The sequence below is a fragment of the Microtus oregoni genome, unplaced genomic scaffold (assembly GCF_018167655.1).
Source record: "Microtus oregoni isolate MIOR12 unplaced genomic scaffold, Mior012 000003F_ref0000135, whole genome shotgun sequence".
NCBI classification, from domain to species: domain Eukaryota; kingdom Metazoa; phylum Chordata; class Mammalia; order Rodentia; family Cricetidae; genus Microtus; species Microtus oregoni.
The window spans coordinates 51,433,204-51,505,292 of record NW_024543062.1 but is presented as its reverse complement, the minus strand read 5'-3'; the positions used below and the strand labels follow the sequence as shown (position 1 = coordinate 51,505,292).

General features: G+C 42.4%; 1 protein-coding gene across 3 annotated transcripts; it reads left to right on the top strand.

The window, feature by feature from the left end:
* The first annotated feature begins 25,609 nt into the window (after nucleotides 1-25,609).
* On the top strand, nucleotides 25,610-52,167 carry Insig2 (insulin induced gene 2). 3 transcript variants are annotated; one of them, XM_041648873.1, is made up of 6 exons: nucleotides 25,610-25,710; nucleotides 36,720-37,100; nucleotides 44,716-44,840; nucleotides 48,898-49,064; nucleotides 49,236-49,335; nucleotides 50,557-52,167. In XM_041648873.1, exons 2-6 carry the CDS (start codon nucleotides 36,857-36,859, stop codon nucleotides 50,596-50,598), a joined length of 678 nt encoding a protein of 225 aa, XP_041504807.1. In that variant the 5' UTR covers nucleotides 25,610-25,710; nucleotides 36,720-36,856; the 3' UTR covers nucleotides 50,599-52,167. The 3 variants fall into 3 exon arrangements, with proteins under 3 accessions (XP_041504807.1, XP_041504806.1, XP_041504808.1); XM_041648872.1 differs by lacking the exon at nucleotides 25,610-25,710 and adding an exon at nucleotides 28,696-28,816; XM_041648874.1 differs by lacking the exon at nucleotides 25,610-25,710 and having other exon boundaries at nucleotides 36,896-37,068.
* The last annotated feature ends 19,922 nt before the right edge of the window (nucleotides 52,168-72,089 follow it).

Sequence of the window (72,089 nt, the reverse complement as noted above, 5' to 3'; positions counted from 1 at the left end):
CTCTGTGTGTATCTGCCTCTCTCTGTGTGTTCGTCTCTTTGTGTGTGTGTCTGTGCCTCTGTGTGTGTGCACGTGTCCCACCTCCCATGTGTGTGTGTGTGTGTATGCCTCTCTCTGTGTGTGTATCTGCCTTTCTCTCTCTGTGTTTGTCTCTGTATGTATGTGTGCCTCCCTCTTTGTGTGTGTGTACACCTCTATTTGTGTGTGTGTGTGTGTGTGTGTGTGTGTGCATGTTGGCGCAAATCTGAGTTCAGAAGGCACCAGTTGATGTTTCCAGGTTCTGTGTTCCAACACTGTTCCAGGGGCATGTGGTAATATAACAGAAACAGCGACAGTCTCTGAGAAAGAAAAAGAGACTCCGAGAAAGAGAGTGAACCAGTGAGATGGGGAAAAGCTTGTGTTCAGAGACACTGGGCCACAGCATCAGCACCATTTCTAGACCAATAGCGCTCTCCTCTTGCTTTTGCCTATCTCCTACTTTTCTCAAACGCGCTGTTTGTTTTCTTTAACTAAGATAGGAAAAGGCTTCCCGCCTTTCTTTGTCAGCTGGCTTCCTGCATATGTTAATCTTGACGCTGCAAACTCCAGTCCCTACTCTCCTGCAGTGCCAATCTGTTTGTGAGTCTACTCAGTACTTTTCTGCAATAGAACGCCTGACAAAAATCAGTTTTGGGGAGAAAGGGTTTACTTTGGCTTATGCTTCCATAGGTCCAACATTGTGGGGAAGGCATAGCAGAAAGAGTGTGAGGCTAGCCTGACAGTTAGAAATCAGAGCAAGAACAGAAAGTGGGGCCAAGCTTTATAGCCTCAACGTGCAAGCCATGTGGTGATGTGATGTGCTTCCTTAGCAAGGCTCCACTTCTTGAGGTTCCATAATCTTCTCAAACAAGACAATAGTTAGAAATCGTTCAAGGTGTGTGTGTGTGTGTGTGTGTGTGTGTGTGTGTGTGAAACAGGTGATGTAGACAGAAGAAAAGTGTTGATAGTCTTACATTTACAAGGATTCTAAGAAAAAGGAATAAAATCCTTTCGACATTTAATTTTTGGCACCAGATAATTTGAAATGGCTTCAGAATGTGTTCTTGGATGAGTTCAAATAGAAAATAGACAAGCAATCACATTTCAAGACAGGGCAGCAGTGTAAGCCTGTTAGAATTTTTGATGCTAGTGTCCAGAATGAAGTAAGCTGTAGGAAAAGTGCTGATTTAGGCAGAGGAAGAGGGGCCTAGTACCAAACTCCTGTATTTCGTGGTGCTTCTGTGCAGAGCTGTGCTCTGCTCAACTCTCACGTGATGGTTTTCAAACGCATCTGCCAATGTTCTGAAATGTCTCTTGTTGAAGGGTGAACTCTCATGACACTTTAAGTCTAGGCCCAGCTCAAGATTTTGAGGTGGAAAAATGGGACAGGGAAGAAGAGATGCCAGAGGCATGAAGATTGAAATATGAGAATAACCAAAGATACTAGAAACCCCTCTAACAGTGTTCTGTGTATAACAAAACAGCATAATCAGAAAAATAAAATGCAAAACCAAACAATAACAAAAATGTTACCTCTACATGCCAGAAGATCACATTCAATGACTTGTAAAGGATCAAGACTCTGATGACACTTAGTGACTCAGGCCGGTCCCACTTCCATCCTCAGCAACATCCTTTTCTTTCTTAATACACTGTTTATAGTTCTACTGCTCTCTGTGTGTCCTGGTCCGGTTCTGTGCTCCAGGATGTTGATCTTGGTAGTCTCAGAAAGTACCCTCTGGACTCTGATCCACTCCTATAATACATCCATTGACCAACAGGGTTGATGTGTGACCTGAGGTCACCCGAATGCTACTGGGTTAGTTAGGTACACAGCAAAATTGGATCCAGAAAGAACTTCAGAGCCCAGAGTATGCACCTGAATGTAAGAGCTCATTTGTTGAGGTGTGGTGTTCACTTTTTGGAACCAAAGGATCTGGTCAAAGCACGGAAAGTTGTCTTATCTATGGTTTCTATTGCTGTGAAGAGACATTATGACCATGGCAACTCTTATAAAGGAAAGCATTTAACTGGTGGCTTACAATTTCAGAGGTTTAATCTATTATCCTCATGGAGGGAAGCAAGGCAGCATGCAGGCAGATATGGTGCCAGAGAAAAAAGCTGAGAGTTTTTACACCTTGACTCACAGGCAACCGGAAGTGTACAGTCTCACAGGGTGTAGTTTGAGCATATATGAGTCCTCAAAGCTCAGCTCCACAGTGACACACTTCCTCCCACGAGACCACACCTACTTGAACAAGGCCACGCCTGCTAATAGTGCCACTCCCTTTGGGGGACATTTTCTTTCAAACCATCACAGGAATATAAAGCAAGAAGGAGGGAAGAATAAAGGAAGCCATGAAGTCAGACTAGGAACTGTCTCGAGAGCACGAACATTCAGAAGCACACATATGAACATGAGTAACTAGTTTAGGAATGTGATGACTGATCTTCTCAACTTGATGGGAGCAAAGCAATAGTGCAGCCCTTTCTGGGATAACCTGAAGGACATCAGTGAAGGGAAATTTTCACAGTGGACCAATCTTTGGACAGTGCACACATGCACACATTTTGCCTGGAAGGAGAAATGACCAGATGTACAACTATATGCTGTGGCCAATGGATTGGCTGGACGGCCAGGGACTTGGAAAGAACAAGATTGGGAAAGTGATGAGAAAGACATTTTAGAGAAGAAGTATGCAGATAGATCTCTCCAAATGGGTGAAGGATGTGATGATACTTGTGCCCCGTGTAAATGCTCATCAGAAGTGACTTCAGCAGAGGAGTTCAGCAATCAAGAAGTGGAGATGACCCCTTCTGTGGACCATCAGCCTCTTTCTCTAGTCATCCTGATAGAATGGGGAATGACATTATGAAGACACAATCACAACCCTCGTTAGGAGACGATACCTGAAGGGCCGAGGTGGGGTTCTCCAGAAGGTGGTATATGTTTTGAATATGCATCCTTTTTATGGTATTACTTCTTCTACAGCTACTATTCACAGGTCCAGTAATAACGGGGTAAAATGGAAATGGTTCCACTCCCTATCACCCCTAGCGATCCACTAGGAAAACTTTGCTTTCTGCTCCTACAACCGTCTGCTCTGCTGGCCTAGAGGTCTTGGTTAAGGATAGGAGCGCCCCTCAGAGAAGACAAAACAAGTGTTCTACTGACCTTAATGTAGTAGGAGCAGCGGCTTGCATTCCGCCACCCAGCTCCCGTCACTGGCTAGCTTTACCCGAAATAACAACACACAAACTGTATTCTTTTAAACATTGCTTAGCCCATTATATCTAGCCTCTTCTCGGCTAACTCTCGCACCTGGACTAGCCCATTTCTAATAATGTATGTAGCACCCCAAGGTGTGCTTACTGGGAAGATTCTTGCCTACGTCCATCCTGGGTCAGAGCTTCATCGTGTCTGGCTCTGAAAGGAGCTGCATGATTTCTAAGCTCACTTCCTCTTCCTCCCAGCTTTCTGTTCTGTTTACTCCACCTATCTAAATTCTGCCCTATGAGGCCAAGCAGTTTCTTTATTACTTAACCAATGAAATCAACAGATTGATATATGACACTTCCACATCACCTTAATGCTCAGACTTCCTTCTGGCCTCTGAAGCCCTGAAGTCAACAGGCTATGGAAGGAATCGCAGTTCTAGGAAGGGCGAAGGCTGCAATGGTGGTGAAGAGTGCAGGAGATCTTTTAGGGTGGCTCTTGGTATCACTATGTTCTGTGATTAAAATCGATGGGAAACTGTAACAATCCCAATCCTGATGTTTGAGGAATGAAGGGATGGGTCTCTTCTCCAGGATATGAGCCAAGACTTGCTAAGGTGCTTTCAGAGGATGGAAGAAATAGAGGATGGGTAGCATATATACCCACACAGAAAAAGGTAGCTATAAATAGAAGCTAAAGTCATATAACCAGTTGTAGAAATGAGGATTATAAATGAAATGAGGATTTCTGTCTTATTTTTTGAAAACATGTTGAGTATGATATTTTTATTTTCTTTCCTCTATTTCTTTATTTTTTAATGTACCATCAACTGACATAACAGCAATGATTAAGTGCTGTTAACTTATATTATCATACTTAAAAGATGAACTTTGCCACTTCTTCTAAAATACGCCATGGACTCACAGTTTCATGTATGATAGTTATATCACATTAATTGTGACCTGGTTATTGTTTTCATCTGAAAATTAAGCATGATGTAAGGAGGTATGATTGTGTGTCAAGTTGACGATGGTTGGACTTGTGACAGCTAATCTTGGTTGCCAACCTGAGTGTATCTGGAATCAACTAAAGCACAAGATACTCAACACTTCTGTAAGGATTTTCTTGGTATGACAGTTGGAAATTCTTAAAGGGAGGAATTAGTTAAAAGAGTAAGTATTTCCCACATTAAAAAAATGGGAAAACAGTATAATGGAGGGACTTGGATCCCTGTATGATCATATGCTAGGCAGTGTGAAAATGGGATGATCAAATGAGAGAATATCTAATTTAGATGAACTTATGTGTCAACTGTAAACATTATCAGCTGTATAGCATTTTTGTCTAATTACTAAAAATGTTGGTTAATCTGAATGCTAAGATACAGGCCTTAGAAAAGCCTAATAAAACAGATATCAGAGATATTCAAACCTAGACGGAGGAATTTAATGGAGAGCCAATTTCAGCATTGCATGATAAGAATAGAGAGAAACAGCCTAAAGTTTTCAGACAACCAACCTTAATATATCCAGCAACCTTACAGGAATTTCCAAGTGGCATAAGCTCTGTCACAGGTAATTGGACTTCTGTGCCAATGTTAGATTTAAGGAGATTCAAGGGAGCAATAGTGTCATGTACAATCACCTTTTGTGAAGCAAATGTTAAACCTGTGGTCAATTTGTAATAGAATTATCCCTTACAACTAGATACATTTGGTTAAAGATACATTTTAGCGCCTGGTCCACAATTACAATGGAGCACCTGATTCAGAGAAGAGCTAAGATTATTGAACAGTAGAGTAAAACTAGAGGTTGGGAAATCTCCTTCTTGGAGAAGGAGACTATGCTACTATAGAAAGACAAGCTGTGTATGATGACCACACCCTGGGTTTATGTCATGCAGCAGCTTTGAAGGCTTGGGACAGAATTAGAGAAATAGGAAAGAAAATCGAGCCATTTATTAAAGTTATGTAGGGCCCAAAGGAAGCCTTTACAGATTTCTTACAAACAATCACTTTAGTAGTAAATAGAATGATACCAAATTCAGAAGCTAGACAAATAATAATTGAAACTTTGGCTTTTCAGTTTAAGGATTGGAATACTATTTCAGGTAAAGCAGAGCATGAGATGGGTTGAATGTATAGGGCCTGAAGCACAGAGAGAAAATGACAACCATATGTAGCTAACATAGCAATATTTGTGGGGATGTGATTTGTTACAACAATGGAATACTCCCCCAACCTTAGAAATGAACCATAAATTAATGTATGTTTCTGGGAAAATCATTAGAAGGTTTTATAAAGAACAGTCATGAAATATTCAGGATGTACAAGAACAGTATACAACACCTGCTAATATTTCAAAGGCACCAATAGCCCCACCTTTAAAATGCTTCTCAGACAAACCTGTATGGGTTAAACAAAGGCCTTTAACAATAGAGGAACTGCAGGGTTTAGAACAGCTTGTACAGGAGCAACTAGATACTCAGCATATTGAAGAATTAACTAGCTCTTGGAATTTTCCTGTATTTGTTGTTAAAAAGAATATGAAAAAGGGAGAATTATAACAAATCTAAGAGCTGTAAGTAAGATAATTCAGCCAATGGGCATTCTACAGCCTGGCATTTCTTTGCCTTACAATTGCCTAAATGATGGGCTCTTACAGTTATTAATTTAAAAGATTGTTTCTTCACTACACCTTTATAAGAAAAAGAAATTTTTTTTCCTTCGCAATCCATACTTATAATTCTCAGCCTGCTAAAAGATATCAATGGAAGGTTCTCTCACAGGGAATGTTAAATAGTTCTACTCTATGCCAATATTTTGTAAGTCAGTCATTGGAAATAAGACGAAAGCAATTTCCTGAATCTATAGTTTATCATTACATGGACAAAATTTGCTATCTTATTTAAATGTAGATACTTTAGAAAAAAAATGTTTGAAGAAGAAAATTATGCCTTGTTAGGGATTACAAATTGCTCCTGAAAAAAAATACAAAGAGGAGATTCTATTAATTATTTAGGCTATAAAATTAGATCTCAAAAGGTACAAATTAGGAGAGATCGATTACCGACTCTTAATGACTTCCAAAGATTGTTAGGAGACATTTCCCACCTATGATCCCCTATTGGAATAGGTCCTGATGACTTGATTAATTTAAACAAAACCTAAGATGGTGACAAAGACCTAAATAGTCCCAGGGAATTCTCAACTGAAACTGAGAGTGCATTGACTTTGATTGAAGAGAAATTACAGAAGACACATGTGGATCACATGCATCTGAATCTGACCTGCATTCTGCTCATATTATCCTCCAAATATTTCCCTACAAGAGTTTTTTTTCACATTTGAAACATATGCATGGCAAGAGTTTTATTTTTTATTTTATTTTTTTAAATTTATTTGTTTATTAAAGATTTCTGTCTCTTCCCCGCCACCGCCTCCCATTTCCCTCCCCCTCCCCAATTAAGTCTCCCCCCCAGCCCGCAAAAGCAATCAGGGTTCCCTGTCCTGTGGGAAGTCCAAGGAACCCCCACCTCCATCCAGGTCTAGTAACTTGAGCATCCAAACTGCCTAGGCTTCCACAAAGCCAGTGCATGCAGTAGGATCAGAAACCCATTGCCATTGTTCTTGAGTTCTCGGTAGTCCTCATTGTCCGCTATGTTCAGAGAGTCCGGTTTTATCCCAGGCTTTTCCAGACCCAGGCCAGCTGGCCTTGGTGAGTTCCCAGTAGAACATCCCCATTGTCTCAGTGTGTGGGTGCACCCCTTGCAGTCCTGAGTTCCTTGCTCGTGCTCTCTCTCCTTCTGCTCCTGATTTGGACCTTGAGGTTTATGTCCGGTGCTCCAATGTGGGTCTCTGTCTCTGTCTCCTTTCATCGCCTGATGAAGGTTAATATTCAGGAGGATGCCTATATGTTTTTCTTTGGGTTCTCCTTATTTAGCTTCTCTAGGATCCCTAATTATAGGCTCAATGTCCTTTGTTTATGGCTAGAAACCAAATATGAGGGAATACATCCCATGCTCCTCTTTTTGGGTCTGGCTTACCTCACTCAGGATAGTGTTTTCTATTTCCATCCATTTGCATGCAAAATTCAAGAAGCCCTTGTTTTTTACTTCTGAGTAGTACTCTAATATGTATATATTCCATACTTTCTTCATCCATTTTTCTATTGAAGGGCATCTAGGTTGTTTCCAGGTTCTGACTGTCACAAACAATGCTGCTATGAACATTGTAGAGCATATACTTTTGTTGTATGATAAGGCCTCTCTTGGGTATATTCCCAAGAGTGGTATTGCTGGGTCCAGGGGTAAGTTGATCCCGAATTTCCTGAGAAACCACCACACTGCTTTCCAAAGTGGTTGCACAAGTTTGCATTCCCACCAGCAATGGATGAGTGTAACCCTTTCTCCACAACCTCTCCAAGAAAGGCTATCATTGTTGTTTTTTATTTTAGCCATTCTGACAGGTGTAAGATGGTATCTTAAAGTTGTCTTGATTTGCATTTCCCTGATCGCTAAGGAGGTTGAGCATGACCTTAAGTGTCTTTTGCCATTTGAACTTCTTCTGTTGAGAATTCTCTGTTCAGCTCAGTGCCCCATTTTATAATTGGGTTGATTTAGCCTTTTACGGTCTAGTTTCTTGAGATCTTTATATATTTTGGAGATCAGACCTATGTCAGTTGCGGGGTTGGTGAAGATCTTCTCCCAGTCAGTGGGTTGCCTTTGTGTCTTAGCGACAGTGTCCTTTGCTTTACAGAAGCTTCTCAGTCTCAGGAAGTCCCATTTATTCAATGATGCCCTTAGTGTCTGTGCTGCTGGGGTTATACGTAGGAAGTGGTCTCCTGTGCCCATGTGTTGTAGAGTACTTCCCACTTTCTCTTCTATCAGGTTCAGTGTGTTCGGACTGATATTGAGGTCTTTAATCCATTTGGACTTGAATTTTGTGCATGGTGATAGATATGGGTCTATTTTCATTCTTCTACAGGTTGACATCCAGTTTTGCCAGCACAATTTGTTGAAGATGCTCTCTTTTTTTCCATTGTATACTTTTAGCTCCTTTATCGAAAACCAGGTGTTCAAGGTTTGTGAGTTAATGTCAGGGTCTTCTATTCCATTTCATTGGTCGACTTCTCTGTTTTTATGCCAATTCCAAGCTGTTTTCAATACTGTAGCTCTGTAGTAGAGTTTGAAGTCAGGGATAGTAATGCCTCCAGATGATCCTTTGTTGTTTAAGATTCTTTTGGCTATCCTGGGTTTTTTGTTTTTCCATATAAAGTTGATTATTGTCTTCTCCAGATCTGTGAAGAATTTTGATGGGATTTTGATGGGGATTGCATTGAATCTATAGATTGCTTTTGGTAGAATTGCCATTTTTACAATGTTAATCCTCCCAATCCAGGAGCAAGGGAGATCCTTCCATTTTCTGGTGTCCTCTTCAATTTCTTTCTTCAAAGACTTAAAGTTCTTGTCATATAGATCTTTCACTTCCTTGGTCAGAGTTACCCCAAGATATTTTATGCTATTTGTGACTATTGTGAAAGGTGATGCTTCTCTGATTTCCCTCTCTGTTTCCTTATCCTTAGTGTATAGGAAGGCCGCTGATTTTTTGGAGTTGATCTTGTATCCTGCCATATTTCTAAAGGTGTTTATCAGCTGTAGGAGTTCTTTGGTAAAGTTTTTGGGGTCGCTTATGTATACTATCATATCATCTGCAAAAAACCAGAGGTTAACTTCTTCTTTTCTGATACGAATCCCCTTGATCCCCTTATGTTGTCTTATTGCTATTGCTAGAACTTCAAGCACTATATTGAAGAGGTATGGAGAGAGTGGACAGCCTTGTCGTGTTCCTGATTTTAGTGGGATGGCTTTGAGTTTTTCTCCATTTAATTTAATGTTAGCTGTTGGCTTGCTGTAAATAGCTTTTATTATATTTAGGTATGATCCTTGTATCCCTAATCTCTCCAATACTTTTATCATAAAGGGGTGTTGAATTTTGTCAAATGGTTTTTCAGCATCTAAAGAAATGATCATATGGTTCTTTTCTTTCAGTTTATTTATATGCTGGATTACATTGATAGATTTTCGTATGTTGAACCAGCCCTGCATCTATGGGATGAAGCCTTTTTGATCATGATGGATAATTTTTCTAATGTGTTCTTGGATTCCTTTTGCCAATATTTTATTGAGAATTTTTGCGTCGATATGAGTGAGATAGGCCTGTAATTCTCTTTCTTGGTTGGGTCTTTGTGTGGTTTTGGTATCAGGGTAACTGTAGCTTCATAAAAGGAATTTGGCAATGACTCTTCTGTTTCTATATTGTGAAATACATTAAGGAGTATAGATATTATCTCTTCTTGGAAGTTCTGGTAGAATTCTGCATTGAAACCATCTGGTCCTGGGCTTTTTTCGGAAGGGAGATTTTTGATCACGGTTTCTAGTTCTTCGTGACTAACAGGTCTATTTAGATCATTCACCTGGTTTTGGTTTAGCTTTGGTATATGGTACTTATCTAAAAAAATGTCCATTTCTTTTGCATTTTCTAGTTTTGTGGCATACAGGCTTTTGTAGTAAGATTTAATGTGTCTCTGAATTTCCTCTGTGTCTGTGGTTATGTCCCCCTTTTCATTTCTGATCTTATTTATTTGCGTGTTCTCTCTCTGTCGTTTAATTAGTTTGGATAGGGGTTTGTCGATCTTGTTGATTTTCTCCAGGAACCAGCTTTTTGTTTCATTGATTCTTTGGACTGTTTTCTGCGTTTCTATTTTGTTGATTTCCGCCCTCAGTTTGATTATTTCCAGTCTTCTACTCCTCCTGGGCACATCTGCTTCTTTTTTTTCTAAAGCTTTCAGGTGTGCTGTTAAGTCTCCGATGTATGCTTTCTCTGTTTTCTTTAAGTGGGCACTTAGTGCTACGAACTTTCCTCTTAGCACTGCTTTCATAGTGTCCCATAGGTTTGAGTATGTTGTCCCTTTATTTTCATTAAATTAAAGGAAGACTTTCATTTCTTTCTTGATTTCTTCCTTGACCCAGGTGTGGTTCAGTAGTTGACTGTTCAGTTTCCATGAGTTTGTCGACTTTCTGGAGGTAGGATTGTTGTTGAATTCTAACTTTAATCCGTGGTGATCTGATAAGACACAGGTGGACACTGATATTTTTTTGTATCTGTGGAGGTTTCCTTTGTTTCCGAGTATGTGGTCAATTTTCGAGAAGGTTCCATGAGCTGCAGAGAAGAAGGTATATTCTTTCCTATTTGGGTGGAATGTTCTATAGATGTCTGTTAAATCCATTTGCTTCATTACCTCCAGTAGTTCTCTTACTTCTCTATTAGGTTTCTGTCTGATTGACCTGTCCATTGCTGAGAAAGGTGTATTGAAGTCTCCTACTACTTGTTTGTGTGGTTTGATGTCTGCCTTGAGTTTTAGTAATATTTCTTTTACATAAGTGGGTGCTTTTATATTAGGGGCGTAAATATTCAGGATTGAGATGTCATCCTGACAAATTGTTCCTGTTATGAGTATAAAGTGTCCATCTCGATCTCTTCTGATTGATTTTAGTTTGAAGTCAGTTTTGTTAGAAATTAATATTGCCACCCCTGCTTTTTTCTTAGGACCATTTGTTTGAAAGACCTTTTCCCAACCCTTTACTCTGAGTAGATGCCTGTCTTTGTGGTTGAGATGTGTTTCTTGCAAACAGCAGAATGTTGGATCCTGTTTTCATATCCAATCTCTTAGCCTGTGCCTTTTAATAGGCAAATTGAGACCATTAATATTAAGTGATATTAATGACCAGTGGTTGTTTACTCCAGATATTCTTATTGTTTTTGGAAGTAGAATTTGTGTGTCTCCCTTCTTTGCGTTGTGCTAGTGACGGGTCGCTAGATGCCTCAGTTATTGTAGGCAGTGTTGGCAATGTTGGATTCCTTGGGTAGTGATTTTCCTTCTATTATTTTCTGTAGGGCTGGATTTGTGGCTACGTATTGTTTAAATTTGTTCTTATCCTGGAATGTCTTGTTTTCTCCATTTATAGTGAATGAAAGCTTGGCTGGGTATAGTAGTGTGGGCTTGCATCCATGGTCTCTTAGCTTCTGCAGTACTTCTATCCAGGACCTTCTGGCTTTCATTGTTTCCATAGAGCAATCAGGTGTAAGTCTAATAGGTTTACCTTTATAAGTTACTTGGCCTTTTTTCTTTGCAGCTCTTAGTATTCTTTCTTTAACCTGTATATTTTGTGTTTAGATTATTATATGGCGAGGGGATGCTTTTCTTTGATCCAGTCTGTTTGGTGTTCTGTATGCTTCTTGAATATTCAAAGGAATGTCTTTCTTTATGTTGGGAAAGTTTTCTTCCATAATTTTGTTCAAAATATTTTCTGGGCCTTTGAGCTGTGACTCTTCTCCTTCTTCTATTCCTATTATTCTTAGGTTTGGTCTTTTTATTGTGTCCCATAATTCCTGAATGTTTTGTGATGAGAATTTGTTGGCTTTGCAGTTTTCTTTGATCAGAGCATTTATTTTCTCTATGGTGTCCTCAGAATCTGAGATTCTTTCTTATATTTCTTGTATTCTGTTGATTATGCTTGTTTCTGTAGGCTGTGCTCAATGACCTAGATTTTCCATATCCAGCTGGTCCTCAGTTTGTGTTTTCTTCCTTGCTTCCATTTCAGTTTTCAATTCTTGAACTGTTTCCATTACCTGTTTGATCGTTCTTTCTTGGTTTCCTAGGGTATTATGTACGTATTTACTCATTTCTTCAAATTTTTGGTTATACTTCTCATCCATTTCTATAAGGGCATTTTTCACATGTTGTTTAAGGGACTCTATTGCTTTCATAAAGTCAATTTTTTCCACTTCTTCTGTGTTAGGGTATCGAAGACCTTCTGTTGTAAGATCATTGGGTTCTGGTGCTTTCATACTGTTTTTCAGATTATTGGGTGAATTCTTGCCTTGGCGCCTGCCCATCTCCTCCTATTGATGCTATCTGAGGGGCCTGTTCAAACTGGTTCAGGTTTCCCTGCTGGCCAGGGGCTCCTCTTACAAAATGACCTTGCTCTGTTTCCTGGTTCCTGCCAGGGGCCAAGATCCCTCTCACCCCTCAGAAGGGTCTTCAGGAATAGGACCCGGCTCCTCCTTTGCCAGGGACCTCCCCAACCGAAGGCCTATCTCTTTGATTTAATTGTAGTGGGGTGATCTTCTCTCGGTGTTGCGTGCTGTCCCTGCAGCCTGCTTCTGCTGCCAGGACGGTTCCTGCCGCCTGAGGCCTGTGTCCTCTGCTGCCGCTCTGGTCCCAGCCAGTCCCAGCCGGTCCCAGTTGGTCCCCTATGGCTGAGGAGGATGCCCTCAGGCGGCCTCCGCCGTCCCGTCTCCCTACAAGAGTTTTAATGCAGAGGGAAGATATTACCTTAGAATGAATTTTTTACCACATAAACTTGGTAAAAAATTAAAAAAACCTACGTGGAAAAGGTTTCTGAATTAATTCTAAAAGGAAAATTGAAACATCATCAACTAGCAGGAATAGACCCAGCAGAATTCCTTTTAATAATGATAAAATTGACAGATTTGGGAAGAAAGTGAACTCTTGAAAAGAGCTTTTACTAATTTTGGGGAAGAGATTAGCAAGAACTGTCCCCCCAAAAAGAAGTGAATTAAACTTATAAAGAGAGCTAGCTGGATCCTTCCTCACATTGTACAGGACACATTAATAACTGGTCTATTCTACATTCTATAATGATGCAAATAAATCAGGAAAGGCAGGTAATAAATCATAAAATTTAAGTAAAGTGAATCGGAGCTCTTATGATTCTGTCCAAAATGTAGAATTATATAAAATTCTCATCATACTAAAGGATTTTAAAGAACCTCTCAACATAGTTACTAATTTGCAATATTCAGAAAGAGTTGATTTGCACATTGAAACTGCTGAATTTATATCAGATGACACAGAATTGACTTCATTATTTATTCCCTTACAAGATATAATCAAAAATAGGCATTGTCCCATATATAATAACACACATCCAATCCCATACAGCTCTGCCAGGTCCTCTAGCACAAAGTAATCCAGAAATTGATCTATTATTGATTGTAAATGTGCTGAAGGCCTCAAAATTTCACAAAGAAACATGTCAATAGCAAAGGTTTTAAAAAGACTTTCCTATCACATGGTAAGATGCTAAGGAAATTATAAGGAAATGTCCTACTTGTTTTTTTGTATAACCAAACACCACTACCTGCAGGAAGTAACCCAAAGGATATGCAAAGGAATGAAATCTGGCAAGTGGATGTGTTCCATTTTGTAGAATTTGGCAAAATAAAATATGTACACCATACCATTGATACTTATTCAGGTTTTCAATGGGCAACTGTTTTGAGTTCAGAAAGGGTTGATTCAGTAATCACATATTTGCTAAAAGTTATGGCCATCATAGATATACCTATACAAATAAACACAGGCAATGCTCCAGCATATGTGCCCAAGAAAATAAAAGGTTTTTGCTTATTATAATGCAAAGTATACCTCACAATTCTCCAGGGCAGCCAGTTACAGAAAGGTCAAATCAAACTCTAAAGGATATGTTAAATAAACAGAAAGGGATGAAAAATACTCCCAGAAATAGATTGCATAATGCTTTATTAACTTTGAATTTTCTAAATGTTAATGAGAAAGGAAAAACAGCTGCAAAAGACATTGGATAGTAGAAAAAACTACAGAATTTAATCAGCTAATATACTTTAAAGATGTGCTGACCTCAGAATGGAAACTAGGACATGTGTTATGTTGGGGAAGGGGGTTTACTTTTGTTTCCATGTAAGAAGAAATGCTATGAATACCATAAACAATGATAAAGATTCTATTTGAACAAGAGACATCTCTTTTTTTTGTTGATTTTTATTGAGCTCTACATTTTTCTCTGCTCCCCCCCCCCCCCGCTTTCTCTCCCCTTCCCTTCAACTTTCTCCCAATGTCCTTATGCTCCCAGTTTATTCAGGAGATCTTGTCTTTTTCTACTTCCCATGTAGATTAGATCTATGCATGTCTCTCTTAGAGTCCTCATTGTTGTCTAGGTTAAGAGACATCTCTTAATTAGAAGAGATGAGAGCTCATCAAGTAACATGGCAATTTAATCTGAACTAACCCATAAAACTAACAAATGCTTTTCATTTGATCAGCTATAACTTGCCAAAAGAGAATATCCGCAAAATTAGTGTTGAGGAAAGGTTTTATTTCAATCTTTTCAGGAGAATAAAGGTATCCATCTAAGGAATCTGAAGCTGAAGGCTACGGGACAAATGAGACATCTGAAGAAAAAAGACGAATCATCCAGAACAAAAAGTTTCAAGAGTAAATTGGTCTATTGGTATATTATCTTTCCAATAGGATAAAATTTCATAAATCCTCCCTAATGTTTTTGCTTTTCTCTTCAGACTTATAATGGAAATGGTCTTTTTGTAGTTCCATTCCAATTAAAGATTAAAGCGGGCTTTGGGGTTGGCTTCTCTAAACCCAAACATGCTTACTAAAGTGAAATCCAAAATCTCTGCCTCATGTCAGAAGAGTCACCTATGAGGCAAAAGAAAAACAAAAATTTAAGAATTATTTTATTGCTACTAATGTCATAATCCTTTGGTTTTATAAAGACCCTTTAACAACTTTTCTTAAGGTACAAGATTTATAAGATACAAATAAATATATATGTACATAAATATTTATGCATATATTAAACTTTTTGTCATGATATTAATGGTACTAAATAATTCTAGAAAAAGATTTCATCTACCTTCCTGTACATGATTTCTGGTTTGAGTCTCTATCAGCATGCCTTACAGTGACCTCTGAAGTCTCCAAAAGGAGGATTGGACCCTACAATGATGATTTATCCAGGACTATAATAACACCATTAAGCTGAAAAACACCACCTAAAGATCGGCTTTGGACTACAAAATGCTCAGAACAATTTTGAGATGGCTAGCTGAGATGATCCAGCCTAACAGATTACTCTAGCCAGGACTTAAGACAAGACCTACCTTACCCATTATACAGAGACTGGGCAACAAATGATACAGCTGCCTCTACCAGGACTTGACAGTTAATTCAAATTCATTGTTTATGGGGATTGTTTACAAGTTGTTTTGGTAATGGTCATGAAAAAAGCTAAACAAAAGAAATTAGATTCAAGGTTCTTGTTCTGAAAAGAAAAAAGGGGATATAGTTATGATAAGATAAAATGTAGATTATTGAATCTACTTTTTAAAAAGCAACTACCAGCTTTAAATATTTTACATTGGATTGGATTTTTTATATTGCATGCAAATTTTGTATATTTATACATATTTGAGATTAATTTTGTTAAAACAGATTGTACATACACTTCTAATCTTGTCCAGGGTATCTATACAGCTCATTTAACAATGTAATGCAAATTTTTAGCTCTTGAAGGTTATTATTACCTACTGTTTAGGATAGTAAGCAAATGCAGGTTAGTAATTAGTCACCTACTACAATAGAACTTATAGTCACATTAGGTATGCTTTCAAGGTCAAACAGATATATTTTAAATAGACAGGTCATCTTCAAACACTTTAGAGATCTACAGAATATGGCATTTAAGATGCTTTAATAACATAAATTCCTTTTTCTTTTTTATGACAATGAGACATATCTGTTCCTGGCAGCACCAATCTACTTCAGAGAAGATAATTGGCATTGAAGAAACTCCACATGGAGTTTGCTTTCTTTGTGGCAAAAGTAAGTCACTGGGCAAAGAAAGTGTCCTTGCCTCAACTGCAGACAGTATACTGTCCTAATGGAGCAAGCAGGACACAAAAGAGAGTAACTGCCAAACCTTGGCCAGACAAAGTGGGGAAGAAGTCCTTCAAAAACCCTGCTTTGTGGAAGTCTGTCAGATATTCTAGGCCTGTAGGCGGGATGCCCCAATGTTGCAGAGGAACCTTGGGCGACTGTCCAGGCTTTCTACAGTGCTGCCTTGCGTGGGAACTGGCTGCACAGTTGGAACAGCTGGAAGGAGAGAGTTCTTTCTGGCAAATATTATTATGTCCTCCTAAAGGCAGGCCTGCAGATTCTCTTAGAGCCCTCTGTGTTTGGAGTTACCATTTCTAAATTTATTAAGACTTTGGAGTAGATTTCAAGTAGTCTCATAGCATGCTGATGCAGCTGCAGACACATACTGGGCAGTTTTAAGTAACTTACCACAATCTAGGAAATGATTCTCAGTTGAGACACTATTTACATCAGATTGGCCTGTGGGCTTGTTTGTGGGGGATTGTGGTGACTGTTGTTTGACCCAGTTCACTGTGGGCAGAACCATTCCTTAGGCTGGACCTGGCACTGTATAAGAGTAGAGAAGACTTGGTGAGTACTAAGTAGCAGGCAGCAAGGATCCATGTGTTTTTTCTCTTCACGATCTTGCCTGAGAATATGGTGTTTTAAATTCCTGTCTTGACTTCTTTGCAATAACAGATTGTAACCTGGAATTGTAAGATGAATAAACCCTTTCCTCCCCTATATTGTGTTTCATCATGTTATTTATCATACAACAGGAATAAAACTAGGATTGCAATAAAGCTAAGAAGATTACTAGGATGTTGAGTGATGGATTTCACAGCAAAAAAATTCACAAGAGGATTATGAGCTTGTTTCAAAATTAAAACACTCACCAGGGAAATTATAAACCTCCTATTTAAACATTCATCCCTTATCAAAAAATCTGTGCCCTATCAACAAAAAAGCAGAAGTGAGAAAATCCCACAGGACAGATTTAGGGGCTGTTTAAATTTAGGGCTGAATGATCAATAGCTAGGCAGGATTTCCAGGCACAGAGGACACTGGAAAGAAGTATAGAGTCACCAACAAAAGGCAGAGGAAGCAACATGGGCATTACAAAGTAAAGGTAACCGAGCCAAGTAAAAGAATGTAGATTAAAAAAATATGTATATGGGTTAATTGAAGTTAAATGAGCTAGTTAATAATAAGCCAACGCTATCAGCTGAGTATCAGTCTTAGTATTGTGATTTGGGAGTGAACTGTTGGGACAGGAAAATCCACCTACAATAAGATACAGCCAAGTTGTTTTGTTTTTGTTTTTTGTTTTTAAATGTAGGCCCTTAGTGCTACGAACCTAACTCTTAGAACTGCCTTCATTGTGTCACATGGGTTTGAATATGTTATATTTTAATTTTTATTCAGCTTTTAAAATTTAATAATTTCCTTCTGTAATAAATTGTTTAGCACCAATGAATTTGCATACTACCTGCTGTTTATTTTGTTGTTATTATCCAACTTAGGTGGTCAAATAAGACGCAGAGTGTTTCTTCAGTAGTCCTGTATTTGTTAAGACTTTCTTTGTGTGCTAATGTTTCATTGATTTTGTAGACAGTTTCGTGGCCTGAGAGATGAATATATAAAACCTGCCTTGTTCTTTGTATGGGGGATGAATGAACTTGGGTAACTTCTCCATAGTAGTTGCTCAATAAACATTGCCTCCTCCCTTCTCCTTTGAGAAGAAAAAAAAATTAGGGCTGGAGGAATGGCTCAGGGCTTAAGAGCACTGGGTGCTCTTAAGAACACCCTGGCAATCATATGATGTCTCAAGATTCCATTTCCAGGGTTCCAACACCCTTTCTGGTCTCCACGGGCAGTAGGCATGCACACGGTGTATAGGTGTGCATGTAGGCAAAACAACCAAACACAGAAAATAAAAATAATAATTTTTTCTAAACACTGACCTAAATTTAACAGTTCACTACAACTTAAATGTGGGAAGTGACTGTCAAAATACTATTATAGCAATGGAGAGAAGGCTTAGTGGCCATGTTGATGCTTTCCCAGTGGGCCAAGGCTTGACTCTCAGTGCCCATGTGGCAGTTCACCACTCAGTAACTCCAGTTCCAGGGGATGGATCTGATGCCCTTTCCTTGGCTCCCTCAGCACTGCATGCCTGTGGGACACAGACATGCTTCAGGTAAAATGCCCATAGAAATAAAATAAAAATTTTTAAATTACCCTTTACAGTGTCACTAAAATGAGGCACTGTGTTAAAAATTATATTCAGAATAAAGACCTGGGGCTTGCTCTGGAAACACCTCTGCGGAAGGGACATGAAAGCAAGCAGCTATTGAAGTAAAGAGATAAAGACTATCTCATGGAGAGTAGCTAAAGAAGTGACTAGAATTTGTAGGGAGAAGAAGGAGACACTCATAATTTAAAAGTTGTCACATAGGCTAGGTGGCGGTGGTGCACACCTTTAACCCCAGTACTCAGGAGGCAGAAGCAGAGATCTCTGTGAGTTCAAAGCCAGTCTGGTCTACAAAGTGAGTTCCAGGATAGCCAGGACTGTTTCACAGAGAAATACTGCCTCGAAAAACAAACAAACAGAAAGTTGTCATGTAGAACAGAATGGATAGGAGTCATAAGGAGATTGAATCAGGAAACCCTACTGGGAGCTGTTCATGGCTGGAAGCATTTTCTTCAGGTGAGAAATCCCAGTTCTGGTGGCATTTAAGAGGAACAGGAAGGTCATTTGTCATGGATACTCTCTAAATGATTAAGATCAATACCCATAAAGCTATCACCATTTATCATTACTTCATATTTACTCCTTAAACAGGAAGTATGCTGTGTGCACACACACACATTTGTGTGTGGACCTGAGCAGTCTATGAAAGCTGGAGGGTCTGTTTCTTGGTCATTCTGCTTTCCATCTTTTTATTTAAGATTTGTGTTATGTGTATTGTGTATATGCACATGTGTGTGAAGGTACCTTGAGAGCCAGAAGAAAATGTGGGACCTTCTGGAGCTGTACTTGAAAGCTGCTGGCAATGGGTGATGGGAACCAAACTCAGGTACATGGCGAGAGCAGCAAGCTCTCTTAACATCTGAGCCACTTTCCCAAACCGTGCCTTATTGTTGTTGTTGTTGTTATTATTATTATTGACAAGGACTTTCACCATGAGTTCACAGATTTAACTAGGCTGCTGTCTATGGGGCCCCAGGAATCCTCCTGTTCCCACTTCCTCCATGCTGGGATTACAGGTGTTTTCACTGCATCTGACTTTTTTTGTGGTTGTTGAGGCTCAAACCCAAGTCCTTCTGCTTGCATAGCAACCACTTTGCAGAGGAAGCAACCTCCCCAGACTCATCACGGGAAGCACTCCAGTGATGAGGAAATGGAGGAGCAGAGATGTCTGTTAACTTGACATGGGGTACAAGGTGGATTGTAGAGAGAGACTAGAACTCAGATGAGCCTGATTCTGATTATAGATAAGTACAGGCTAATACACTATCTTACCATTCTTCTAAAAGACTGGAAGGGACGCATAAAATCTCTAAAACAACAGGAGAGTGGCGAGAGCTGAGAAGCTAGAGAATATAGGAAATGTGTGGAGATTATCAAGCATTTTCACAATTCTCCAGGTCACCTGCAAGCTAACAAACTTCTCACATCTCCGATTGTTCAATACTAAGTTGTTTTATAAACCTAAGATAGGTGTTCAAAAATGCCTGAGTTCTCTTAATTATCTCCAAAACATAAATCCCTATCCTTTTAAAAAGTTGATGACTTTCAAATTCTATGGGAATTCAATTCAAAATCATTTCCCTGTATTTTTTTTTTTATTTCTATGGGTAGATTTCTGTTTAGGGCCAGTTCAAATCCCAGAACAAATCTAAATCCAAGTCCTTTTATTCCTGTGATGTGAGCTATGTCCATCACATCATCTGGCTTTTGCATATAGTCTTGGGGGAGGTTTAACTTTTGGATTACATGTGCATTCTGTCTTCTATCAAATGAAATCTTTATATACATTCATACATACTTGGGGGAAAAAGGAAATCCTCTCCCATGTCTGTCAGTATTTTATAAAGACAGAAATGGGGAGATGGCTCAATTGCTAACGTGATTGCAGCGTAAGCATGAGAACTGGAGTCTGACCCACAGAGCCCACATGAAATGATAGGCATGGCAATGCATGCCCACACTGCTAGTGCTGGGGAGTTAGAGGCAGGAGGATTCCTGGGGCTTTCTGACATGTCTGTCTAGCTAGTTGGTGAGCTCCAAGCTCCATGAGAGATGGTGTCTCAAAATATAAGGTGAAGGGTGTGAGAGACTCTCTACATTGACTTCTGGCCTCCATACAGTGCACATGTGTGCACACACCGCCCGCCACACATGGATAATGTCTTTTTTTGGCCCACTAAGAGTTTAGTTCAGTTAGAGATGAGAGACCTGGAAACCTCGGCAGCCCCATCACGTGAATTCACTTTTAATGGCTGTGTATCCAGAGACTTGTACCGAGCAGCACAGACCAACAGCAGGTCAGAAACCTCAGAGGATGCCTTGTCATGTGCCTTTGGCCTCAGATGGTATGGACTCTTTTGGTAACTACAGCTAACGTGACCTATATATTCTTGGTCTACATCATGGCCTCCCTGAGAAACAATTTACAACGTATAATCCTCCTGTCACCTTTTCAGTGAATTCTTGCTCATCCACAGTGACCTGGCCTCTTTTGAGCTCTGTTTGTTGAGTGCTGAGCCATCTCAGGGATCACAAGGCCCATGTGACTTGATTTATTGACTTTAGTTATCAATGCTTCCTGAAAACACCCGCCTTTTTTAGAACCTCAATGACTCAGTCCTACCCTGATTCTAATCTTCACCCTTGAACACACAGCCTTTATTTTATTTCTGTTGCCAGTGCTGATCTTAGTAGTATTCAGAGACGGGGACCACACAGCCACGAGTGTCATCTGGGGCCACCTGCTTGTGACTAGATCAATTTACGAGTACATTTGCCATTTTCATTGTGTTTCCCTCGTGGTCTGCTAGGATGTGCTCCAGTTTGCTACTAGCTCAAATAAGACTAAAGCCAATGACTGCAGAAAACATTCAATGACTTCATAGACTTAGGAAGACTCATCCAAGAACACGTGTTTCCTCATTATAAAACCAGCTTACATTTGTAACTCCGAAATCAGGGAATTTGATATATTTTTATTGTTATTAGGATGCTAAGACACTCCTGACAGATGTGTCCAAATGAGAACTCAATGTAGCTAATCCCTCATTGAGGCTCTAAGTTGACAGCTAAGCTAAGCATCACCCCTAGGGTGATGTACTTCTCAAAGTGCTGTGGTGGTTTGAATGAGAATGGCCCTATAGGCATGCACAGTTTAACACTTCATCCTTAGGAGCTGTTTGGGAAGGATAAAAGGCATAACCTTATTGAAGGAAGTTTTCCACTGCAGGTAGGATTTGAGGTTTCAAAAGACTTATGCCATTCTCTTTCTGCTTCCTGGTTTTGGATCAGGATGTGGCATCTCAGCTATTGTTGCCACCGTGCCTTTGCTCTGCCATCATGGACTCTAACCCTCTGAAACCATAAGCCAAGTTAAACACTTTCTTTTAAAAATTGTCTTAACCGTGGTGTTTTGTCATAGCAAAAGAAAAGTAACTAAGGAGTCATGACCCAGCCTCAGAAGAAGCGAGATGTGACTGCCTTGCAGAAAAAGGTACCAAGCCACATTGTTAACTCAGACAAGAATTATGGGTGAATGTAAGTTGTAAGAATTAGTTAATAAGAAGCCTGAGCTAATGGGCCAATCAGTTTATAACTAATGGAAACCTCTGTGTGGTTCTGTGGAACTTAACAGTTGCAGGACCAGGCAGGACAGAAAACTTCGGTCAACAAATGGTGCCCACATGGACAACTGCATCCACATAAAGCCTGAGAGAGCTTGGGAAATAATTTTAGACAGAAAAGAATAGAATTAAGAATGGCTTATTGATAGCGGCACTTTCTCGGGAAGGCTCTGCTTGCTAGAGGCAAGTGTTCTCATTTAAGAGAGGCTTCCTGACTCAGCTTTAGCTGCAAAACCTTGCAGCTCTTTTAAGAGATTCTGCCATGAAACACTTAAGTGGTATTGATGAAAAGCTGACTGTATGCTTTTTGGTGGTGGCAAGGACCTTGAAATGCCATATAGTTGTGGCAATAAACATGGCTCCAGCCAGCATCTCTGCCATGAGACTAGAATCTCAGAAAGCTAAGGAATGGGCTGGATCCAGCTGTCAAATCACAGCCTTAATCCTAGCCATATCGCTTAGCAAATTAAAGACTCATGTAATCAGAAAAAGAGAGATACAGTAAGGATAGTTTCAGACAAAAAACGCCTATAAACAATTTACAATGTGTTTAAAAAAATATGTAGGCTTAAAAAAAGAAAAAAGGTTAAAGTACTTAAAATGAAAAAGAAAGGAAGAGAGTAGTTGGGTGTGGTGGCACACACCTTTAATCCCAACACTTGGGAGGCAGAGGCAGATTTCTGTGAGTTCAAGGTGTGGTGGCACACACTTTTAATCCCAGCACTTGGGAGGCAGATCTTTGTGAGTTCAAGGACAGCCTGGTCTACAGAGTGAATTCCAGGATAGCTAAAGATACACAGAGAAACCTAGTCTTGAAACACCAAAAATTAAAAAGAAAAATAAAAGAAATAGAATTTAAAATAAAGCCACATAAAGATGGAAAATACACAGAAAGTTTGGGTACTGTATGTTATTGTGTTGTCTTTGAATTGTTTGATGACTGAGGAAGGAGCAACAGCTGCTAAAAGACATTTGTTAATAAATGCTGCTGAATTAATCCAAGATAGGTATTTTGGAAATACCTTGACTTCAAAATTGAAGTCAAAAGATATGTTACTTTGGAGAAGAGGTTTTGTTTTTGTTTCCACAGGAAATGAGAGGCTGTGGATTCACTCTGGATTAAGAAAAATAAGGTTTGATGAAGGAAGACTACCTGAGAAATCTCCGATAGGAGCGGATGGCTCAGATGTCCGAGTTCTACATCCAGAACAGATTTAAGACTGCTGTCTGAGATGACCAAGCCTCACAGGATCTTCCAGTCAGGACTTGATCATAATTCCAAATTTTCTATGGGTCTTCATAAGATTATCAGTACCCCTAATCAAAAACTACTCCCATATTCCCTAAAAATGGATTATGAATGTTTGCCTTTGTTTAGAATGTTGGTTATAAGATTTTAAGAATAATGAATGTCTGGACAAAAAGCTAAACAAAGGAGATTCTAGTCAGAGTTCTTGTTTAAAAAAAGGGGGAGGAAGTGCTGTGGGACAATGGTCTTTTATCCTGTCACTTGTATTATTATTATTATTATTATTATTATTATTTAATTTTCAAGACAGGGTTTCTCCATAGCTTTCTTGGTTCCTGTCCTGGAACTAGCTCTTCTAGACCAGGCTGGCCTCGAACTCACAGAGATCCACCTGCCTTTGCCTCCCGAGTGCTGTGATTAAAGGCGCGCGCCACCACCACCTGACCACTTGTCTTATTTTTAATAAAATGCTGATTGGCCAGTAGGCAGGCAGAAAGTATAGGCTGGGCAACAAGAATTCTGGAAAGAGAGAAGTTTAAGACTGCAGTCGTGACCCAGTCTCAGAGGAAGCAAGATGTGACTGTCTCACAGAAAAAGGTACCAAGCCACGTGGCTAATTCAGACAAGAATTTGGGCTAATGTAAGTTATAAGAATTAGTTAATAAGAAGCTTGAGCTAATGGGCCAATCAGTTTATAATTTAAAAAAAAAAAGAAAAGTAACTAAGGCAGTGACCTTTGTAGCTTTTTGGTGAGCAGGACTATTTTCTCTATGTTCCACAATTTCTCAAGCCAATCATGAAATGATGTGATTTGGACAGCACAATAACCTTCAAATATTTGCTGCTCTAGATTACATAGAACCAATTGGAACAAGATATTGCCACACAGTTTCTCTCAACATCTATACAGGCCTGGTGGCGTTTGCCAGTATTTTCAGCACTCAGAGGCAGGGAGACTGCATGTTTAAGGCCAGCGTGAGTAACATAACAAGGCCCTCTTCTCAAATGAACAAATCAACTAAATGAAGGGAAAGAACTGTAGCTGTCATATTTTATTTTAAGGGAATTTAAATTGTCATGTGTTTTAAACTAAGACCAAACAATGGTTGGGTAGAGTGTGTAAACAAGGGTCTAATAGAGGGATTGGTGAGAGATCGAGTCACCACAGGGCACTTAAAAGCACCTTTTATTTCCAAATAATCTAGAAATACCTGTTACTTCAATATTTATGCTGTACAACATCATGAAAATGTCTTGTATGTTACTTTTAAGTTTCTATGCCCTTTGTTTAAGTGCTCTGAAAGAGTGTCTATGTGTTTATGAGTTTAAGCCTAAGATTTTTCTATCTAAACTTAAATTTATAACATTGTAACTACAGCAGTTTTAAAAAATACTATAATCCAAATAGTTTAAATCAAATCTATAAAAGCCATTCTTGTGGAAACACTAGAGGACAGTGGCAGGACATTTCCATTATATTTCTCAACGCATTGCACAGCATCCTTAAATACTAAGCTAATTTTAAACTGGCTTGTATTTGTATTCTATGGCTATGTATCACTTACTAAATGTGCAGTGTTCCCAGGGTCAGTGTGGGAAGTATTAAAGTCACTACAGATAGATAATAACCTTATTGAAATATTCTAGTATAGCAACTTCAGAAGATTTTTCTTCGTTATTTCTAATACATTTTTTTTAAAAAATAAATCATATGTAGCATGCATATGGTGCAAGATGTGGCTTCAATCACCTACTAAACCAGTGATTCCACAGCTTGATATCTCTCTCTCTCTCTCTCTCTCTCTCTCTCTCATGAGTCTGGTGTATGAAGAGGCTAGAAGATATCCTCAAATGTCAATCATTCTCAGGTGCTTTCCACATTGCTGCTTTTGAGGCAGAGACTTTCATTGGTGTGGATCTCTATAATTTAGCTAGACTGCCTGGCCAGTAAGCCCTAGGCATCCACCTGCCTAGTCCCACTGTTGGGACTGTAGGCTTGTGCCACCACACCTGGCTTTTTATGTGGGTTCTGGAGATGGAACTCAGGTCCTCATGCTTTAAGTCTAATGCTTTACCAACAGAACCATCTTAGGGTCTTACATATTTCTAAACATATTTGGTCACTTGAGCTACAGATTCAGATTCACATTTCCAGTGCTCCAGAGGGCATTTCTAGTTAAACATTCAACACCCTTTGAACTCGTTCAACCCCAAACTCAAACTCTCAACTCTTGATCTAAATCAACAGTGCTGTTCCTCTGAGAGTCTCTGGCTCAGAACTTGGAAGCTGCTTCCACTTAGCTCTCTCTGTCACTCTTCACATCAGTAGCCAGTTAGTACTGCCAATTCTGTGACCTCTGCCATTGCCTCAGTGAATGCTTGCACCATCTCCCAGCTGGCATCTGCAATCCTGCTTTCCTCCATGCCCTGCTATTGGTCACCTTCCACACCAATCTAGATTAAAGCAGGGCATGTCTGATCTCCAGAGGAGTTCTCAGTAAGCCTCTGTCTGTTTATGTGAGCTGAACTGGCTTCCTTTACCGACACCTCGGCTTCCCTAGACGAATTTATTGAAGGTAAGCACTTTGTCTCATTTACTTTGGTGCCTCAGTGGGCTTCTAGCTGCTTACTGTATGCAGTTGACAGGGCTGTGCAGTGGGGCTAAGAACACAGGCACTGGAACTGAACAGATGCCTGTTGAATTGCTGCCTCCTCTGCTACTTATTATATTGCCAAATGATGCCAGACAAACTTAGATGGAGCCAGTGCTTCTGAATTTTGGCTGCATTAGCATTTCTTTAGGAATACACTAGGATTATACAAGGTCTTTATTGGAAGAGTCCAGGTCTGTCCTTCAGCCCAATTAAATTGGAATACGTACAGGGTATAGCCCCAGTCCTTGAAAGATGTCATATAGAGTACACACATTACTTCAATCAATTACAGGTGGTCCTAATATACAGTCAGGGTTAAGAACTACTCTGGTAGCTAATTTAAAAGGGTTTTGAACTAATGACGTAAGAGTGAATTTAAAGGTTGTGGAGATGGTTTGGTAGTACAGTGCTTGCCATGCAAGTGTGAGGATGACTTTGATCTGAATAGAAGTAGTTACTGAATAGAAAAATGGCCATATTCTTTGTTTTTAAAGTTTGGGTGCTTTTAATTTGGGTAAGGTTCCCAAGGCCAGGTTCTCAGAATCTGAGACTCTGGCTTAGTGAAGCTTCAGCCAGAAACAATGTTTAACCTGGGGTCTAAAGTATCTCCCTCAAATGACTTCTGCTGATGTTTGCTTGTATTTAGCTACAAAGTTTTTATTCTTTCTAGCTTGCCTGATCGTCTGTTCAACAGAAAGAACAAAGAATATGCAACATTAGTGGGTCAGGGGAGCTACAGAATTATCAAATCACTGATATTTCTGACAGTTAAGAGAAATCTAAAATCTAGGCATCGTGGTGCACACCCTTAATCCCAGCACTCCAGAGACAGAGGCCAGTGGATCTCTGTGAGTTTAAGGCCAACCTGGTCTACAAAGCAACTTCCAGGACAGTCAGGGCTGTTACGCAGAGAAATCCTGCCTCAAAACCAACCAACTGACCAGACAAACACCAGACAAATAAACATCAAAACAAAGGAAAAAAGGGACTTTAAAAACCACCGGGATCACTATTTCACTATAGCTATAAAAAGAAAAACCTAGAAAGTGGAATTACTGGACATGACTACATACATGCAGTGCCAAGATGCAGCTGAGGTTTGAAAAAAAGAACACCAGCAACCTAGAGGCACAGAACTAACTTCAGTCTTCCAAAGTAAGTGTGATTTCACCGCCCTCTTAATTCATATCCTGACATTAGTTCATTTTGGATTTAGACTTGGCAAAAGAGTTTTTGGGAAGATGGGTCTATCTATCCTGGCTCACATTTTGAGAGGACACAGGCCAGAGGAAAGGCGTAGGGGTGGGTGTGAGGACATACTGAACCTATGGCAAGGAAACAGATGAGTGTGCACGCTCAGAAGCTTTCTTCTTTCCATTCCGCTCAGGGTCCCACTTCAAGGAACGGTTCTGCCCACTTGCAGTGTGTTTCTCCCTTCTTTCTTTAAACTTTTCTGGAAACTCCTGCTTCGACACACACTCAGAGATGTTCCCATGATGATTCTAAATCCTGTCAAGTTGACAAAGCCATCACATGTGCATGTTTATTTTTCCTTATAACATTCTTCATCTATGCAACATAGTTAGCCTGGACCTTCATTTACTATGCATTAAAAACCTGAAGGAATTAAATGTAAGAGCTAGGGAAAAACAGAAATACAAGAAAGGTCATATTAATACACGCTGAGACTGCTGGTCCAAGTTTAATTTCTCTTCCAATTTTCAGAAACAAATGTGTTGATAAAAGGGTCAGAAACAGGGTTTTTAAAAAGTACATTGAATTGTCTGCCAGTTCAAAGAAAAACAACAACAAAACAAAAAACAAAGGCATCTAACCAATAGCAGTTGCCCATATTTCCTACAAAGTTCTCGTTAAGATCAATGTAATCAGACTGCATCCATAATGTATTTTTGGCTGGGCCCCCAAAAAAGGTGATCCATGGAACAGCCCAGTGAGGAAAGGTAATCAAGTCAGATTTTGGTATTAGCTTTCAAAAACACTCTATGGAGGAATGGAATGGGGAGTAGGGTGCATGATCAAAATACATTGCATACGGGCTTGAAAATTTTTTTTTAAATGTGATTTTTTTGAGGACTTCATATAATATATTTTAATCATATTTACTCCCCACATCTCCCAGATCCACCCTCCACTTTCCCACTCGAACTTCAAGCCCTTGAAATTCTCAAGGAATAAAACAAAACAGAATTTTCCTGTATAGTTTTTCATCCAAAACAAGTTCATCTGCGCAGTCTCCAAAGATTGGTTCCTGTTCGGAAAGGAAGATTTGCTGGGTGCGGTGGGACACACCTTTAATCCCAGCACTGGGGAAGCGGAGGCAGGGAGCTCTCAGTGAGGGCAGCCTGGTTATAGCTAAGGCTACATAGTGCTACTCTTTCTCAAAAGGAAGGAGGATGCTCTTTAATTCAAAGGAGATGATAACTTTGACAGTAGAGAGGTGATAAGGTTTCATTTCCTTGTCCTTTGGTGCAAATTTCTATAGAGCCTGGGCGATGAGAACAGCTGCCTTTAACCGGTGTTCAGAAAGGATATTAAGACATATTCCAGGGCCCGAGGAAGTAGAAGGCGACGACAGCTGAGTCCTCCACCTTGCTTGCGAGTAAGGCCCACGCAGAGGGCGGAGTCTCGGGCAGAGCGTGAGTGCGTGCGTCCGGGCACGACTTCCTCACTCCGCCCCCAGAGCCGAGGCGCCCGTCAGAACCCTTGACTGCGGAGTCCGCCAACAACAGCCGATTCCGCAGCCTCTCAGCCCAGACAAGGGCCCCGCCTCCTTCCAGCCCCGAGTGGCCGGCAGACCGGAAGTCCTTATGCCCCGTCTCCGTGGAGCGCTGGGAGTTGGCGGCGCAGCAACCGGAAGCTCCTCTGCCCCTAGCTTCCCCGCGAGGCGCCCGGGCCGCGCAGGCGCAGTGCGGCTCAGGCGGAGCTGTGGGAGGGGAGTAGGTCCGGGGGCCGGTCCCTGAAGATGGCGGAGGCGGGGGTGACTTGGGGGTCTCCCTGTGGAGCGCAGGTGAGCGTATTTGGAAGGGGACGGCTCGAGAAAGGCGGTGGCTTTCGGGAAGAGGAGCTACTTATGCCTTTACGTTGCAGGCTGGGTGTCCCGGTGGCAGGTGTTGGGGGATCCAGGACCCGCAGGTGGGGCCTGCAGGGCGAGGGGACCGGGGTTACCTGGAGAGAGGTCGGCGGGCTCTTGAAGGGGACAGCGGGCCTGGGGGGCAGGCTTAGGGGGCGCCGAGGTCTCCGGACAGTTTGAGACTGTCAGAGGGGAGGAAGGCTGGAGGACGGCGGGAAGGGCGACCCTGGAGGTCTGTTTGGGGACAGAGATGGGCCAGCTGTCTAACGTACACCTGACCCGACTAGGGTGTCTTGTAGCTAGGGAGAAAGACTCAGGCTTGTATAGGAAATGGATCGAAATTAGGTTCATAATCATAGTAAGTTTAGAATCTACCGAAGTAAGAGGACACTGAGATAAAGAGTAGGGATTTGGGATCGGAAGTGAATACCCTTTAGGTATATTAGTGGGTGCAGCCAAAGAGAGCTCTTGCCAGGGCCTAGAAGTCGGTTGGTGACAGTAAGTGGGATTTGGGGGTCGCACAGTGGGGATGAGCTGTTTGGGAAAGGTTTCACTGTGCTTTGCTGAGGCTAGAGACGTGAAATGGTGTTAAACCTTAGGTGATGAAAATAACTCGAGTCCAGTGAGTGTTGGGAAAAGTTGTTCATGGGTGATGTTAGCTATGTAGTGGGGCGAAATTTACCCCGAAGAGCTTGCTGTTTTATAGGATTGATGAGGAAAGAGCACATAGACTTGACAGTTGGGCCACGGAAGCTGGCTAGCGTCGGTATCACAGGGAAACTGACCATAGCAATGAAAGCCAGGCACCAGTTCTGGGTACAGATACGTGAAGACTGCCATGCTGTGTTTTCTGCCCTCACCCCCATCTTTGGGATTTGGCCCTGATGGTGAACCACAGACTGAATAAAGGGGTGTTCCTACTCATCCTGTCGGGTCCTGTAGGGAAAAACAATGAGCTGGTGTTCTCTTTCTGTTTTCGTCCTCCATGCTTTTTTCTGAATTTGTAACCATAGTGGTTTTATTTGTTTTCGTGGTACTAAGCTCACATCCGTTATGAAATGAACACTATGTGAATCATTTGTATTTGGGGGAAAGGTTGATGCTTTTTAAACTGACATTTGTGTTTTTAGATGATGACACTGAAAAGAGAAAGATAATGTGCAGTTCAGTAAGAATAGTGTTTTCATTGTTGCTAGAAAATTGTCGCCAAACAGTAGAGTGACATTTCTAAAGGGCTAAGCCATATGTTTAAAGCGGTAAGCTATGTGACTGTGGCTTGCTTAATCTTTCCTGCATTTGTGGAGAGAAAAGAGCGTCAATATATTCAGGGGATACATTTTTTTTTTCTTTCCAGAGTTCTAATGCACACAGTCTGAGATTCACATCTCTGTGCTTTTATTTCAGGAGGGTTAAACCATGTTGTTGTATTGTGTTTTCGTAATGCTGCTGCTATTCTGTTTGTGAATGCTGTCCTAATGAGCACAGCCTGTGCTGAAAAATGTGGGCGGTAGTAATTTAACTTTATTATTTGGTGTTGTCTGACCCAGCCCCTGAAGAGAGAGACAGTCATCAGAGAATGACCACCAGTCACTGAAAAACGAAGAATCTTGTTTGCCTACAAACCAAATGGTTCTTAAGTTCCTAGATTTTAACCAGGTGTGGTGGTGCGTGCTTGGAATCCCAGTTCTAGGGAAGTGGAAACAGGAGAATCCAGTTCAAGGTCATTCTTGGCTGTCTGTTGAGTGTGTGGTCAGTCTGGGCTAATGAGACCCTGCTTCAAAGACAAAAACAAACAAACAACAACAAAAAAAACAAAGCATAGATTGCAACTGGTTATTACTATGTTTTGTTTTTACATTTTTTTTCCCAAAAGCTTATTACCTGTAAGATGTTTTGGTGGGAAACATAAACTTTGTATTTACTTGTAGAATGCCTAGCATTACTTATGCCTCTCTTTTGTCTGAAAGAAATGGTATCAATCCATTAACATGAAATCATATGGGAAAGTATTTTTCCAGCTTTGATGATTTGTCACCAATTTTGCCAAACTATATGAACTGTTTTTCTGTGTTCATTTATATAGTTTATGGAAATCGTAGCTCAGGGCTCAAAGCAGAATAGTGCATGTCCTCTAGTAAGGTTTTTCTCATAAACTGTACAAAGCATTGCTGTGGAGATAACAGTAGCCTGTGAATGGGACCATACAAACAGTCTCCTTTGTGGCACCGAAGCTCTTTGTGTGGCATTTGGGAGAAGAGGCAGGGTAGTTGGCTCAAATATGGCTACCTGCTAACAACTTGGCCTTCTTGCAAAGTTCCATAGCCTATTTGAAGCCTGGGTTGGTAACTCAAGTCTGTAATCCCCACTGGAGGACAAGAAAGGAGAATCAAGAGATTTAAGGCCAGCCTTGGCTACATGGTGAAATCTTGTTTTAAGCAACAAAAGAAAACTATGTATTAGCCTGTCTGATTTTTGTATAGTAGGAATTAAAAACACCAGCCTATTTATTTATTAACACTGACTCATTAGGAGCCATTGCAGTATTATGCTTTAAATTTATAATCTAAGTTTTTTTGGTAAAATTTAAAAATTTGAAGAACCAAATTTTGATTTGCTATAAGTATAATATATAAAAATATGACTACTTCTGTTTTAAGAAAATGTAAATAGCTAAAGGGATTTTAAAATAAATTATGCTACATTTGTTCCCAGAGCCTTTAAAATATCCCACCCTCCTAGTATAATAGTGTTGTCATCTGTGTGTATGTGGGGGAGGGGTTGCATGGGACAGCACATATGTGGATGTCAGGACAACTTCTGAGAGCTGATTCTTTCCACCGTGGGATTCTGGATCTGACTCAAACTGTCAGGTTTGCACAGCAAGCTTCTTACCCTCTGGGCCACCTCACCAGCCCATTTACGTGGTTTTCTTTGCATAGAAACTTCACTATTGTCTAGGAAATAGTGAATTCTTTTCTGGGTTTTTCTATCTGTTTGACCAACCTGGTTATTTATTGTATGTGCTTATATGTAATTGGAGTAAAAAGATCCGGAAATGACCCCCCCCCCATCCAGTATTGCATTGCCTTTTGTTTTGAGTGTCCATGTCTAGCTTTGAACTTACTGTAACTGAAAACAGCCTTGAATTTCAGCTCCCCCTGCCTCCACCTCTCAAGTGTTGGGATTATATCCCTGCTCCAGTATGCCCAGCTCCATTGATTCTTTCCTGATCTTGTTAGTTCACCTGAAGGCTTTGTGACAGTATTAAAGTGAGTGAGAGAACTGTTAGGTTGGTTGTGCTTCCCTCCCTCCTTCTCCCAACAGGTCTGGGCCACCTCACCAGCCTGCCTGCCTGCCTAGCTTGATAGCCCATTGTTGACTTTGGATACTGGAGATTTTTGAGTATGTGTGTGAACTCTGAAAAAATGCATGCATACACATTTTTGTTTTTACTTTGCATGAATCTCAGATATATCCTAGAATAGATGGTCTCCTGGCCCCCTTCCAGTCCTTAAATTTTAGAACATTGATGGTGAAGTATTGTAGTCTTTATTTTTGGCCCTGGTAATTATATATCATCGTGCTGCGATGTAACCACAGTTAGTCCTTTGGTTCTGCTTCAAATAAACATTAAACAAATGCGGTGTTATTTTTAAAGAATACTTGTGGGGGTGAAGTAGGAAAGTGAAGAAGGGCTGCCAGGAAAAGTTGGATAAACAGCAGTGGGAGAAAACACAAATGAACGGCTCCAAATGTCTGCAGTAGACGGGCGGGATGAGGAAAGAAGTCTCCTTCTAGCAGCAGCTCCATTGGAGCACAGGATCTCCCTCGGGGTATTTGGAAATACTGTGGGTACAATTTTGGGTATCACAAGTGGGGGAGGCCTGCATTTAGTGGCCAGGAGCCAGGGATGCTAAATAATTTGCCAGGCCCAGAAGAGTTTCCACACAGTAAGAGACCATCTGACCTAAACTCACCAAGGCTTCTCTGGCAGTTTCTGGCTAGCTATCTCTGGAAATGGATGGGACTAGCTAATTAAAGTTATTTATCCTTCTAAGAATACTGTTGAACCTAAGGTATATGTTGCTTAATTCTGCTTTGGGAAAAATCACAGACAGAATAAGTGGTTTCTTGACTCTGGTGTCACTTGTGCTCTGCGGAGGGGTAGGGAGGCTATATGCCTGCCCAGGGTCTAGGCAGGAGAGTGCACTGTTGGTCACACACAGTGTGGAAGGGAGCCCTCTGTGGTACTTTGTTTGATGCTTGTTGTTATTTTGTACTTCAAAGCATCTCTATTAACCCTGATGTTGTCTGTTTACATTTTTATTTCCGAGTACTGTGGAGATGATTCAGTGAGCACTGCACAGACCAGATTTGGTAGCAAATAATCTCAGCTCTAGGAGTAGGGGTACATTCAGGAGGGGATTGGTGGGGGTGGGAGGATCAGAAGTTAAGACCAACTTTTGCTAGTCTGTGCTATGTGAAACCCTGTTTTAAAATAAAATAAAAAACAAAAGTTTCTTATTACATTTATTATATTGTCTGTGTTACTTACTTGTGTGTGTACGCACATGCCACATGTATGTAGAGCTCAGAGAACAATATGCAGGAGTCGGTTCATTCTGGGTACCATATGAATTCTAGGGGTCAAACACCGACCATCAGCGTTGGCTGCAAGCCCCTTTACCTGCTGAGTTACCTGTAGGCTCATAATGGCTGTGGACTATATAGAAGCCCCTTTGCCTGCTAAGTTACCTGTGGGCTCATTTAGACATTCAGTTTTGTTTGAAAATTTGCATTAAGGTAGGCTGAAAATCAGAAACTTAGATTAGGTTCTAGATTTGCCTTTTCAAAGGACTACTGAGCTGAGCCCACAAGAGTTTGATCATAGAAGAATGAACCTGGCTTAAACTATGTGAAGCAACTATCCCTGTGGGCCAAGCAGGAAGCTTGCTGCATGCAGAGATACAATGGAGATTGGTGTCGGTGAATAAGACCAACACAAAAAGTTTATAATCCATAAAGCAGCTCTGCAGATAATTACGAGGTAGCTATTAGAAGTTCTGCCTCTGTGAGATTGCTCAGCGGGAAAAGCTGAGCCTTTACCAGGTCTGACACCATGGATGTGATCCCTCAGGACCCGCATGGTGGAAAAGAACTGACTTCCAAAAGCTGTCCTCTGACTTCTACATGTGCACGGTGCCAAGCCACACATACATATGAAATGAACTGCATTCAAATAAAATGTTTCAGGATTCACAAGACATACCACTTAGGTCCTGACTTACAAAGATTCCCAAGGTGTAGTGTAGTCAATTAGGATGAAGAGGATGACAAAGCAGAAAGCCTACCTATTGTTTTCACGTTTGAAAACTGGTAGTGTTCTTTGAGAACAAGGCACGTGGCAGTTTGAGCAGCACCGTCATGATGAGAGCAAGGGAGTAGGACAATGGATTTGATTCAAGCTATGCTTCTTACCCAGGCGTGTAGACTTAACCTTGCTTTGTGCTCTCACTTGTAAAATTACACTTAGCTCTCAGAGTTGTTGTTATTATTACTGTTATTATTTTAGTTCTTGAGACAGTGTCACTGTACAGCCCAAGACGGTCACACCATCCTCTTAGGGATACTGTGAGGGTTAAGTGAATTGCCTGTGTCAGGAAAAGTGCATGTACTTATCACACATGACGGATCATTGCATTAGCTGATTAGTTTGAAGGCAGACTAACTTTGCAAAGAAAGCAGGCTTATTTTATTCACCATTCTGGAGATTCAGGGGTGAAATTGGCTAGCATCACTTGTACTCTGGTAAGGATCTCCATGGCAGGAGTGTGGGTGAGAGGGCAAGATCACATTACCAGATAGGGAGCAAAGGGGTTGAGGTCTCACAGCCTCTTTCCTCCTGGAGCAGTGCCCTCAACGAGCCCAAGAACATTCTTTTGGGATGTGTGTCTCCTTCCCCATTTAAAAGATACCTTATAGCCCAGGTTGGCATTCAGCTTTTTGTGTAGGTGAGGGTGACCTTGAATTCTTGATCATTGTCTTAAAACGTACCAACCCCAGCTACCCAGCCATCACCTGTAGGTTAGATCTCATCTCGTCTCCCAGCATCACAGCGAGGCCTCAACTACCAGCATGGCAATCTCTCTTCGGGAGATCCCAGCAGGACCTAGCAGTCACTTTTGTTAAAGGAGTGAACAGAACCTAGGCTGACCCTCAGAAGGTGTTACGGGGTTGGGCTGCATTCTCTTGGCGCTGGCTTCCTCTGCTTCCTCATCATAGTGACCCCGTGATTGCAGCACTTGGCTCAGCGCACTGCTGCAGGTCGGCAGCACAGCTGTGGCCTGGTAGAGTGGCTGAAGTCTGGCTTTTCTGGCTGGTATATGTGTAGGTGGGTGCTTGTGGGCTGGGTTTCATAGGCCGCTTGGTTGCAGAAATTCAGCAATGTAAGCATTAAACATGGGGATGAATCCTTCTGTGGATACTGTCCTCATAAGCAAGTCACATTTTCTTACCAAAACTACAGTGTCTTTGGTCAGAATGTGTTGGTTTTCTTTTTTTCTTTTTTCTTTTTATTTATTTATTTATTTATTTATTTTTTATTTTTCGAGACAGGGTTTCTCCGTAGCTTTTGGTTCCTGTCCTGGAACTAGCTCTTGTAGACCAGGCTGGCCTTGAACTCACAGAGATCCGCCTGCCTCTGCCTCCCTAGTGCTGGGATTAAAGGCGTGCGCCACCACTGCCCGGCTTATTTATTTATTTATTAAAGATTTCTGCTTCCTCCCTGCCACCGCCTCCCATTTCCCTCCCCCTCCCCCGATCAAGTCCCCCTCCCTCATCAGCTGGAAGAGCAATCAGGGTTCCCTGACCTGTGGGAAGTCCAAGGACCTCCCACCTCCATCCAGGTCTAGTAAGGTGAGCATCCAAACTGCCTAGGCTCCCCCAAAGCCTGTACGTGCAGTAGGATCAAAAACCTAAAAAGTATAAGAGATTCAATTGCAACTGATGGAGTGGGGGTTAGGCAGACGACCTAGAGATGTGGGGTTTCGTCTTGTAGCTCCCAGTAGATGTGTTTTGAATTACTTGGCTGGCTGTTCTCTGAGGTAAGGGAAACTGTTTTTCTATTATTTTAATGCTGAGGGGGTAGCAGGGTGTGTGTGTGTATGTGATTAGACATTGGGTATCTTCTGTAGTTCTCTACTGTTGTTTTGAGGTAGGGCTAGGCCAGCCGGCCAGTGAGCTGCAGGGATCCTCTTGTCTCCCCTCTCCAGCACTGGCGTGTGTCCCAGAAGCATGTCACCACACCTGGCGTTTTTAGTAGGTGCTGGGGATCAGACTTAGGGCCTCATGCTGTGCTTTAGACATCTTACTAGCCGAGCTTTCATTGCCGACCCAGCTGTTGTTGCCTCTCCTTTAAAGATTTCTCCTGTTTTATGTTCATGAATGTTTCACCTGCGTGTGTGTATGTGGACCACATGCATGCCTGGTGTTCACATAGCCCAGAAGATGACATCGACTCCTCTGGAATTGGAACTACAGGCATTTGTGAGCCGTCCTATGGGTGCTGGGAACCTGGGTTTTCTGCAAGACTTCTTACTGCTGGGGTCTCCTAAGTCACCTGTTGTATCCTAGTAAACACACATGGAACACTTCACTTTTTTATTTTTTACAGCATGTATAGAAAGGCTTTTTAAAAAGGATTTTCTTATTGAGTAAATAATTTAAATAAATTAGTATACAAACTTGTTTCATTCTGTATCTGCCTAACTAGTACTGAGTGTGAAAACTTGTACAGTTGTGTGTCAGCTGCATGCTGATTCTCTCTTCTCATCTCTTGTAGGATTCCTGGTAGGTTCCACCTTCAGGCAAGATGCGGCACGATTGAGACATTGGCCTGCTTCCATTCAGAGACACTTCATCTTTTCCACTGAGAAGCCTGCTTTATGTACGGCTCAGGCCTGCTGAACCTATGAGACCATGTCGGAAGGAAAGCCCGAGTCACCTGGGCCCGTAAAGTGTGGCCCATACATTTCCTCTGTCACCAGCCAGAGTGTGAACGTGGTGATCCGAGGGGTGGTGCTCTTCTTCATTGGAGTGTTCCTTGCCTTAGTGTTGAACTTGCTCCAGATTCAGAGAAACGTGACACTTTTTCCACCTGATGTGGTCACGAGCATCTTTTCATCTGCATGGTGGGTACCACCATGCTGCGGCACAGCCTCAGGTATGTGTGAGGCGATGTGTTCTGTGTGGCCTAAGTGACAAGTTTGTGTTGGGGGTTGCACATGTGTGTGGTTGTATGTGAATGTATGTGTGCCTGCATGTTGAGGCCAAAGGTCAGAGTTGGGTGTCTTCTGCAATTATTGTCTAAATTGTTTCTTAAGACACTGTCTCTCTTAACCTGGACACTGCCAATTAGGTAGACTGGCTGGCCATTGAGCTCCTGGGTTCTGCCTGTCTTTATATCTCTAGCACTGGGACTCTAGGTGTGTGTCACTACAATGATGTTTTTATAGGTGCTGAGATTCTGAATTTAGGTCTTCATGCTTTTGTGGAAAGCATTTTACCCTCTGAGTGGAGGATATAATTTAAATAGAGTGCAGTGGACTCTGAGGAACTTTGATATATTTGGTACACGTATGTCCTTATGTTGTGCTCCCGCCCCCAGCTATGGAGCATTTCTGTCATTCCCAGTCTTTTATGCTCTCTTGCATTCCTTGGTACCCTGGCCTCAGGCTAAGTGGCCCTGCTCTCTGCCCTCCAGGATTATCTCTGCCTTCAGTGTAGTCCTTGGAGTCAGCCGGTACCTGATTCTTGCACCTTTAACATTTAACCATGAAACCAATTCTCATTTTCTTTGGGTGTAGGGCATTTACCTTTTTCTCATTTCTTCTGAATATTATTCTAAGTTATTTTGGTAATATTCACTACTGCCTAAAAGTTTTGATGAATGGGCTATAATTTTGTGTTTGAAGCAGACTAAACCGTGGCGTATGGAGTAATTTTATTCAAGTTGAAAACTTGATGCTGTATTTTTAATTTTTATATGCTTTTATTCTTGCTGCCTGGTCTTTAAATGTACCAGAAGAAATAGTAAATACTTGAAAAGATAATGAGGTAAACTGTCTTTGCTTAAAATCCTGATAGTCCTGTTAGTGGCTTTGACATTTTCAGTAGAGGACCATTGATGGCCAAGGGGAACATTTCCAGATGCCCTGTAACGGGCAGCTCTTTGGCTATGTCAATGGGTCAACAATACTTTATGTAATAAAGTAATAGAAGGTAGTCATAGCCATGTGGGAGAAAAATGGTTAATTCTATGTCTGTACTTAGTGTACACGAATACTGTGCGACACAGTGTGGGTACATCTCCATCCTAGAGCTAGAGGTTACAGGTGCATGTGTCCAAAGGCTGGGGCCGACTTGTACAGTATCTTCAAGTAATCCCATAGCCCTGCTGCATGGACAGATGAACATTGTTGCAGTCAGATTCCACATGCCTTAGGTAGCCTTAAAACCGATGGAGCCCCCAGTTAAGAGAAGTCATCACAGTGCTGTGTCCTGGTTTTCCTGGGGTGATACTTCTCTAAGACATCATCCAAATAGATGAGAACTTGTATCTTATCATTCTTCTGTATCTGCTGATCTGCCTATATTTTCCTTCATTAAGTTCAGAAGAGAAAAAGTTTCCCAATAACTCTAGTTCTTTTCTCTCCTTCAAGGTGCAGCTCAGCATGCAGCCTCACCACTTAGTTTCCTAGACCTAGCAGCAATCCACTTCACGATCTAGTTACCCCTCTTCCCTTTCCTTCCTGTAACCCTCTCTATATGCCCTACCTTGCCCTCTCAAATTCATGCCCTCTATTTTTGTAATTGTTGTTTTACATATGCATGCGTATGTGCGAATGCGCGCGCGCACGCGCACACACACACACACACACACACACACACACCTACACCTACCTAACTACCTAAATATGTAAATACAACCTGCTCTGTCTACATAATGTTATTTGTATATGTATATATTTTAAATAGATATACTATTTGTGTTAATTCTTAAGACTTTCATGCATATGGAATTTTGCTTTTTTGTTTGTTTTGAGATAGGGTCCCACTGTGCAACTCTGGTCTGGAACTCACAGTGTAGACCAGGCTGGCGTTTACCTCCTGAATACTGAAATTCAAGGCTGTGCCTCCACACCCATCCTGTCCAGTGTGTTTTCAGCATATTCTCTCTTCCCTTCCTCCCTCATCCCCACTGCACAGCCTCACCTTTAGCCTCCTTTCTTAAACTCACAAACTCCAAGGACAGTTTGTGCTCGCGGTCTTCTAATGGATGTGGGGCTAGCCACTCGATAGGAACTGACCTTCTTGGGGACACAGGCTTAAAGAAAACTGGTTCTTCCTATCCCAGCAGCCATCAACTCTCAGTAGCTCCTCAGCTAGGAGAGGAAGCTGGAGAGTGTTCCCTGCTCCATGCCGGAATGTTGACAGGCGTCATCTTGTGCAGGCAGCCGCAGCAGCTGAGTTCATTAGTGCCACAGCCTGTAATGTCCAGATGTTGTCTCAGCAGGCTCCTCGCTGACCATTGGTGCTTACAGTTTTTCTACTGTAGATAGGTCTTCTTTGATGGCTCTGCAGCCTTGGAGTGAGGGGCTGTGATAGAGATGTCCCATTTGTGCCTGAGTGCTCCGCAGACACTCTCTGTGCTGTGACCAGTTGTGTGTTTCTGTGTTAACTGCCATCTACTACACAAAGAAGCTTCTCCAATGAGATGTGATAGCTGCCCTAATCTATGGCCACAGAGATACAGGTTTAAGAGGGTAGCTGGACAGTATGTCCATTTAGTGAAATAATAGCAGTAGGCTCACTTCTGGGGCTCGTGAGCTCCTCATCTCTGGGTTCTTGGCCAGATTTATATTCTCGGCATGCGTTTCCTTCTGCAGATCCCCCTAACATTCTTGCTGTTCTTGCACCCATGGACCTATCTTACCATGCCAGTTACTGTGGCTCACAGGGTTCACAGCTGAGTGACACTGCTGATGAGTTTCCCCCGAGGTGCCTGCACAGCTTCTTTCAGTACCGTGAAAGCTAGCCAGCATGGAGGAAGCTTCCTGTCAGTACCAGCTTGATTTCTCCATGCTTTGTGACCAAAGTGTGTGATGTCTTCATCGGAAGGGTCTAAACAAGCTTAGCAAGGCTGGTGTTGTCGTGGACTTCTTTACATGTGTGGTGCCCCGGAGCTGGGATTGGGAAACCCGTGTATAAAGGATATCTTCTTATCTGGCCATGTAGTAGATGGCTTGTTACATTTGAAACAATAAAATAAAAATCTCGTGCATCTCAAGATGACCTCAAACTCTGTAGGTGAGGCTGATGTTGAACTCCTGATTGCCCAGCTTTCACTTCCTGGGTGCTGGGATTAGAGGCTTACCACTACTAGTGCTAAAGAGTAAATGTGTTAAAAGACAGTTGCTATATTGTGGCTAAACGTAGAGAAGTTGTCTCCAAAATCACAAGTAGCTAAACCTGTGGAAGTCATGTAAAGGATTCTTCTAGTCATTGGTTCCTCAGCCCTTTCCTAGAGAGGTCTCCATCCTTCCCCATCCCACTCCCAAGGTGAGCCTGCATAGTTTGCATTGTTCCCTTTGGTCCTGGCCCCCACCCCTTGGGCTTGAAGATACTAGTCTTTTTTTTTTTTTTTTTTCTGGCTTTGTTTTGACCCGTCCCACTTCCTGTGTTCTGTTGAGCACTCTGGGCTGTAAGAATGATTGCCTGTGTCTGACACACAGTGTGTTCCCAAATCTTTAATATACATAGTGTTAAAACTTTTTTGTGGCCTACTTTTGCTTTTCTAATACTTTGAACCTTTCTGTACCCAAGCCTCCCTTCATGCTCAAACCTTACAGTTTCCTGGTAATGGTGTTTGCTTCTGGTTGTGCCTTGGTTCCTTCAGGTGCCTCCCTTTGATGAGAGAGTTGTTTCCATGCTTCTGCGTGCAGAGTCACTTCTTTAGAACTTTCCTCATGTGCAGGACCAAGATGAGATGTGCTGAGATGCCCCTCAGCAACTTGTCAGTACTTAGTCAGCACTCAATAGTGTCTGTGCCACTTTGTCATGAAAATACACCCTCTTGTTTATTAATGTATACATGTCTGTGCCTGTGTGCGTAGGTCCAAGGACAACTTCAGCTGTTATTCCTTAGATGCCACCTACGTTTCTGTGTGTGTGTGTGTGTTTGAGACAGAGTTTCCCACTGGCATGGAACTCACCAAGTAGGCTAGGCTGGCTGGCCAGCAAACCTTAGGGATCAGCAGGGATCAGCCTGTCTATGTCTCAGTGCAGGGGTTACAAGTGTCACCACTGTGTGTGTGTGTGTGTGTGTGTGTGTGTGTGTAGCTGTATGTATGTTGTGTGTGTAATTGTGTATGGGGGAGTTTTGTGTGTATAGTTGTGTATGGGCGAGTTGTTTGTGTAGTTGTGTTGGGGGAGTTGTATTGTGTGTGTGTGGTTGTGTATGGGGGAGTTGTATTGTGTGTGTGGTTGTGTATGGGGGAGTTGTGTGTGTGGTTGTATATGGGGGAGGTGTGTGTGTATGAAGTAGATTCTGGAGCTCAGACTCTGGTCTTTGGGCTTACACAGCAGCACTTCACCGTCTCAACCATTTCCCCAGCCCCCTTTTTTCTCTTTTAAAATCCCTGGGAAATACCAAGAACAAGATACATTATAGTGCTTAAGTGTTTGCTGAATGAAACATGATCGGCTTCTGTTGTAGTCTCCATGGAAGAGTGTCTTGCTGAGTGGTCTGGTTGTCTTCAGTCTGGCTCCTTGCTGGATGTCTAATTTAACTGTGTTCTTCCTGCCTCACTGCACTGAGAGTGATGGCTTACTACTTGTGCTTCACAGACTCCTTTTGTCTGTGGGTTGGGCAGACTTACTGGGAATCACTTCAAGATATCAGAAGACACGTGACTTTACATCAGAGAACCATCTGATTAAGCAGAATTGTATTTGCATATGATTTTACACAGCATGATTTTTAAGTCTCTTGTTTAAAAAAAATGGTACAGAGAGAAGCAGCAGCCCAGACATACTCCACTGAGCTCTCAGACAGTGGATCCTCACCGCGCTGTGTATATTCCTTTCAGACTCTGCCATGCTGTTATTTAAAGGAAAGAAAGAAAGACATTTAATGGGAAGTGACAAGCTTCCCCAAATTCTCTCTCTCAGTGAGCAGCTGAGCACCACGCATACTCCACGGATTTGGTTTTTTATTGGCAAATCCCAAGGTTGGCAGCATGGCTGTTTAAATTCCTTCTTTGTGTTTTTACTTTCTCTTCTCAGTTGTCTCTCACTTGCATAGGAGCGTAGTCTGTTTTACTTATATTTTTGCACATGCATGTCAGCATCTCAATGTGATAATTCTTTACCCATGGCATCCGCTGCTGAGGATGACTTGGAATTAACTTGGAATGCCTTCTCTGGTTGGATTTTTACTCAGCCACAGGCAAACAGAAAGATGCAGGGGATTGAGGAGAAATTAATTGGTATATACATAGATGATAATGGATGATAGATAGTGGATGGGTAGATGGTAGATGATAGATAGGTGATATGTAGGTAGATGCATCTATGTATGTGTTATATAGAGAATGGTGGAATGACAGATGAGCTGTTTTGTGATACCCCTTGAGGAAAAAGTATCATTTAGACATGTTTCAATTATTAGGCATGCTTGTCATTTTAATCATGTAGAAATTTAGAAATGCTGTCACTTAATCCAGTGGGATTTTTCAGTAGTGTGTTTCAAATAGGACCATAACTTGGATTTTCTTTGTGTCTGTGCATGTGTGTGTTCATGCATGTGCAGGCACACATGCATGTATCTATGTGGAGGCGCAAGGATAACTTCAGCTCTTACTCCTCAGCCACAGTCCATCTTAGGTTTTCTTGTTTTGGTTTACACTCAGTTCCTTGGGCTTGCAAGGCAAGCACTTCAAACTGAACTATCACCCAGGCCCTGAAGCTTACATTTTCTAGCAGCCATTGGAGTTCTCTGTGCATTGCTGAGCTTTGTCACTGATCTTAGGATGGCTTGTGCATCATCTGTTCTCTACTGAAGCATAGAGCTCCAGTCTCATCACCAGGTGAGAGGAGCTAGGTTGTCTCCTTCCCTTGCTGCTCTGTGCTCTACTTGCCTGTGCTCTTTGGATACTAATTGGTTTCCAGTTTTCTTTTTCTTTTTTATTCTTTTAATTTACATTTAAATTTTAAAAGGGTTTATATTTTTTTAAAAATATTTATTTATTTATTATGTATACAATATTCTGTCTGTGTGTATGCCTGCAGGCCAGAAGAGGGCACCAGACCTCATTACAGATGGTTGTGAGCCAATATGTGGTTGCTGGGAATTGAACTCAGGACCTTTGGAAGAGTAGGCAATGCTCTTAACCACTGAGCCATCTCTCCAGCCCAAGGGTTTATATTTGTGGGGAGAGATGGTGTAACCGTTAAGGGTGCTTACTGTTGTTTCAGAGTACCTGAATTTGGTTCCCAGCACCCACATTGGGTAGCTTTCAAATTCCTGTACTTGAGGGAACCCTATGTCTTCTAGCCTCCATGGACACCCAAATGCATATGGGCATACTAAAAGGCACATGTGCATATTTACACAAAATTTAAAAAGTAATCTTTAGCAAATAAATACATTTTCTTTTTTGTGTGCTTGGGAGATAGCCCAGTCAGTGAAGTGCTTGCCTTGGGAGCATGAGGACCTACCTCTGTTTGACCACTCATCACTCATATTAAAAAAAAAAAAAAAAAGATAAAAAAGCTGGGCGTGGTGGTCCTTACTTGTAATGCAGTGCAGAGGAGATGCATGCAGGTCTCTGGGGCTTACTGGGTCATTAACCTAGTTCCAGGGCAGGGAGAGACCCTGTCGCAGACAACAAAGTGGGCGGTGGTTGAGGAATGACAGCTAAGCTTATTCTTTGATCTCCACATGCTCCATGAAGACATTCATGAACGTACACATACATTTCATGTCTTCTAAGTGAGTAAAATGTTGAGATTTGGTAAGTAGAGGTAGGGATAGGGTGAGAATAGTGGAGGTCTTAGTCATGGATATCTTATACACAGGCACTGTATTCATGATTACTAACCCAGGTAGGAGTCAAGATGTTTCTTCTTACCTTTTAACAGCAAACTTACATATGTAAGTTTTTAATTTGTGTTTGGACAGGGGTCTGACTATGTCCTGATCTCAAAGATCTGCCTACTTTTTCTTGACTGCTGGTATTTAAGGTGTGTACTGTCATACCTAGCAAGTTTGTAATTTTTCTGTTCCCCATGTCTTTCCTTTTTGTGTGTGTAGCAGAAATAGTGTCTGTATTCTTTTGTTGCTGTCAGAGCAGTGCTGTGAGAAGGACTGGGGGAACACTGTCAGAGAGTGCTGTGTACAGACAGGAAGCCAGCCAGCAGGGCAGTGAGGATCCTGGGAGCCTGGCGTGGAAGTTTACAAGTCCACTGCCTACCTTCTCTGTAGCTTCTGCTTGTGATACATAGCATACTTACATGAGGAGAGGGTAACTGTGGGTAACCATGGGCTGACTTGGTGTCTCTGGCTCCTTGTGAGTCCCTTAGAGTGCTGCAGCTTCCTCGGAGCTCTCTGTACTGGGAAACTCGTGTTTTCCTTTGGAAGGTGAGTTTAAAGATGCTGGCAGTGTTCAGTCGTTTGGATACAATTTCTTTTGGAAGGATCTTGAAAGCAGTGACTGTAGTGATTGCTGCCAGTGCAGTGCTGGTGGAGACTTACTGTTTTTTTCTTCTCTTCACAGCTGTGATCGGGCTATTGTACCCCTGCATTGACAGGCATCTAGGAGAACCACATAAATTCAAGAGAGAGTGGTCCAGTGTTATGCGCTGCGTGGCGGTGTTCGTGGGTATCAATCATGCCAGTGCTGTATCCTTGATGAAACCTGCAGTAACGAGGCAGCCTGCAGCCCCTTAGTCACAATACCGTGCTGACCCAGTTGTTGACCCAGGGTAGCAAGTGTGAGGGTAGAGGTGGGTGGGGCTTGGCCTAAGCTCCTTTTCAGTTCCATGTAGAAACTCTGTTCATTAGGCTACTAAATTCCTACATGAAATTTTGTTAATTCAAAAATGGAACAGGTACATTTCAAACCCCCCACCCCCGTTTTTCTCTCTTCACTTAGGATTTGCAGGTAAGGACCCAGATAGTTTTAGGTACTCTTTTTAAAAAGTATATTTTTAAAGAAGTTATGCTGACATTTATTGGTTTTAATCAACACCAAAAAGCACATTCCTTCCCCCAACTTCATTATGAAATTAGAGTCTTACTATGCTAGCTAACCCTAACTGGCTTTGACTTTTGACCCTTCTGCTTTAGCCTCTAGAGTAGGTTTTTTGTGGGTTTTTTTTTTTTTTGCCATAGTTGTTGGTTTTTTGGGGATTTTGTTTTAACATATCTGTTTTGTATTTTTCATTTTGGTACAATGTGACCAACTTGTTAAACCTGTTTCAATAAAATCTGCATCCTTACCAGTGATGCTCAACTTCTCATCCTGACATCTGATCTGTATTTCTCATTTTTACCAGTGATGCTCAGCTTCTCATCCTGACATCTGATCTGTATTTCTTTCATTTTAATCATTTTTATTGAGTTTTTTCTAGGACAGTTTCATACATTTGTGTACAGCACAATCCAATTACTGTGACCCCACCCTCCCTTTTCTCTCTCTTCTGCTCCCATTATCTCTCCTCTCTCAAGTCCACATCCTTGGCTTTTCCTCTTTTTGTTGTTGTTTTTTGTGTTGTTTTGTTTTGTTTTTTGTTTTGAGATCCACTGAATCTCACCAGGATTCCCTGCCTGGCAGTGGGTTTCGAAGTATCCTTTGGAGGTTGGTGGGCTCCTCAGTGTGTACACATGTGAAGAGGATGACTCTCTCCCTTACAGTCCACCAGAAGCCAGTACTTCAGCAGGGAGAGGTGGAGGAAGGACTCCATGAGCCTCTCTCTATTCATGATTGACATCAGTAGGTCTGTTGTAGGCAGCCACACCAGTGAAATCATTTCTGCAATAGCTGTGCCATGTTCAGAAGACAGTATTCACTGCCTTCTCGTCTTCAGGCTCTTTATATCCTTTCCACATCCTCTTCTACCTGACCTTTGAACCTTGCAGGGAGTCAAACAGAAGTCCTCTGTAGAATAAGCAATCATCTCTTATTCTTGGCACTTTGAGCAGCCATCTGTCTCTGTATTTAACCCCCCCCCCTCCGCCCATTCATTTCATTGCAAAAAGAGGCTTCTCTGATTCAGAATGGAGGTAGCATTTAACTATGGGTTTAAATGTAAATAGTTAGAAGACAGCATGGCACCGTGACAGCTTAACAACAGTAGTGTCATCTTTAGGGCCTAAGTCCTCCATAGCCTTGGGCTTTGACTGAGTTTACAGCACAGGTATGAATTCCCTCTTGTGGACAGAGCTTGGAATATAGGAAGAGAGTGGTTGGTGGCCCCATAACAGTGATACCATTGTTGCACCTGTGCACCTGTCTTGCCTAGCAGATTGGTATTGCAGGTCTATGGGCTCACCAACCAGTAAGATACCTTTTCTCCCCACCAACTGGTAGAGCACCTTTAGCTTTAGGAAAGCTGGCCAGCAGAGGGACACTTCCAGCTGAGTTGTAGCTTGATTTCTATTCACCTTGCAATTATAAATTACTCCTGTGTTATCTTCAGCAATAGGATCTTATCACCACCTAGTTCTGGTAGGTAATCAAGAGGAATAGCAAGAGCCTGAATTGTTTTGGAAGCCTCCGGGGCCTCCTTAGCCAGCAACTCATCAGAAGTTTCTCACATCTGACGATATCTCCCTTCTAATTCATATTCTCTCTCTCTCTCTTTCTCTCTCTCTCTCTCTCTCTCTCTCTCTCTCTCTCTCACACACACACACACACACACACGCCTCTAATTAGCTTACAAAGTACTAAGCTTCTATATGTCCTTTTCATACATCTTTCCCTACCTGCACTCCCCTGCCAACTTTTTCATGTGAGTGCTGGGATCCTATCTTGTCCTCCTGCTTACATAGAAGTCCCTTTACCTGCTGAGTTGTCTCCCCCCCAAAAAAGTGTTTTCTTTGTAGGTGGGAGATTTAAATAGCCCTTTCTACAGCTTTAAAAGCCTTGCATACAATATGCATTTTTGGCTTCATTCACTTTTTTTGTTTCTAAGTGAAATATTTAAATATAGCAATCTTAGCTGTCATGTCTACCCTTTAAAGAAGATAGAAGATGTTTACAAAATTTATAGCAAAGACTTTTCTTATTAGGTTACTTAGACCTTGGAAAACCACAAGGTAAAGCTTCTGAAACTGATATATTTGACTGATTTACTCTAAAAGCCTCCTTATTGTGCTAAATAACTTAATTAGTTAGCAAGATGAAACCCATTACTATTGTTTCCTGCTGTTATTATGTGAATGCCGCTTGTAATGCAAATTCTAATTGGTTTAAATAATAAAACCCCCTGAATCAGATATTAGGGGTGAATGCTGAAAGATCAGAAAAGCAGAGCAGCCAGCCACTAGTTCTTACTGCTACTGAATCCTCAGACCGAATGGGCGATCCTTTCTCTACAAGTCCTCAGATTGAATCCTGAGCTTCTGTCTCTGCCTGCCTTATATTCCTCTGTCTGCCCAGCCTGATCACTTTCAGTCTCCACCTCCCAGTGCTGGGATTAAAGGTGTGTGCCACTGCTGCCTGGCCTCTATGGTTAACTAGTGTGGCTAGCTCTGCACTTTTATCTTCAGGCAAGCTCATCAGCGCTGAGAACCTTATGTTTAGAGTGTACATACAAGAACAGCTAAAAGAAAAAAAGAAACTTGCCCAGATGAACTGTTAGTTTTCTTGTTAGACCAGCCACTCACAAGGACTGATCTTAAGAGAGTGGCATACAGCTGTCCTCAGAGGCCTGGACTGGCCAGCAGGGGTTTTATATGCTGCTTTAGCGGGAAAGGTGGGGAAAGGTGGAGAAAAGGTTAGTAGCACTAGAATCAGGAAATGGTTTCTTGGGCTTGTTTTGGGAGGCAAAGAAAGAAAAGACTTTCGTAGTACTGGCATTGGTCAGATCTGTAGTCCAACAATGAACCAGTTACAGAGGCAAGGTGGAGCCTTTGGAGCATAGAAAATGCCTTTTTAATGGCAGAACTAATTTTCTTAGTGTAATCCTCTAGCCAAAAAAAAAAAAAAATTCAGAAAATTTAATTCGTAAAGCTTCATTCTCAGAGATTCCTGAGTAAAAGGGGCCATATATTTGTGAATAGATGCCTACGTGTGTGCCAGAAATAAAATATCACCGGAGCAGAGTGCCCTGCTAGAGAGTCGCAGGCACCAGAATAGTTTGGCAGGGGGGAAGATAATGTTCACTTCAAGGCTTTATCCTCAACAAATTAAAAGCAGAGCAGTTGACATAATAGAAGGGATGCTATGTCCTTGGTGCTCTTGTTCTGAACTGCATTATTATAAAATGTGTCTGTCAGTAAATCACACAGCAGTGTGCTACCTGTTAAATAGCTGTCAGCTCTTCTCTTTCCAGGTTCCTCTATGATTTTCAAGTAATTCTGAACCATTTTGAAAAGTATTATTGGTTTTCTTTTCTTTTTTTTTCCCCTTAAAAGTGTGTTCTGTTAGCACTGCTATCCAAAGTGCACAGTTACATGTTTAGACACAAAAGCACTTCCTAAAGAGTGCCTGACTTTACAATTAGCCTTTTTTTTTCTGGATGGGTTATAAGAAGGTAGGAAATATTAATTAGTGCCCTCTGTATCTGGTATGTAGACATAGTTTTACTTGCACCTATCTTCATGTGTTGTGATAGAAGTTTGCGGACACCCCAGAAGAATCAAGTCCCTTGAAAGTGGCCTCTTATTTAGAAAAGTGAACAGTTGATATCACCTGCTTCCTTGTTTTCTGATGGCTCCTTAGCACTGGTCTCAGAAAGTAGACTTTGACAACAACTTCCAGTTTTCCCTCACGCTGGCTGCGCTGTCGGTAGGACTGTGGTGGACTTTTGACAGATCAAGAAGTGGTTTTGGCCTTGGTGTTGGAATCGCTTTCTTAGCTACTGTTGTCACCCAACTGCTAGTCTACAATGGTGTTTATCAGTGAGTGTTGTCGCTCTTTTACCTGGTTGCTTTAAATCAATAACTGCATTCAAAATTGAGAACGCAATGGGGTTATCGAGTTTAATGTATAGAATCACTTCTCTTCATTATGCCTGTCTTGAGTGCCCTTGACCGTGCTCTGTGAGTTATTAAGTGTTTCTGTTATTCTAGATACACATCTCCAGATTTTCTCTATGTCCGTTCTTGGTTGCCATGTATATTTTTTGCTGGAGGCATAACAATGGGAAACATTGGTCGTCAACTGGCAATGGTAAGCTGAGGCCCACGCAGGGTTGAGTTGCATGATACCATTTCTCAAAATGCCCATCACTCAAGGGAACGCATCGATGGAGACAGGGTTCTTTGAACTCTCTTTTGTGCTTTCATTGAAATAAATCATTTGGATGAATTTAATCTGAGGAGTATTAATACTTGAGGAACAGCTAGAGGGAAAAGGAAAAATTGGTTATGGGTACTGTGGGAGAGTTTGTTGACCATATAGTGATGTTTGATTTTGGTTGCTTTGTTTTTATTAGTTTACAGTTTTCCGTTCCATCAACAACATTTTTTTTTTGTCTTAATACAGTCTCAAGTAGCCCACCTTGCCTTGAACTCACTCTGTAGCCTAGGATGACCTTGAATTTCTGGTCTTCCTGCTTCCACCTCTTGAGTGCTGGAATTATAGGTCTGTACCACTACACTTGGATCATGTGGTCCTGGAGACAGAACTCTGGGCCTCTTTCATACTCAGCAAGCACTCTCAGCTGAGCCCACAGCTTCAGCCCCTGGTAAAAGAACAGTTTTAAAAATGAAGAGGGCATATTATATAGTATTTGTAAATGAAGACTGTCTCAAGCTGACCAAGATACTCATTTTAGTTATGAATGGAAACACACAGTGTTACCACCCCCCGTGCCCCCACCCCGGTCATGTGGCAAGAGTTACACAGTGACATTTGGAGGCCACAGCAGTTGCTTTCACTTGAGTTTGGCCATCTGGGAGAACTGTGGTTTACTTGCTGTCGTTTTGATACTCTGAGCACCCAGTTCTAACTCTGTGTGTTTCCTTCCTTTTGAATTTCAACTATTCATTTTGGTAGTTATACTTTTAGAATATTGTTTTAATTTGGATCCTTTATATTGTAATATATTTTTCTGCTAAATCATAGAGTGATTTGAAATGATGACTTGAATTCATCACTGTCCTGAAGTTCATGGCTTGTCCTTGCTGGTCTGTGAGCACTGTGTATCATGGGGTTTCCCTACATCCCCAGCTGCTGTGGCTTACAGTGTGGGAATAGTCGTCTTTTTGCCGCCCATCACTGCTGTCTGCAGATTTTCACTTTGAATGCCATTGTGCAACTCTTAGTTCTTTGAGGAATAAAGTGAACATATTAAAACATTTATTTTTATAGCTTTTTAATTTGTTTGGAAGTTGCAGTTCACAAGTGATTTTAAATCTGTTAACTTTTTTGACCTTTTAATCTTTGCAGTATGAATGTAAAGTTATTCCTGAAAAATCTCATCAAGAATGAAGAAGGCAGAATCTGTCTTTTCTCTAGGAAGCCATGGGAAAGCATTGCGTATTTGCTAGACGCACCAGCGAAACTTTGGACTGTGAAATTGCGAGGATGCAGTTTTCCTGGATTGGTGTGTGTGTGACACACACGTTTCTGCAGTCTGTGATTGCTTCTGTAAATCAGTTACCAACCTTTCGGTATTTGATTTCAATAAATGTAAGATATATGTGCACTACATGAAAGACATGTTTATGAGTACATGAAATTTCTAAATTTTTTAGACATACCATGCGTTGTTTCACAATGTTGATGTGCCAAACTACGCTGTTACTGTCACAGAGACTAAGAGTGCTTTGGACAACTTAGAAATTTAGTGAAACAGAAGAAGAAAGCTGAAAACAAACCAAACAGAAAGCGAATGGGTAGCTGGTCTTCCCCTCTCACTGACTGTTGTGCCTTCTGTTTCTCATCAGCTGTGTGCATTATGAGCTCCCATGTGTGCTTTGTCTCTGTTGCTGTTGTGTCAGAGAGTTTATAAACCCTAAATATGGTAATGATGAACTTCCATAGAATGGTGTGAACCTGCACTGCTGCAGGAGTCCAAAGAGTACTGTTCTGTGTTGACAGATGTCGGGGGAGGTGATCAGCATTACCCTGCTTTGTGTCTAAATTTGGAAAAACATAAATAGCTAAAACTTAGGGGATTTGATTAGATAAATGTGTTTGGGGAATACTGTGTTGTTTTCTCTCTGCCACAGAAACCAAAGTGATATTAGCTATTACTCGTTACTGAAGCTCACTGCTTTAGCACGTGATGATTAAGGAACATCAGGCAGATCAACATGAAGGTTCTGAAGGCAGGTAATGCTGGTGGGACTGGGCCGTGTATCTGCCTGGCTCTGGCAGGCCTGAGTCTGTTGCCTTCACAAGTGCAGTCTGAGGATGGTGGATGCATAACTCTCTTAGTGTTGATGTCTCCTGCTGAATGGTCCGTCCTTGGAGAATAAGTTGAGAGAGTTCATCACAGAGCTCCTGGCACGTCTCATTAACAACTCCTGCCATTTATGGTTTAAGTATATCAGCTGACTTTCCACTTGCTTTCCTTCCTGGAATTGTTAATTTTCTGGATACAAGCATAAATTCTTCAGAATTCTGTGGTGTGTGTGTGTGTGTGTGTTTATGTGTTGAGTGTGTGAGAGAAAATGTATACATGTGTCTGTGTGTGCATGTGCCCATGCTTTCCTACAGTGTCAAGTAGATACTTTAAAGCTGTTTTCTTTCAAAGCAGTGCTGAAATCTTGTACACCAGAGTGTAATGTGCTTTGTGTTCTCAGGCTGGGAGAGCGAACATACCAAGAATACTCCGTATGGAATATGTGTACGCAAGCCTAATGGTGGGAGTGGCCAACACACTGCTATCATTTATTATTCTGTCTTTCAGATGTTATTCATTTAGATCAAATAAGGTATATTTTTAGAATCAAATTTGTAAACTATAAAATCTTTAATAAGTTATAAGGTCTATGATATGTTTACTTTGGAAATTGCTGTTGAAAGCAAGATGTATTAAATATGTAATTATCACCGTGTGTGAGTCCTTTTTTCTTCATGATAAATATTAGGATTTGAGGCTGTTGGCTAATCTTATAAAATTAGTACAAGTGGTTGGATATGCTAAGAAATGATAAAAGAAACTCAGCAAATCCTTTGGGATAGAAGAATTATCAAATGAAAATGATTTTTTTTTTTAGTTTTTTGAGTCAGGGTTTCAAAAATTATAATCTTAAACAGCAAAAACTAATTCTGGCAAAAATAAAGTAGTTTTTAGTATTTTGATAACCACATAAACTTCCTGCACTTAGGAACGTAGTAAACATTATCAGTGGTGTGTCTCTGCTCTCATTATGTGAACTCGTAGCAATTTGGGCCTCTGAAAACTGAGTACCTTTTAAGAAAACAGTGAAAAGTCCCTCATTGGAGTCCTGCTGATACTTTACACTTTACAAAGTTGACTTTCTCCTACCTGTTCTGGGTTCTGAGGATCCACCTCAGGTCTGCTGTGAGGCAAGTGCCTTCCTGGCTGAGCCATCACTCTAGCCCTTATCTGTGTACACCGAGCCCTGTCCCCGCTCCACCAGGCCAGGGGAGCTTTGGGTAATGTGGACATTTCCCACATCATGTCTTACCCAGGTGAGATGCAGCCTGGTCAGTCTAACTGAGTGCTTGTGCAGGCATGCTTGGCTCGCCTGCTGAGGTGTATGCTCTGCGTGGGGGCTGCTGAACCCTCCGTGTCTGCAAAAGCCCTTACCAGGCTTTGGGACTCTGGGTCCACCTTTTCCTCCCTTCCCCTTTGGCCCTTCGTGTGTTTGGGAGAATGTCAATGTGTGCCACAGCTCGCAGGAATCAACTCTCCCCTTCCATCCTGTAGGTTTCTGGGATCAGATTTGAGGGTCAGCTTTGCTGGCAAGCACCTTTGACCCCCTGAGTAATGTCACTGCCCACCCCACTCCCGCCCCCAAGGATTTTCAGCCCTGTCTTGTGTTGTCTGACACTGCAGAAGATGAGTGTGCTGGTGCAGGCCGGCTTGCACCACTCTGGGTGGTTTAACTTCTTGATTTTACTCTAGAGCTTTTTTTTTTTTCTCTCTCACTCTGGTTTGTTCCTTCCAATTTGGGATTAAGTGTGCAATTTCAGTTTGTGGGCCTATGTCTTCAACTCTGGAAATTTTCTTTCTCCCCATTTTTCACTTGAAGTTCCAAGTAGCCCAAGCTGGCCTCGAGCTTTCTATTGTAGCCAAAGATGGCTTGAAGTTCTGATCCTCCTCCAAGTGCTGTGTTCAGCATTCACCACCACACCCTCGCTTACAAGGTGCTTGATGAGGAAGGAGGTGGATGTTATTTCCTCAAACCTAGAGAGGCAGTCAGGGAGTTGGTTGTGACATGCTGAGATTGAGATTTGCAAGGGATGTCCAGAGAAATGTAGACATTGGCGTTTGGGTGACGGCATGTAACTGAGGTGTTAACCAGTACATGGCAGTAATAAAGGAGGCTGTGGGGATGGATGGGCTTACCTTGGGGGTTGGGGTGGGGCATTCTAGAGTGTGAGCAGAGAAGCTGGAGAAAGAGGAATGTCCCCTGTAGGAGGAGGACACCAGAGTGGGCCTTGATGGAATGGGAAGGCTTGAGGCAGTGTGCAGCAGGCTTGACAGTGAGACAGGTTTGTTCATCTTAAAGACGGGGCTAGATGATTTTAGTTTGTAGAAAACAGTCTAGTGTGTTAACATCTTCTGTGTATGTGCCCACATGCCTGTTGAGGCAAGATGACCACCTTGGGTATAGTTTCTCAGGAGCCACTCCCCCTCCCCTCTTTAAGACAGGGTCTCTCCTTCACCTGGACCTTGCCGGGAAAGCTAGACTAGCTGGCCATTGAGCTCAGGGACTGACTTGTCTCTCTCCCCAAGAGCTGGAATTATAAGCACACACTACCATTCCTGGAGCTTGTTATATGGCTACTGTGGATCCAAGTTAGGATAAGCTCTTTACCAACTAAACCACTGTTGTAATAGGAGCGGCGGAGCTGCTTCCCCGGCACCCCGGCCGCCTGGCTAGCTTATGCCCCGAAATAACAACACACAAAGTGTATTCTTTTATACACTGCCTGGCCCATTAGTTTCAGCCTCTTAACCCATTTCTAATAATCTATGTAGCACCACGAGGTGCGCTTACCAGGAAAGATTCAGCATGTCTGACCTGGTGGCTGGCTGCATCGCCATCTGCCTCAGAGAGCAGAGCTATCACATCTGCCCCGGGAGAGGGGAGCATGGTGTCTCTGAGCTCACTTCCTCTTCCTTCCAGCATTCTGTTCTGTTTACTCCACCCACCTATGTTCTAACCAATAAAATGGGCCAAGGCAGTTTCTTTATTTTTTAACCAATGACCTTCCTCCATCAAACCACCTGCCTGGTCCCTACTGTGTTTTATCTTGGTAATGCTTGTCTGTGATTCCAACATTCAGGAAGCTGAGACAGGAAGATGACCAGTTTTAGGTCAGCCTAAGCTAAACAGCAAGAACTTGCCCTTAATAAATAAGCAAATAAACCAAAAATATTTCACATATGCTAAGACCATTGAGAAAAACCTCATAGTCTGGGCAGGCAACAAGAGGACTTTGTAGTTTGAGGAGACATCTGGGAATGGACATGGGAATGGACAAGAAATGAAGGAACAATTGAAGCTGAAGCTGTCAAGGAACAAGCTAAAGGGAATTGAAACAAACTGAGGAATTGAAACAAACACAAGAAAGTAGATTTGTTATGGTTGACATTCGTGGGTCAACTTGGCCCCAGCCTATGTGAAAGATAAATGGAGGGTCCTAAGGACAGATCAAGACAGCGGTGAGAGGATCCAGGCAAATTGGGGAAGAAAGCCGAAACTCTAGTGCTGGTCTGAGCACATGAGGGAATAGGAGGAAGTCAAGATTGCAGATCTGAAAAAGATTTATAGCCTTGTGTGGTCGTTCATCTTCATTAGCCAGTTGATTTGATTTGGAATCACCTAGGAGGCAGATCTGGGTGTGTTAGTGAGGCTATTTCCAGAGAGTAATATGGGTGGAACTGTCCCATGACTAGGATCTAGGACTGAATAAAAAGAGAAAATTAGAGCTAGGGGCACCACTCTTTCTCTCTCTCTGCTTCCAGACTGTGGCTGCCAAGTGACCAGATACCCCAAGCTCCTGCAACTCTAACTGCTTCTTGCCATGATGGTCTACACTCTGAAGTCAAGCCAAAAAAAAAAAAAAAATAAGCCCAACCATAAGTTGCTTCTCGTCAGGCATTTGGCTACAGTGAGAAACAACCAATACACCTTGTTTTATAAGACAGCCTGTGGGTTTGCAGGCAGACAAGAATGCTTGGAACATTTCCAGTCATGACGATGTTCAGGAGATGACTGACGGAGTTGTTAACTCCATTCACTGGAGTGAGCGGGCAGGGGGCATCAGTGGACATACTCAAGGGTGAGACGCTCAAACTGATAGACATGCTGCCTGGAACGGGCTCTGACCAGATGCAAAGAAAGTTACTCATGTCTTCCTTTATCAGTGAATGAAGCTATTATCCCGTTTGCATGGGATTTTAACCAGAGTTTTTTACATCGTCATCTATTTATTTATTCTGTAAGGTGTTCATTGTCCTGGTTTCCTTTCTGTTTTGTTGAAACAGTGACCTGAAGCTTGGGGGAAGAAAATTGTGACTTGGCTTATGCTTCCAGGAGGCAGTCCATCTCTGCGAGATTCTTGGCAGGAATCGGGCAGGAACTTGGAGGCAGAAACCATGGAGTTGAAAGGCACTTGCTCATTCTTGATGAACTTTTTTAGACAACCCAGGTCCACCTGCCTACATATCGTACTGCCCACAGTGGGCTGGACCCTCCCACATCAGTTAATAAAAATAGCCTCAGACATGCCCAGAGGTCAACCTGTTTTATGCAGTTCCTCAACCCTGGCTTTCCTCTCAGAGGACTTTAGGTCATGTCAGGTATCATGAAAAAAATCTACTTGAGTAATCTTTTAATCCTGTTGAGAGACTTTCCCCCCTTGTTTTTGCTCCTAATATTCCTTATTATCTCAGTTTCTTTTCTTTATAAAAGGCCAGTGAGAAGGCTTGGGGCGTGGCTCAGCTGCCTACCACACACCACAGAAGCTGGGTAGAGTAACACATGCCTATCATTCCAGCACTCAGGAGGTGGAGGAGGATCAGAAGTTTGAAGTCATCTTCAACTCTATCAACTTTGAGGTCAACCTGGGCTGTATGAGAGCCTGCCTCAAACCGAAATAACCCTAACTTCCTTTCTGGTTTTGGAATGTCTCTCAGCTGTTCCCTGTCAAGCTTCACTTTAGAATTGCTTGACTTGATCCTCCAGCTCCCAGAGCCCTTGTCTTTATTTATATCCATTTGGTGTTTTTTATTTCAGTGATCAGTTTTAATTTCCAGGGTCCCTCTCCCTCGCTCGCTAAATTCTCACTGTGTAATCCCAGAACTCTCTTTGTAAAGCAGGCTGGTCTCAAACCCACAGAGGTCTGTGTGTCTGCCCTCTGAGTCTGGGATTAATTGTGTACTGCCAGCAAACACCACAAGAGTCTCTATTTTTAAAGAAGGTATGGCATACATCCCTTATCTTCTGAGGATGTCAATTCTGAAATCTTAGGGGACAGGAAGGGCAGTGGTTGTTGTTTGTTGTTTTGAGACAAGACACTCTATCCCAGGATTGTCTGGAATCTGTGTGGTTCCAGACTGGCTTTGAACTGAAGTCAATCCTCCTGCCTCAGCCCCCTGAGTGCTAATATTATATGAGTGAACTACTGTGTACCCTCTGATGTGGAGGCATGCCCTGGACGACCTGGTATACTGCAGAGATGAATGCCAGCACTCACCACCCATGTAAGGCGAATTCTGGTTTGGTTTTGCCCACCTGGGGTTGGGAAGGTGTGGGACAGTTGGCTAACCTAGCTTCTTCCTCATGACCAAGAAGGTCAGTTACCCTCTTCCCTTTTGGACACCAGTGATCTCTCCTCTGGACTTAGAAGGTCCCTGGTTCTTTTAGTGGTTTTCTTCGTGGGTATCTTGAGATATCGTTTCCCTGTGACTGTTTCCGTCCTCTCAAGAAATCCTTACAGTTTCTGGGCCAAGGTGCTTTTTTTTTTTTTTTTTTTTTTTTTTTTTTTTTTTTTTTTTTTTTTTTTTTTGCAGTATAGATGCAATTTCTTTAAAAAGCTTTTGTTGTTCTTGTTTCTATGGGTTTGCAGTAGGAGAGGAGAAGCTGTACCTTGCCTGCTTCACTGACCTGATTGAACTTTCCCTATGCATGTGTGTGTTTGTGTGTACATGCAGCTGTGTGTGTGTGTGTGTCTGTGCGTATACATGCAGACTTAATTTCTTATGAGGCAAGGGCTTTACTGCTGAATTACACTCCTAACTGCTCTCATCACTTATACTACAATGTATTGCTGTCTCTTATCATTTCCCCGTACATTAAAAAAAACCCCTCCATTTAAAATTACTACTATTGCTCCGTTGTATGTGTGTTGTGTGGACATGTGTGTCACGGTGTGCAGGCAAAGATGAGAGGGCAACCTAGGGGGTTGCTTCTCTCCTTGTACATTTATGTGGATGTTGGGACCAGACTCACATCATGAAGTAGTGAATTATGAATGCCTATGTCCGGTCAGCTACGTCAGAGGCCCTCCATTTTTGTTTTGTTAAAAAGCTGGGATATATAGGTTGAATCAGTGATTTCTTACTGGGTCTCAAGAAAAGTAGAAGCAGATATATTTCCTTATTCAAAATACAAGTAGTAGCCGGAGTCCTTGCCCACAAGCGCCCCAGTGTCTGATCCTGTGTGCCTTGCTCCCTTTTATCGCTGATGAGATCTGGAGAAGCTGTCCTCTTTCTGTGATTTACAAGACAGACTTTCTCCTGGCCTGTCAACAGCTCTGAGGACAACGTTGTTAGGTATCAGCTTTGGCAGATAGGATAGATAACGACATGCCCCGGAAAGGCTGGGCTATTGATGAACCTGGTGTCAAAACTGATTGCCACATACAGGTGATTTTTTTTCCCCTTCACCATTTCACTGCTTTTGTTTCTGTGGAGATTGTCACAAACAAGGGCAGCTCTGGCTCCAAATCAAAACAACCATGACAACTGTGTTCCTTTCTGCTTTCTCATGGCAGGGTATATAGTCGCCCATTGTTCCTTCAGGTGGACTTTAAAAGTGATCAGCACTTGGCAAACACTGTCATCAAAAACTAGTGTGTGTGTGCACGCACAAGCTGGTATGCTTCTAGGTGTCCGTGCAGTGCACATGGACGCCAGAGGATGACCTCAGGTGTGGCTACTCAGGTGCTGTCCACCTTGATTGTCTTTTTTTTTTCTTGATTGTTTTTGTTGACAGGGTCTCTCACTGGCCTGGAACTTGCTACGCAGGCTCAGCTGACGGACCAGCTAGCTCAGTATCCTCCTCACTTCACTGCCACAGAGCTGGGATTGCAAGAATGCAACACCTCACCTGACTTTCTATATGCGTTTTGGGATCAGCTAGAAAGCAAGCCCTTTGCCAACCAAGCTATCTCCAGTCTTTTTGGAGAAGGAAGGAGGGTGGTATGTTTGGGGGGGTTATGTCTGGCAGTAATGAGGGGGTAGAGTTGGGGGGATATGATCAAGATACACATTGTAAACATGTATAAATTGTCAAACAGTAAAGATATTAAAATGTTTTGGGGTACTGCTCTGAAAATAGCCCGTTTGTGGTGCTGCCGAGCGTCTTTGGAACTGTATAATTTGCAAGCTCACGTCTCTTAGAAAGTGAAGTGACACTTTCTGAGGAACGCTGGACAGACTGTGGCTATTAACCAGTTCCTTGTGATTACCAGTGACGGAGACAAAGGAAAGAAAGAGGCTGAGCACTGAATCTGTTTGTCTAGAAGTTTCGCAGTACATTCCCTGGGAGCATCTGCCACGGAACACAGCTCATTCTACACCCCTCCCCCCATCATCACATGTCACTCACAGATCTGCTGGGAACGTCTGTCTGCTCAACCAGAGTGTGACAGTTGTGGCTCTGCTTGGAATCCCTCTGCTTGTACAAGAGCTTGCTGTTTTACAGCAGGACATGGCATAGAACACAGGGTCATCTCGTCACCTTCAGTCAGCTTGGTACATCTGCTGTGCACAGACCCTACCTGCCTGGCCTGGGAATCTGTAGGCAGGTGCAGTTAAAATGAGGATCAAAGTGGCTGATAATAGGTCAAGGACGTGGCAAAGCTGGTAAAATGCTTGTCTGGTCAGACTGAGAACCTAAGCTTGATCATGTGAATTTATGCACAAAAATCTAGGTGTGTTGGAGGGGGTTGGATCAGCCATGAAGAGTGTTTGCTGCTCTACTGGAGGCTGATGTGGGACTCCCTCTGTATACTGTGAATATGTTTTATCACCATTGGTTAATAAAGAACTGATTTGGCCTATGGCAGGACAGAATAGAGCTAGGCAAGAAAATTTAATTGAATGCAGGAAGAAAGAAGGTGGAGTCAGGCAGACCTCATGGAGCTGTTGAAGGAGAAAGATACCGGAACCTTACCAGTAAGGCACAGCCTTGTGGCAATCCATAGATTAATAGAAATGGGTTAAATTAAGATATAAGACACAGTCTTTTGCCCTCCATAGGTACCTGCACACACACACACACACACACACACACACACACACACACCCATATATACCTACATATACATATATACAACTACCTATGGCATGTGCTCATTCACACACACACACACATAAATTTGGGGGAAAAAAAGCTACCCAGCAAACCCCAGGATCTGCCTTTTTTGTCTTCCCTGTGGTATTACCATCTCCAGCTTTTTTTTCCTCCTAAATCAATGTGTTCTAGGTAAATGAGAATCCCTGTCTAAAAAGCCAAGTTGGACAGCACCAGAGAAAGAATGACACCCAAGGTCATCTTTTGGCCTGCACACACACATACATATGCATACATGAATGCATGCATGTTCACACTCGTGCACATGCACACACTCACATGCATGCACACATGAATGCTCATATGCATGCACATATGCACACCCCCCACACAAATACTGTCAATAAGGTCAGACCCTGGTAAATTTTTTTGTGGCCCTAGACCTCATGAGTGTCAAGATCATGCATGTCTAAGAAAAAGCAGTCCCATGCATATTGAAGCAAATATTCCCAGAATATGTGTCAAACCCATCCAAAAGTTTAGTCAAATTGAGTTTGTCCCCCCCCAGAAAATAGTGAAAATATCTGATATATTTATTTGCCTTTTCAAAAGGCAATTTGCTTTCAAGATGTAACTTGGTTGGAATGTTACAATAGTGTCTGATATGTAAAGAAAGAGTGCTTCAGGGGCTGGGGAGATGACTCAGTTGGTAAAGTGCCTGCCTATAAGCACAAGGACCTGAGCTCAGTACCCCAAATCCACATAAGAAGCTGGACGTGGTGATGGGGGTTTGGAATCCCAGTGCTGGGGGAAGGGAAAACAGATGGGTTCCTCAGGCTCACTGGCCACTCAGCCTAGTCTACTGGAGAGTTCAAGGTCATGAAGAGACCCTTTCTCAAAAACTCTGACTCACGCTATGTGGCTACCCCATGGTGCACATTGCCAAGGTTATGGACCAATGGACATTGACCTTTTGACCATTTTCTGCTGAGCCCAGAAGCAACATGTTGCCTTTCTGCTTCATACATTGATTCATCCTGCAGCCTTGACCAGCAGCAAAGAGATGGGTGACCTTTCCTTCAGGGGGAGAAAAGTCAGATACCAGTGACCACTCTGAATGCCTCAAGCCATGGGTGCAAAGGAGTAGCACTGTATTTTTATTAGAATGTTCTCTCTTTGTGTTACATACTAAGCATAACTATAAAGAATATTTCATGGTAAAAATATAACATAATGATATCATAATATTTCAGTTATATGAAATAAGAACTCTAAGTCCTAGGATGGTGAGAAGGAAGAATGCAATTTGCTTTTATTCTTACTGTCCTATCAAAGCAGAAGTGAGGGGAAGGGATATTTCAGGGGCCTCTTTGTATCTGTAAGATCCCCAGTATACCCCTGTGTGGATTCATCTCCACCCTTGTGTGTGTGTGTGTGTGTGTGTGTGTGTGTGTGTGTATGTGTGTGTGTGTGTGTGTATGTGTATGTGTGTGTGTGTGTGTGTGTGTGTGTTTATATTTACCTGTGCATGCACACATGGACACCAGAGGTCAATGTTGAGTATCTGCCTTCATCGTTCTCTACCTTAGTCTTTGAAACATGGTCTCTTGATGAGTTAAGCTCACCAATTTGGTTAAACTGTCGAGGCAGTGAGCTCCAGGAACTCACTCATATGCATCTTCCCAGAACTCATACCAAATCCACATTACCAGGCTCAGCTTCTTAGCCGGGTGCTGGGAATCTGAACTCAGGTCCTCATTCTTTCTGGATAAGCACTTTCCAGCTAATTCACCTTTCCAGTCTGATTGATACCCTGCTGTGGCTGTCTGGGTCCATGTTTCTCAATAGTAGAACAGGAGTCCAGACCCTCATCTGACTTCACTGGGCTGAGAGGCCCTCAGCAGCTCGGAATGAATTGTGCACCAGGTTTCTTATTTCATTGCTGATAATGAATGGCTTGGCACAGCTATCGCTGACATGAAAGTAACTTAAGATTTTCTGTAGAAAAATGAGGATGGGTGGGCAAGGAGGCTCAGATCAAAGCATCTGACAACCCAAGTTTGATTCCTGGCTCCCATGGTGAAGGGAGACAATCAAATCATGCAAGATGTCTATGACTTCCATGTGCACATTAGCATGTGTACATGTGTGCACATCAAACACACACAAATAATGATAATAATAATAATAATAATAATAATAATAATAATAAAACTATAGGACTTTGTAGGCATCTTAGTGGACTGTTGCTTGAACATGAAGTGTCTCCCAGACTCGTATTTGGACGCTTGGTTCCCAGGTGGTGGTACTGTTTGGGAAGATCATAGAAACTTTAGAAATTAGAATCTAGCTGGAGAAAGAGGGTTACTGGGAATGGGCCTTAAGATTTCATGGGGCAACCCCACTCCCTATATGCTCTCTGCTTCCTGACTGCGGTTGCAATGTGACCTTACGCTCCTGCTGCCATGCTATTTCCACTGCTATCTCCTCAAACCATGAGCCAAAATAAACTCCTTCCCTACAAGTTGCGGAAACAGTAACTAACACAGACATATGCTGATTTCTCTGAGACATTAGGAAAAGTGTTCCCAGGCGGCCCGTGGCTTCCCCTTCTGAGCACCTCAGCTTGGATTTCAGGCCTCTTTCCAAGGTAGAGTCTCTACTGAAGTTTCCACAGACCCAGTTGGTCCCATACAGGAAAGAATCTTGCAGAAGAGTAAAGAGAATTTTAACAAATTTTATTTCTGACTTTTTCAAAATGTCTGGGCACAGAGAAACTTGTATGAATTATTGTATTGGGTGGCAGAGTTTTGTATATGAGCTGTAGGACATAAGTATCAGCCTTAAGGGAGCCACAAGGCTGTGTAGTGTATATAAATGGTGGAAGACAGGGGGTCCCTGAGTCTTAGTGAGCCTCTGTGTAGGAGAGGGAATGTTTTAAATCAGAGGAAATAGTTGCACAGCACAAAAATCAGATCACTTTGTGAAGATACCATTAGCCCATCATAGACTATGGTTCAACACTCCGAACATAATTGACAGATATAGAATTGTTCTCCCATACCACATGGGGGTGACATTCTGGAGGCATGCAAATTTAGGAGATTGCCTCGGTTACAGCAGTTCATGCCTCTCACGTTCGCATTGCCAGGATTTCATTGGAAAACTACATTCTGAGGCTGACCAAGTGTAATTCTGGGGTGTGGTGGAGAAAGCCAGGGAAGGAAGTCAGGAGAAGTCACTTGGATTCTGGATAAGTTCCTTACAGTTTGGGCAAGTGCTTCCAGAGATCTATATAATAGATATACAATATCACTTGTGTGTGTGTGTGTGTGTGTGTGTGTGTGTGTGTATCCTTGCCATAGTATTCCTATGGAGTGCAAAGGACAACTTGTGGGAGTTAGATTTCCCTATAGTGCGGGTCTCAGGGATTGAACTCAAGTCCTCAGTCTGGATGGCAAGCTCCTTTCCCTCCTGAACCATTTTGTCCACACTCTTAAATTTTGTCTAAGCAAGGGGAAGCCTAGTGTAGTGATATGCACACAGCATCTGCTGACTGCACTACATGCTCCTTGCATTGGGTTTCTTCGCAGGGAACAGATTCCTGAGGAGGGAGTTCAGGAACCTGGCCACTTGTCAGCATCCTGAGTCACCAATAGCTTGACAGTGCTATGGGCTTGCTTGACTCAGACTGGGGCTACTGTCTGTGGAGGGATGCCCACGTCTGGGGCTACTGTCTGCGGAAGGATGCCTACGTCTGGGGCTACTGTCTGTGGAGGGATGCCTACATCTGGGGCTACTGTCTGTGGAAGGATGCCCACGTCTGGGGCTACTGTCTGTGGAGGGATGTCCACGTCTGGGGCTACTGTCTGCGGAGGGATGCCCGTGTCTGGGGCTACTGTCTGTGGAGGGATGCCCACGTCTGGGGCTACTGTCTGCGGAGGGATGCCCACGTGGCAGTGCCACCAGAAGGAGGAAAGGAATCAGAGATATGGGATGGGTTCTCTTCACTTCTTTTCCCCTTGGGATGCCGGCAGTTTCCCTCTTTGTGTCTCCTGTCCAGGAGTGTGCTTCCCAGAAGGAGGAGTTACGTTTTAATTAGCCACCAGGCACCTGGCTTCTGACACTTCAGCTCCCTTCCAGGGACCTCATCGTCTCGAATTATTCCTGCCCATGTCCTCCATTTGCTTGTGCCTTTCATGTGGATCAGAAGGCAGTCATGGAGCCTCCTGGAAATCCTATTACCCAGACTTCAGGATATTAATTGTCGAGTTTTCCCCAACGGTTACACAAGTACTGAAGAAGTATTTCTCCTTCAATAGTGTCTTGTCAAAATGCCAGGCGCAGTTTGTTTTTGACATTCTCTGTTACCTTAAATAATAGTCTTGCTTCTGTCACAGCGAGTGTTGACTTGAAGCTGCTTGGAGGACATTTCTCAACTCCAGCTGTAACACTGAGACCCGGGGCTTGACAGATCTTTCTCTTGCTTGCCCAAAGCAACTGAGCATAAGGGTCATGGTATCCGTTTTTCTAAGTCTGAGAACTTGTCAGATGGCTAGGAGCCATGTAGAACCTTAGCTCTAGTTGTGTGTGCAGCAGGACAGAAGCACAGACATGCGCACACACACCCTCACACCCGTCAGGATCCTGGAAGCTCTTCTATCCTAGAACTGACCTATAAATCAGCAAAACACTATCCAATTTGCAAAAGCCTCCGATCTGGCTGTTCTGCCTTGGTAAAGCTCTATCGGTTAGAATGACCTACTTAATTACAGCTCTCTTTTAAATCTATATGCATCTTTATTGTTTCTGTATCTGCAGCGGAGCACAGCCCTGTGCACCACCCATCTAGCTGCGTGCTCCTGCCTGCCATCTGTCAGGGAACGCCTGGCTCTTTATACCCTGTGCTTTCCCGAGCAACTCAATCTGGAGGTAGCTTTATTTTTTTTTCTTCCCTTTCCTGCTTTTGTGTGAAGGCATTTTCTGAAATTTTCCTTTAACAGCTTTCAGATGGATAGGTAGAGCCTTCATTTTCAAGGGGCTGCTGCCCCTGAAAGATTCAGCATTTATGGGGTCAGAGGAAGGAGTGGCAAGACAAAAAAAAAAAAAAAAGCAGATAAATAAAGATGGTAGAAGAATTCTATGGAATTCCATGGGAGCTGGTGTCATTTGTGTGTGAAAGGACCAAGACACGCACAGTCGGTGTCAAAATAAATACTGAGGGGTGGTTAATTTTATAAGCCAGCTTTGGACTTACAGAAGCATAGCGGTATGTCAAACACCAGGGTTTCTAGTCACCAGGGCAACTTGTCTTTGAGCTCTATCTGTGGTCTCTGGGTTATAATTCTAAGGAATGTGTATGACCTGAAACACATTTTCCTAGAGCCATGCCTCACAATTCAATTACAGGCCTGGGGAGATGGCTCAGTCAGTAAAGCACGGGGACCTGAGTTCAGTCCAGACAGAGCCTACGGAAGACAATGGTCTGGCTGGATGCTCTTGCAACCCAGCACTGTAGGAGCAGAGGAAGGAGGGTTCCTAGAGCGGCTCAGGCTGTTGAAAGACCCTGCCTCAAAGAACAAGGTAGATGGTACCAAACGGATGATATCCAAGGTTGACTGCTGGTCTACACACACACACACACACACACACACACATGTACACACGGAAAATACTGGCACATGTGTGTTCATAGACCCCCTACCACAAATATATATATATATGTGTGTATATATATATACACACATATATGTGTATATATATACATATATGTGTATATGTATATATATACACAAAATAATGACAATAATAATTTCAATTTCATTTTTAAATTTTGGAGAAGTGTTTTTTGGGTGTTTTCCCAAATGTGAGCAAGTGTCTTCTCTGTCACCACTTCTCTACTTTGCCCTTCCTTCCTTTTATACTTGCACTATTTCCTTGAGAGATTTATTTTGTTTATTGTGTGTGTACACTCGTGTGTATACTGTGCCTGTGTGTGCCCACAGAAAACAGAAAAGGATGTTGAGTGTCCTGATCCATCAGTCTCCACCCTAATCGGTTGATTCAGGGTTTCTCACTGAACCTAAAGCTAGACTGGCATCCGGCAAGCCACCATGATCCTCCTGTCTCTGCCTTCCATAGCACTGAGTTTACAGGGACAAATGGTCATTCCTCATGCTTGTGCAGCAAGTGCTGGGTGTAAGCTGACCGCACCACGCTGGGCAGCATTTGTCAGGGACCAGCCACGACAAAATTACCTCTCGCCAGGGTAAAGGCATGGGGATTAGAAATACAGTAAAGAATATGAAGACATGGATGAAAATAATAAACAGAGAAACATATAGGATGGTATAGTGGGAGGAATTCCAGTATGTACTGAAATTTGCCTGTGTTTAATTTCCAACTGCTAAAAATACCCTGACCCCAAAAGGTAGGAGTAAGACAAAAGACTGCATTAACATATACAAGGAAATGAACAGACCAATTGAAAGTCACAGCTACATTCAGTTAAACATCCTGTTGCTAGAACCAAACAAGTCACCAAGTCACACTCACACCCCAGACCAAAACATTCTGTGGCAAACCACTCCCTGGGTGTAATCCCGAGTTATCTTCATAAAGGGAACTGGAATTTAGTTGGCTCCTTAGACTTTTGTTGGAGGTAGGAACGGATCTACTTCTCATTTCCTGGAGCACAAGGTCTGGCAATTAGCCACAGCTGTGACAATACCCTTGGGAGAGTAGAACTCTCTGAACACAGTCAGGTAGGACCTTTGTTCGAGGTAGAACTTGATGCAACTAGAGGAAAGCTCCAAACTCCCTGACCTTTGGTCAACGTGGAAACTGGCTCACCTTTTTGGGCCTCCACAGCTGGGAGACATACATCACCCTAGCCCTGGTTTCAGGTAGCAGCAGTTTTTTTTCTGAGATGAGTAAAGTTCTTTAAAATGAGGATGCAATTATCTGATAATACTTGCCTGACACAAAGAGTGGAGTGGTGGAGCTGACAGTATGCCTGCCACACACCTAGGACAGTCCCTGCTTTACAGCAGAAAAGAGAGCACATGTGTGTTGCCTCAAGTCACAACAGAATCCAATATTTAAACTGCTTGAATAGGTCACTGACATTTCCATTCACACTGGGGAGCTGGTTCAGTGAGTAGAGCCAAGCAATCAGGAAGCTCTAGGATCCATTCCCAGCACTGAATAAGCTTGGATGTGTTGCTGTGCGTCAGCAATCCCAGTACTCCAGAGAAGCCAGCAAAGGGAGATCAAGGTCAGCCCCAGCTGCAGAGCAGTTTGCAATTCAGCTTGGGGTAGGTGGAACTCTGTGTTGCCAGGTCTGATGGCTTAAGTTCTATCCCTGGGATTCACAAGGTAGAAGGAGAGAACCGATTCTGACAAGTTGTCCTGTGACCTCTTGCATTTGCACTGAGGTATGTATAGGCACTCTCTCATACAACAAATTAATCAGTTAACTAGCTGGAGTCTAAAAATACAACAAACAACAATAAAACACCCCAAAACAAGACAAATAAAAGTAACTAAAAACCCCAACTGTAATGGTCTACTCTGTCCCTTTAAGAGACAAGTCATGCCCATTCCATCACCCCCATCCACTGAAGCAAGCTGATCTTCAGCTTCAAGTCTGAGTCCTTTCCTTTCTCTCTCTCTCTCTCTGTCTCTCTGTCTCTCTCTCAAATGCAGCTTCTGTCTCTCCCTTCTCCCCACTTCTCCCCTTCCCCCTTCTTTGTTTTTTCTCTCTCTGCCTTTCTTTCTGCTCTTCTCCCCTTCTCTCCTTTCCCCTCCATAACCCACTAAATAAATATCCAACCTCACTCTGCATGTAGTGCCTATCCACATCTCTGTTTCTCGCCAGCAGCGTGGCTCCCTGCCTGGTACCAGCCACCTTTGGAGTGGTCTTATGGCATTCCCATCTGTCTGTCTCTCCTGGTGGGACTGGCTGCCCCATTGAGGTCTCTCACCCACCACACAGCTCCCTGCCTGGAACTCATGGCCCACTGTAGTCACTCGGGGAACTGCACCATCCCTGCCTGGGACTGGCTGCTCTCGGGACCTGCTGCCCACTGCCTGCCACCTCTTCAGGGGACCTGCAGTGTGGTCTTAGGACCTGCTGCCTACTGCAGCCATTCGGGGACTGGCAGCATTTTTCTTTTACCATAACACCAACAGTTAAGTTCATTGAAGATGGAGCTTGATTTTCAAGCTGTGCAAGACTTAGGCAAAGTGTTGTGTGTGAACTATGGTGGGGAACAGGCTTCAGTTGGCACTTATAACCACTTCTATTGGAAAGGACAGCATACTCTCTTTAGTAGTAGCTGAAAAAATAACACCACTGTCTGTTTCATACATACTGATTCCTTTTATGTCAATAAGACATGGTATAAAGATTGTTGTTTATAGATATAAAGGCATCATCTTACATTTGAAAATAGAGTTAGAGAGGTTATGCACTAGCTACTAAGACACTACAATGAAGATGTTCATGTGGGCCTTCATTCTTCCCAGGATGCTTCTGTAAAAACTGTGGGTACCCACACAGAAATCTGATGTATTCTGTTTTATGACTGAACAACATTTGATGTGGCATTTGACCATAAACACAGAAGTCATGAGCTTACCTTTTGTGTACAAATTTAAATTCTCACTAGGGTAGTGAGAAACTTCAGCAGTGTAATTTTTGGTTCTGTGTCTGAGGGTTCCTGTTTTGTTTCACAGTGAGTTAAATGCCTTAAGAGATGTGGGACAAGATTATTTGTATAGTGACTTTATTGAATTATTTGTTTTATTCATTTATCTAGTGTTTGTAATGCTAGGTTTACATATTACTGCTTGCTGTGGAGGTCATAAGACAACCTGTGATCAGAAAGCAATTTGTCTAAATTAGTTTTTTCTTTCTGCCATGTGGGTCCTGGGAATGGAACTCAGGTCATTAGGTTTGGCCACAAGTGTCACCAGCTGAGCCATCTTACAGATACGCATTGTGTTCGTAAATTAAAGTGGAGATATTTCTAAATCAATGGTTGAGTTAGATGGGGCTGGAGAAATGGTCCAGTTGGTAAAGTGGTTGCCTTGCAAGCACGAGGACCTGAGTTCAATCCTCTAGAACCCATAGAACCCACGTAAAGTGGTTAGACATGGTGATCCATGCCAGTCATCCCAGAGCTTGACTTCCAAACAACTTAACTGCTTTCACTGTGTGTGTGTGTGTGTGCGTGTGTATGTGTGTACATGCACATGTGTGCATAAGCCACATGTGAACCCTTGGTGTCTACCTTGTGTTTTTTGAGATAGGATCTCTCACTAGCCTGGAGCATCCCAGTTGGGCTAGTCTGACTAACCACAGAAGACTCCAGGATCCACCTGTCTCTGCCTCCCTGCTGTTGGGATTACAAGCGGATGCCAGCAGGCCTGCCTTTATATATGAGCGCTGGGTATCAAACTCAGGTTCCCATGCTTCTCTGTTTGAGCCATCTCCCCGCCCTCCTGAACTGTTTTCACTTTTCAGATTAAAGTTGTATATTAAAAGGATCTAAAATATTCGCATGTTCCCAAGAGCACACCAATGAGGAGACCAACCTGTCATTTTTTACTTTACTAAAGTTCTATCAGATTTGAATATTTAAAAACCACAAGTAGGAACTATGATGTGATTTCTGCACATTTTGATACTTTACATTTTTACATCTGTGACCTTATTGAAGATGGAACAAAAAATGGTTATAGTAATTGTAAGATCAAGAGATGTAATTATTGACTAGAAGTAGAGAGGTCAACTATGTGTGCCAGCACTTGCCCTGGGAGGAGCCCTACAAACCTTCTTAACCTCTACTCTCCCCCAAGGACACAGCTTCCTAATTAGGTCACATAGGAACCAGAGCTGAAGATCCTGTGGAGGCCAAGGATTGGTTCAATGGTAATTTGATGCTGACAGCTATCAACAAGTTTAGATACTGCTTTGGCTGGAGTCCATTGTCCCCTCACCTGGGGCTGATGGCTGACTGGACACAGGAGGAAATCTTGACCCCTCTGCCTTTATTTTGTGACTGTTGTCTCCATCTCTGAGAAGGCCAATGTCTGACTTTCATGTCTGTGTCTGTGATAAAATACCCAGGCAAAGGCAACTGTACGTGAGAAGGGTTTATTCAGTGCACAGTTAGTTCCAGGTTACAGCCCATCATTGTGGGGAAATCAAGGCAGGAACTCAAGTCACATCTCCTTCACATTCAAAAGCAGAGAAGAATAAATGAATACCTAACAGTGCTCAACTTCTCTATTCTTATTATACACTCTGGGGTCCAGCCGATGAAATGGTTCCACCCACATTCAGGGTGGGTGTTCTTACCTCAGTTAACCCAATGGAGGAAATCCCCCACAGACCAGACCATAAGCCGACCTGATCGAGACAATTCCTGATTAAGACTCTTCTCAGATCATTCTAGGCTGCATCAAGTTGATATTTAAAGCTAACAAGCTAGCTAGATTGGTGTCCTTCACCTTCCCTATGAATCATTTTGGGTCCTGGAACTAATGCCCCTGATTCCCTAACTCTCAGACTGTAAGGCTGTTTACCCTGGAACAGAGGTAAACACCTGTCTTTCATGCTTTTTTTTAAAAAAAATCTGGTGTGTGAGTGTGAGTGTGTGTGTGTGTGTGTGTGTGTGTCTTTGCTGCACACACGTGCTTTTAAGAGTCAGATGTTGGTGCCGGATTCCTTCTTCAGTCACTTGCCACCTTGTTGTTTGAGTCAGGGTCTCTGAACCTAGAGCTCACTGAGCTGTGAACTCCAGGGATGCGTGTGTCTCCACTTCCCAGCGTTAGGATTACTAGCAATGCCACCATGCCTGGCCAGACATAATTATCTCCTGAGAACACAATTATTCCCTGGAGCAGTAAGAATTTCTTCAGATCACCCTGAATAATAGAACAGAGACAACCCTCTGGCAGATCACACCTTGACCCGTTGGCTAAGACTACTTAACTGTTCATATCCTTTTGCTATTCCTCTATTTAAATCAAATTCTCATGTCAGTACTTCAGAAACTGGTCTGATGGGGAAAGCATGCGGTTCAGTGGGTAAAGGTGCTGGTTGCTGCCTGTAAAGGGACCCACGTGGCAGAGGAGAGAACTGCTTCGTACAAGTCGCTCTCTGATCTCCACACACACGCAACTGGATGCACGTTTGCATGTGTAAATAAATACAATTTTTGAAAAGAAAGGGGATCTGATGATAAGCTTAATGGTAAATGTGAAACAAACAAAACATTTAAAACTAGTTCCAGGGGTCATGGAGGTAACTCAGTAATAAAGTGTTTGGCATGCAAGCACAAGGACTGGAGTTTACATGCCCAGAACCCACGAAAAAGCTGTGTAGGAATGGCAGCTGACTGTAATCCTAACACTGGGGAAACAGAAATGGAGATTCTCTTGGGCAAGATGACTAACCAGAGAAGCCAGAATTAGAGGCGTGCAGGTTCAGTAGATAAAACGGAGAGCAATCACATGGGCTGCCTTACCCTCTCTAGGGAACGAATGGGGGTCTGGGATGAGAGGAAGGTGGGGGAAGCAAGAGGGGGGGGGCGGGGGGAATGGGATTAGTATGTAAAAAAACCCTCAAGTCCAAGTAAAAAAAAATAGAGAGTAATCAAGGAAGATACTGGAAGTCAGCCCCAGATCTTCACATGCATATATACACACGTGCACATGTTCCTTCACACACAGCACACACATAAACATGAGACACACCCATATGTATTCAACCATGCATGTACCACACACACAAACTCCACATCTGTTGAGATAACCAGGCTAGCTAAAGAATTCAACAATTATATTTGTGTTTATTGTAAGTGGAAACTCACGAAACAGGAAACGAGAAATCCAAGCACAGCAGTGTCCTGCGGGAATGGCAGAGAGAGAGAGAGAGAGAGAGAGAGAGAGAGAGCGCACCTGGGCAGTGCACAGGTTTTTCCTCCAGTCCCAGAAAACACGCCTTAAAGATAATCAGCCAACGAGGTTTTCCCCACCATCTCCCCCTTTTCTGTAAACAAGAGTAATCCAAACCCAATACAAAACTATATACAGTAGGAACAGATATCAAGTATAAAATTACAACATAAGCAATATTAAGCAAGAAATACATGACAAATGTTTTAATAAACATTCTATTCTAAGTCTAAATCTTACATCGGAAATAAACTTGGCTAAATCGTAAGAGGAAGGTAACTACGACTA

What these genes read in the sequence shown, in the direction of transcription:
- Insig2 (XM_041648873.1), top strand. Translation starts at nt 36,857, where the DNA reads ATGTCGGAAGGAAAGCCCGAGTCACCTGGGCCCGTAAAGTGTGGCCCA. An exon ending in ATGCTGCGGCACAGCCTCAG is followed by an intron (nt 37,101 to 44,715) that starts GTATGTGTGAGG and finishes TTCTCTTCACAG; the next exon opens with CTGTGATCGGGCTATTGTAC. An exon ending in GTATCAATCATGCCAGTGCT is followed by an intron (nt 44,841 to 48,897) that starts GTATCCTTGATG and finishes CACTGGTCTCAG; the next exon opens with AAAGTAGACTTTGACAACAA.